We start from the raw sequence: 72,089 nt of genomic DNA on the forward strand, positions 1-72,089 counted from the left end.
TGCCGATTGCCAAATTGCATTATCTCTTATAGTTTCCGAGATATGGACTATCGACATCTGAAAATATTGGCTCTGCTTCTAACTTGGGCCAGAATTGTAAAATGGTCTTATGAATTAGCGATTTCGCTCCAATTCACATTCTAAGTAATATTCGGCATCCTAATTACGTTGCCGATTGCCAAATTGCATTATCTCTTATAGTTTCCGAGATATGGACAATCGAAATTTTACACCTTAGAGTCTGTTTCTAACTGGGGTCAAAATTGTAAAATGGTCTTACGAATTAGCGATTTCGTTCCAATTCACATTCCAAGTAATATTCGGCATGCTAATTACGCTGCCGATTGCCAAATTGCATTATCTCTAATAGTTTCCGAGATATGGACTATCGACATCTAACAAAATTGGCTCTGCTTCTAACTTGGGCCAGAATTGTAAAATGGTCTTACGAATTAACGATTTCGTTCCAATTCACATTCCAACTAATATTCGGCATGCTAATTACATTGCCGATTGCCAAATTGCATTATCTCTTATAGTTTCCGAGATATGGACAATCGAAGTTCTACACCTTAGAGTCTGTTTCTAACTGGGGTCAAAATTGTAAAAGGGTCTTACGAATTAGCGATTTCGTTCCAATTCACATTCCAAGTAATATTCGGCATGCTAATTACGTTGCCGATTGCCAAATTGCATTATCTCTTATAGTTTCCGAGATATGGACTATCGGCATCTGACAATATTGGCTCTGCTTCTAACTTGGGCCAGAATTGTAAAATGGTCTTATGAATTAGCGATTTCGTTCCAATTCACATTCCAAGTAATATTCGGCATGCTAATTACGTTGCCGATTGCCAAATTGCATTATCTCTTATAGTTTCCGAGATATGGACAATCGAAATATTACACCTTAGAGTCTGTTTCTAACTGGGGTCAAAATTGTAAAATGGTCTTACGAATTAGCGATTTCGTTCCAATTCACATTCCAAGTAATATTCAGCATGCTAATTACATTGCCGATTGCCAAATTGCATTATCTCTTATAGTTTCCGAGATATGGACTATCGACATCTGACAATATTGGCTCTGCTTCTAACTTGGGCCAGAATTGTAAAATGGTCTTATGAATTAGCGATTTCGTTCCAATTCACATTCCAAGTAATATTCGGCATGCTAATTACGCTGCCGATTGCCAAATTGCATTATCTCTTATAGTTTCCGAGATATGGACAATCGAAATTTTACACCTTAGAGTCTGTTTCTAACTGGGGTCAAAATTGTAAAATGGTCTTACGAATTAGCGATTTCGTTCCAATTCACATTCCAAGTAATATTCGGCATGCTATTTACGCTGCCGATTGCCAAATTGCATTATCTCTTATAGTTTCCGAGATATGGACTATCGACATCTAACAATATAGGCTCTGCTTCTAACTTGGGCCAGAATTGTAAAATGGTCTTACGAATTAGCGATTTCGTTCCAATTCACATTCCAAGTAATATTCGGAATGCTAATTACGTTGCCGATTGCCAAATTGCTTTATCTCTTATAGTTTCCGAGATATGGACTATCGACATCTGACAATATTGGCTCTGCTTCTAACTTGCGCCAGAATTGTAAAATGGTCTTATGAATTAGCGATTTCGCTCCAAATCGCATTCCAAGTAATATTCGGCATGCTAATTACGTTGCCGATTGCCAAATTGCATTATCTCTTATAGTTTCCGAGATATGGACTATCGACATCTGATAATATTATCTCTGCTTCTAACTTGGGCCAGAATTGTAAAATGGTCTTATGAATTAGCGATTTCGTTCCAATTCACATTCCAAGTAATATTCGGCATGCTAATTACGTTGCCGATTGCCAAATTGCATTATCTCTTATAATTTCCGAGATATGGACAATCGAAATTTTGCACCTTAGAGTCTGTTTCTAACTGGGGTCAAAATTGTAAAATGGTCTTACGGATTAGCGATTTCGTTCCAATTCACATTCCAAGTAATATTCGGCATGCTAATTACGTTGCCGATTGCCAAATTGCATTATCTCTTATAGTTTCCGAGATATGGACTATCGACATCTGACAATATTGGCTCTGCTTCTAACTTGGGCCAGAATTGTAAAATGGTCTTATGAATTAGCGATTTCGTTCCAATTCACATTCCAAGTAATATTCGGCATGCTAATTACGCTGCCGATTGCCAAATTGCATTATCTCTCACAGTTTCCGAGATATGGACAATCGAAATTTTACACCTTAGAGTCTGTTTCTAACTGGGGTCAAAATTGTAAAATGGTCTTATGAATTAGCGATTTCGCTCCAATTCACATTCCAAGTAATATTCAGCATGCTAATTACGTTGCCGATTGCCAAATTGCATTATCTCTTATATAGATTCCGAGATATGGACAATCGAAATTTTACACCTTAGAGCCTGTTTCTAACTGGGGTCAAAATTGCAAAATGGTCTTACGAATTAGCGATTTCGTTCCAATTCACATTCCAAGCAATATTCCGCATGCTAATTACGTTGCCGATTGCCAAATTGCATTATCTCTTATAGTTTCCGAGATATGGACTATCGACATCTGACAATATTGGCTCTGCTTCTAACTTGGGCCAGAATTGTAAAATGGTCTTATGAATTAGCGATTTCGTTCCAATTCACATTCCAAGTAATATTCGGCATGCTAATTACGCTGCCGATTGCCAAACTGCATTATCTCTTATAGTTTCCGAGATATGGAAAATCGAAATTTTACACCTTAGAGTCTTTTTCTAACTGGGGTCAAAATTGTAAAATGGTCTTACGAATTAGCGATTTCGTTCCAATTCACATTCCAAGTAATATTCGGCATGCTAATTACGTTGCCGATTGCCAAATTGCATTATCTCTTATAGTTTCCGAGATATGGACTATTGACATCTGACAATATTGGCTCTGCTTCTAACTTGGGCCAGAATTGTAAAATGGTCTTATGAATTAGCGATTTCGTTCCAATTCACATTCCAAGTAATATTCGGCATGCTAATTACGCTGCCGATTGCCAAATTGCATTATCTCTTATAGTTTCCGAGATATGGACTATCGACATCTGACAATATTGGCTCTGCTTCTAACTTGGGCCAGAATTGTAAAATGGTCTTATGAATTAGCGATTTCGTTCCAATTCACATTCCAAGTAATATTCGGCATGCTAATTACGCTGCCGATTGCCAAATTGCATTATCTCTCACAGTTTCCGAGATATGGACAATCGAAATTTTACACCTTAGAGTCTGTTTCTAACTGGGGTCAAAATTGTAAAATGGTCTTACGAATTAGCGATTTCGTTCCAATTCACATTCCAAGTAATATTCGGCATGTTAATTACGTTGCCGATTGCCAAATTGCATTATCTCTTATGGTTTCCGAGATATGGACTATCGACATCTGACAATATTGGCTCTGCTTCTAACTTGGGCCAGAATTGTAAAATGGTCTTATGAATTAGCGATTTCGCTCCAATTCACATTCCAAGTAATATTCGGCATGCTAATTACGTTGCCGATTGCCAAATTGCATTATCTCTTATATAGTTTCCGAGATATGGACAATCGAAATTTTACACCTTAGAGCCTGTTTCTAACTGGGGTCAAAATTGCAAAATGGTCTTACGAATTAGCGATTTCGTTCCAATTCACATTCCAAGTAATATTCCGCATGCTAATTACGTTGCCGATTGCCAAATTGCATTATCTCTTATAGTTTCCGAGATATGGACTATCGACATCTGACAATATTGGCTCTGCTTCTAACTTGGGCCAGAATTGTAAAATGGTCTTATGAATTAGCGATTTCGTTCCAATTCACATTCCAAGTAATATTCGGCATGCTAATTACGCTGCCGATTGCCAAACTGCATTATCTCTTATAGTTTCCGAGATATGGACAATCGAAATTTTACACCTTAGAGTCTTTTTCTAACTGGGGTCAAAATTGTAAAATGGTCTTACGAATTAGCGATTTCGTTCCAAATCACATTCCAAGTAATATTCGGCATGCTAATTACGTTGCCGATTGCCAAATTGCATTATCTCTTATAGTTTCCGAGATATGGACTATTGACATCTGACAGTATTGGCTCTGCTTCTAACTTGGGCCAGAATTGTAAAATGGTCTTATGAATTAGCGATTTCGTTCCAATTCACATTCCAAGTAATATTCGGCATGCTAATTACGTTGCCGATTGCCAAATTGCATTATCTCTTATAGTTTCCGAGATATGGACTATCGACATCTGACAATATTGGCTCTGCTTCTAACTTGGGCCAGAATTGTAAAATGGTCTTATGAATTAGCGATTTCGTTCCAATTCACATTCCAAGTAATATTCGGCATGCTAATTACGCTGCCGATTGCCAAATTGCATTATCGCTCATAGTTTCCGAGATATGGACAATCGAAATTTTACACCTTAGAGTCTGTTTCTAACTGGGGTCAAAATTGTAAAATGGTCTTACGAATTAGCGATTTCGTTCCAATTCACATTCCAAGTAATATTCGGCATGCTATTTACGCTGCCGATTGCCAAATTGCATTATCTCTTATAGTTTCCGAGATATGGACTATCGACATCTAACAATATAGGCTCTGCTTCTAACTTGGGCCAGAATTGTAAAATGGTCTTACGAATTAGCGATTTCGTTCCAATTCACATTCCAAGTAATATTCGGCATGCTAATTACGTTGCCGATTGCCAAATTGCATTATCTCTTATAGATTCCGAGATATGGACTATCGACATCTGACAATATTGGCTCTGCTTCTAACTTGGGCCAGAATTGTAAAATGGTCTTATGAATTAGCGATTTCGCTCCAATTCACATTCCAAGTAATATTCGGCATGCTAATTACGTTGCCGATTGCCAAATTGCATTATCTCTTATAGTTTCCGAGATATGGACTATCGACATCTAACAATATTGGCTCTGCTTCTAACTAGGGCCAGAATTGTAAAATGGTCTTATGAATTAGCGATTTCGCTCCAATTCACATTCCAAGTAATATTCGGCATGCCAATTACGTTGCCGATTGCCAAATTGCATTATCTCTTATAGTTTCCGAGATATGGACTATCGAAATTTTACATCTTAGAGTCTGTTTCTAACTGGGGTCAAAATTGTAAAATGGTCTTACGAATTAGCGATTTCGTTCCAATTCACATTCCAAGTAATATTCGGCATGCTAATTACGCTGCCGATTGCCAAATTGCATTATCTCTTATAGTATCCGAGATATGGACTATCGACATCTAACAATATTGGCTCTGTTTCTAACTTGGGCCAGAATTGTAAAATGGTCTTATGAATTAGCGATTTCGCTCCAATTCACATTCCAGGTAGTATTCGGCATGCTAATTACGTTGCCGATTGCCAAATTGCATTATCTCTTAGAGTTTCCGAGATATGGACTATCGACATCTAACAATATTGGCTCTGCTTCTAACTTGGGCCAGAATTGTAAAATGGTCTTATGAGTTAGCGATTTCGCTCCAATTCGCATTCTAAGTAATATTCGGCATGCTAATTACGTTGCCGATTGCCAAATTGCATTATCTCCTATAGTTTCCGAGATATGGACAATCGAAATTTTACACCTTAGAGTCTGTTTCTAACTGGGGTCAAAATTGTAAAATGGTCTTACGAATTAACGATTTCGTTCCAATTCACATTCCAAGTAATACTCGGCATGCTAATTACGTTGCCGATTGCCAAATTGCATTATCTCTTATAGTTTCCGAGATATGGACTATCGACATCTGAAAATATTGGCTCTGCTTCTAACTTGGGCCAGAATTGTAAAATGGTCTTATGAATTAGCGATTTCGCTCCAATTCACATTCTAAGTAATATTCGGCATCCTAATTACGCTGCCGATTGCCAAATTGCATAATCTCTTATAGTTTCCGAGATATGGACTATCGAAATTTTACACCTTAGAGTCTGTTTCTAACTGGGGTCAAAATTGTAAAATGGTCTTACGAATTAGCGATTTCGTTCCAATTCACATTCCAAGTAATATTCGGCATGCTAATTACGCTGCCGATTGCCAAATTGCATTATCTCTAATAGTTTCCGAGATATGGACTATCGACATCTAACAAAATTGGCTCTGCTTCTAACTTGGGCCAGAATTGTAAAATGGTCTTACGAATTAACGATTTCGTTCCAATTCACATTCCAACTAATATTCGGCATGCTAATTACATTGCCGATTGCCAAATTGCATTATCTCTTATAGTTTCCGAGATATGGACAATCGAAATTCTACACCTTAGAGTCTGTTTCTAACTGGGGTCAAAATTGTAAAATGGTCTTACGAATTAGCGATTTCGTTCCAATTCACATTCCAAGTAATATTCGGCATGCTAATTACGTTGCCGATTGCCAAATTGCATTATCTCTTATAGTTTCCGAGATATGGACTATCGACATCTGACAATATTGGCTCTGCTTCTAACTTGGGCCAGAATAGTAAAATCGTCTTATGAATTAGCGATTTCGTTCCAATTCACATTCCAAGTAATATTCGGCATGCTAATTACGCTGCCGATTGCCAAATTGCATTATCTCTTATAGTTTCCGAGATATGGACTATCGAAATTTTACACCTTAGAGTCTGTTTCTAACTGGGGTCAAAATTGTAAAATGGTCTTACGAATTAGCGATTTCGTTCCAATTCACATTCCAAGTAATATTCGGCATGCTAATTACGTTGCCGATTGCCAAATTGCATTATCTCTTATAGTTTCCGAGATATGAACTATTGACATCTGACAATATTGGCTCTGCTTCTAACTTGGGCCAGAATTGTAAAATGGTCTTATGAATTAGCGATTTCGTTCCAATTCACATTCCAAGTAATATTCGGCATGCTAATTACGCTGCCGATTGCCAAATTGCATTATCTCTTATAGTTTCCGAGATATGGACTATCGACATCTGACAATATTGGCTCTGCTTCTAACTTGGGCCAGAATTGTAAAATGGTCTTATGAATTAGCGATTTCGCTCCAATTCACATTCCAAGTAATATTCGGCATGCTAATTACGTTGCCGATTGCCAAATTGCATTATCTCTTATATAGTTTCCGAGATATGGACAATCGAAATTTTACACCTTAGAGCCTGTTTCTAACTGGGGTCAAAATTGCAAAATGGTCTTACGAATTAGCGATTTCGTTCCAATTCACATTCCAAGTAATATTCCGCATGCTAATTACGTTGCCGATTGCCAAATTGCATTATCTCTTATAGTTTCCGAGATATGGACTATCGACATCTGACAATATTGGCTCTGCTTCTAACTTGGGCCAGAATTGTAAAATGGTCTTATGAATTAGCGATTTCGTTCCAATTCACATTCCAAGTAATATTCGGCATGCTAATTACGCTGCCGATTGCCAAACTGCATTATCTCTTATAGTTTCCGAGATATGGACAATCGAAATTTTACACCTTAGAGTCTTTTTCTAACTGGGGTCAAAATTGTAAAATGGTCTTACGAATTAGCGATTTCGTTCCAAATCACATTCCAAGTAATATTCGGCATGCTAATTACGTTGCCGATTGCCAAATTGCATTATCTCTTATAGTTTCCGAGATATGGACTATTGACATCTGACAATATTGGCTCTGCTTCTAACTTGGGCCAGAATTGTAAAATGGTCTTATGAATTAGCGATTTCGTTCCAATTCACATTCCAAGTAATATTCGGCATGCTAATTACGTTGCCGATTGCCAAATTGCATTATCTCTTATAGTTTCCGAGATATGGACTATCGACATCTGACAATATTGGCTCTGCTTCTAACTTGGGCCAGAATTGTAAAATGGTCTTATGAATTAGCGATTTCGTTCCAATTCACATTCCAAGTAATATTCGGCATGCTAATTACGCTGCCGATTGCCAAATTGCATTATCTCTCATAGTTTCCGAGATATGGACAATCGAAATTTTACACCTTAGAGTCTGTTTCTAACTGGGGTCAAAATTGTAAAATGGTCTTACGAATTAGCGATTTCGTTCCAATTCACATTCCAAGTAATATTCGGCATGCTATTTACGCTGCCGATTGCCAAATTGCATTATCTCTTATAGTTTCCGAGATATGGACTATCGACATCTAACAATATAGGCTCTGCTTCTAACTTGGGCCAGAATTGTAAAATGGTCTTACGAATTAGCGATTTCGTTCCAATTCACATTCCAAGTAATATTCGGCATGCTAATTACGTTGCCGATTGCCAAATTGCATTATCTCTTATAGATTCCGAGATATGGACTATCGACATCTGACAATATTGGCTCTGCTTCTAACTTGGGCCAGAATTGTAAAATGGTCTTATGAATTAGCGATTTCGCTCCAATTCACATTCCAAGTAATATTCGGCATGCTAATTACGCTGCCGATTGCCAAATTGCATTATCTCTTAGAGTTTCCGAGATATGGACTATCGACATCTAACAATATTGGCTCTGCTTCTAACTTGGGCCAGAATTGTAAAATGGTCTTATGAATTAGCGATTTCGCTCCAATTCACATTCCAAGTAATATTCGGCATGCTAATTACGCTGCCGATTGCCAAATTGCATTATCTCTTAGAGTTTCCGAGATATGGACTATCGACATCTAACAATATTGGCTCTGCTTCTAACTTGGGCCAGAATTGTAAAATGGTCTTATGAGTTAGCGATTTCGCTCCAATTCGCATTCTAAGTAATATTCGGCATGCTAATTACGTTGCCGATTGCCAAATTGCATTATCTCCTATAGTTTCCGAGATATGGACAATCGAAATTTTACACCTTAGAGTCTGTTTCTAACTGGGTCCAAAATTGTAAAATGGTCTTACGAATTAACGATTTCGTTCCAATTCACATTCCAAGTAATACTCGGCATGCTAATTACGTTGCCGATTGCCAAATTGCATTATCTCTTATAGTTTCCGAGATATGGACTATCGACATCTGAAAATATTGGCTCTGCTTCTAACTTGGGCCAGAATTGTAAAATGGTCTTATGAATTAGCGATTTCGCTCCAATTCACATTCTAAGTAATATTCGGCATCCTAATTACGCTGCCGATTGCCAAATTGCATTATCTCTTATAGTTTCCGAGATATGGACTATCGAAATTTTACACCTTAGAGTCTGTTTCTAACTGGGGTCAAAATTGTAAAATGGTCTTACGAATTAGCGATTTCGTTCCAATTCACATTCCAAGTAATATTCGGCATGCTAATTACGCTGCCGATTGCCAAATTGCATTATCTCTAATAGTTTCCGAGATATGGACTATCGACATCTAACAAAATTGGCTCTGCTTCTAACTTGGGCCAGAATTGTAAAATGGTCTTACGAATTAACGATTTCGTTCCAATTCACATTCCAACTAATATTCGGCATGCTAATTACATTGCCGATTGCCAAATTGCATTATCTCTTATAGTTTCCGAGATATGGACAATCGAAATTCTACACCTTAGAGTCTGTTTCTAACTGGGGTCAAAATTGTAAAATGGTCTTACGAATTAGCGATTTCGTTCCAATTCACATTCCAAGTAATATTCGGCATGCTAATTACGTTGCCGATTGCCAAATTGCATTATCTCTTATAGTTTCCGAGATATGGACTATCGACATCTGACAATATTGGCTCTGCTTCTAACTTGGGCCAGAATAGTAAAATCGTCTTATGAATTAGCGATTTCGTTCCAATTCACATTCCAAGTAATATTCGGCATGCTAATTACGCTGCCGATTGCCAAATTGCATTATCTCTTATAGTTTCCGAGATATGGGCAATCGAAATTTTACACCTTAGAGTCTGTTTCTAACTGGGGTCAAAATTGTAAAATGGTCTTACGAATTAGCGATTTCGTTCCAATTCACATTTCAAGTAATATTCGGCATGCTATTTACGCTGCCGATTGCCAAATTGCATTATCTCTTATAGTTTCCGAGATATGGACTATCGACATCTAACAATATAGGCTCTGCTTCTAACTTGGGCCAGAATTGTAAAATGGTCTTATGAATTAGCGATTTCGTTCCAATTCACAATCCAAGTAATATTCGGCATGCTAATTACGTTGCCGATTGCCAAACTGCATTATCTCTTATAGTTTCCGAGATATGGACAATCGAAATTTTACACCTCAGAGTCTGTTTCTAACTGGGGTCAAAATTGTAAAATGGTCTTACGAATTAGCGATTTCGTTCCAATTCACATTCCAAGTAATATTCGGCATGCTAATTACGTTGCCGATTGCCAAATTGCATTATCTCTTATAGTTTCCGAGATATGGACTATCGACATATGACAATATTGGCTCTGCTTCTAACTTGGGCCAGAATTGTAAAATGGTCTTATGAATTAGCGATTTCGTTCCAATTCACATTCCAAGTAATATTCGGCATGCTAATTACGCTGCCGATTGCCAAATTGCATTATCTCTTATAGTTTCCGAGATATGGACAATCGAAATTTTACACCTTAGAGTCTGTTTCTAACTGGGGTCAAAATTGTAAAATGGTCTTACGAATTAGCGATTTCGTTCGAATTCACATTCCAAGTAATATTCGGCATGCTATTTACGCTGCCGATTGCCATATTGCATTATCTCTTATAGTTTCCGAGATATGGACTATCGACATCTAACAATATAGGCTCTGCTTCTAACTTGGGCCAGAATTGTAAAATGGTCTTATGAATTAGCGATTTCGTTCCAATTCACATTCCAAGTAATATTCGGCATGCTAATTACGCTGCCGATTGCCAAATTGCATTATCTCTCACAGTTTCCGAGATATGGACAATCGAAATTTTACACCTTAGAGTCTGTTTCTAACTGGGGTCAAAATTGTAAAATGGTCTTACGAATTAGCGATTTCGTTCCAATTCACATTCCAAGTAATATTCGGCATGCTAATTACGTTGCCGATTGCCAAATTGCATTATCTCTTATAGTTTCCGAGATATGGACTATTGACATCTGACAATATTGGCTCTGCTTCTAACTTGGGCCAGAATTGTAAAATGGTCTTATGAATTAGCGATTTCGTTCCAATTCACATTCCAAGTAATATTCGGCATGCTAATTACGCTGCCGATTGCCAAATTGCATTATCTCTTATAGTTTCCGAGATATGGACTATCGACATCTGACAATATTGGCTCTGCTTCTAACTTGGGCCAGAATTGTAAAATGGTCTTATGAATTAGCGATTTCGTTCCAATTCACATTCCAAGTAATATTCGGCATGCTAATTACGCTGCCGATTGCCAAATTGCATTATCTCTCACAGTTTCCGAGATATGGACAATCGAAATTTTACACCTTAGAGTCTGTTTCTAACTGGGGTCAAAATTGTAAAATGGTCTTACGAATTAGCGATTTCGTTCCAATTCACATTCCAAGTAATATTCGGCATGTTAATTACGTTGCCGATTGCCAAATTGCATTATCTCTTATGGTTTCCGAGATATGGACTATCGACATCTGACAATATTGGCTCTGCTTCTAACTTGGGCCAGAATTGTAAAATGGTCTTATGAATTAGCGATTTCGCTCCAATTCACATTCCAAGTAATATTCGGCATGCTAATTACGCTGCCGATTGCCAAATTGCATTATCTCTTATAGTTTCCGAGATATGGACTATCGACATCTGACAATATTGGCTCTGCTTCTAACTTGGGCCAGAATTGTAAAATGGTCTTATGAATTAGCGATTTCGTTCCAATTCACATTCCAAGTAATATTCGGCATGCTAATTACGCTGCCGATTGCCAAATTGCATTATCTCTCACAGTTTCCGAGATATGGACAATCGAAATTTTACACCTTAGAGTCTGTTTCTAACTGGGGTCAAAATTGTAAAATGGTCTTACGAATTAGCGATTTCGTTCCAATTCACATTCCAAGTAATATTCGGCATGTTAATTACGTTGCCGATTGCCAAATTGCATTATCTCTTATGGTTTCCGAGATATGGACTATCGACATCTGACAATATTGGCTCTGCTTCTAACTTGGGCCAGAATTGTAAAATGGTCTTATGAATTAGCGATTTCGCTCCAATTCACATTCCAAGTAATATTCGGCATGCTAATTACGTTGCCGATTGCCAAATTGCATTATCTCTTATATAGTTTCCGAGATATGGACAATCGAAATTTTACACCTTAGAGCCTGTTTCTAACTGGGGTCAAAATTGCAAAATGGTCTTACGAATTAGCGATTTCGTTCCAATTCACATTCCAAGTAATATTCCGCATGCTAATTACGTTGCCGATTGCCAAATTGCATTATCTCTTATAGTTTCCGAGATATGGACTATCGACATCTGACAATATTGGCTCTGCTTCTAACTTGGGCCAGAATTGTAAAATGGTCTTATGAATTAGCGATTTCGTTCCAATTCACATTCCAAGTAATATTCGGCATGCTAATTACGCTGCCGATTGCCAAACTGCATTATCTCTTATAGTTTCCGAGATATGGACAATCGAAATTTTACACCTTAGAGTCTTTTTCTAACTGGGTCAAAATTGTAAAATGGTCTTACGAATTAGCGATTTCGTTCCAAATCACATTCCAAGTAATATTCGGCATGCTAATTACGCTGCCGATTGCCAAATTGCATTATCTCTTATAGTTTCCGAGATATGGACTATCGACATCTGACAATATTGGCTCTGCTTCTAACTTGGGCCAGAATTGTAAAATGGTCTTATGAATTAGCGATTTCGTTCCAATTCACATTCCAAGTAATATTCGGCATGCTAATTACGCTGCCGATTGCCAAATTGCATTATCTCTCACAGTTTCCGAGATATGGACAATCGAAATTTTACACCTTAGAGTCTGTTTCTAACTGGGGTCAAAATTGTAAAATGGTCTTACGAATTAGCGATTTCGTTCCAATTCACATTCCAAGTAATATTCGGCATGTTAATTACGTTGCCGATTGCCAAATTGCATTATCTCTTATGGTTTCCGAGATATGGACTATCGACATCTGACAATATTGGCTCTGCTTCTAACTTGGGCCAGAATTGTAAAATGGTCTTATGAATTAGCGATTTCGCTCCAATTCACATTCCAAGTAATATTCGGCATGCTAATTACGTTGCCGATTGCCAAATTGCATTATCTCTTATATAGTTTCCGAGATATGGACAATCGAAATTTTACACCTTAGAGCCTGTTTCTAACTGGGGTCAAAATTGCAAAATGGTCTTACGAATTAGCGATTTCGTTCCAATTCACATTCCAAGTAATATTCCGCATGCTAATTACGTTGCCGATTGCCAAATTGCATTATCTCTTATAGTTTCCGAGATATGGACTATCGACATCTGACAATATTGGCTCTGCTTCTAACTTGGGCCAGAATTGTAAAATGGTCTTATGAATTAGCGATTTCGTTCCAATTCACATTCCAAGTAATATTCGGCATGCTAATTACGCTGCCGATTGCCAAACTGCATTATCTCTTATAGTTTCCGAGATATGGACAATCGAAATTTTACACCTTAGAGTCTTTTTCTAACTGGGGTCAAAATTGTAAAATGGTCTTACGAATTAGCGATTTCGTTCCAAATCACATTCCAAGTAATATTCGGCATGCTAATTACGTTGCCGATTGCCAAATTGCATTATCTCTTATAGTTTCCGAGATATGGACTATTGACATCTGACAATATTGGCTCTGCTTCTAACTTGGGCCAGAATTGTAAAATGGTCTTATGAATTAGCGATTTCGTTCCAATTCACATTCCAAGTAATATTCGGCATGCTAATTACGTTGCCGATTGCCAAATTGCATTATCTCTTATAGTTTCCGAGATATGGACTATCGACATCTGACAATATTGGCTCTGCTTCTAACTTGGGCCAGAATTGTAAAATGGTCTTATGAATTAGCGATTTCGTTCCAATTCACATTCCAAGTAATATTCGGCATGCTAATTACGCTGCCGATTGCCAAATTGCATTATCGCTCATAGTTTCCGAGATATGGACAATCGAAATTTTACACCTTAGAGTCTGTTTCTAACTGGGGTCAAAATTGTAAAATGGTCTTACGAATTAGCGATTTCGTTCCAATTCACATTCCAAGTAATATTCGGCATGCTATTTACGCTGCCGATTGCCAAATTGCATTATCTCTTATAGTTTCCGAGATATGGACTATCGACATCTAACAATATAGGCTCTGCTTCTAACTTGGGCCAGAATTGTAAAATGGTCTTACGAATTAGCGATTTCGTTCCAATTCACATTCCAAGTAATATTCGGCATGCTAATTACGTTGCCGATTGCCAAATTGCATTATCTCTTATAGATTCCGAGATATGGACTATCGACATCTGACAATATTGGCTCTGCTTCTAACTTGGGCCAGAATTGTAAAATGGTCTTATGAATTAGCGATTTCGCTCCAATTCACATTCCAAGTAATATTCGGCATGCTAATTACGTTGCCGATTGCCAAATTGCATTATCTCTTATAGTTTCCGAGATATGGACTATCGACATCTAACAATATTGGCTCTGCTTCTAACTAGGGCCAGAATTGTAAAATGGTCTTATGAATTAGCGATTTCGCTCCAATTCACATTCCAAGTAATATTCGGCATGCCAATTACGTTGCCGATTGCCAAATTGCATTATCTCTTATAGTTTCCGAGATATGGACTATCGAAATTTTACATCTTAGAGTCTGTTTCTAACTGGGGTCAAAATTGTAAAATGGTCTTACGAATTAGCGATTTCGTTCCAATTCACATTCCAAGTAATATTCGGCATGCTAATTACGCTGCCGATTGCCAAATTGCATTATCTCTTATAGTATCCGAGATATGGACTATCGACATCTAACAATATTGGCTCTGCTTCTAACTTGGGCCAGAATTGTAAAATGGTCTTATGAATTAGCGATTTCGCTCCAATTCACATTCCAAGTAATATTCGGCATGCTAATTACGTTGCCGATTGCCAAATTGCATTATCTCTTAGAGTTTCCGAGATATGGACTATCGACATCTAACAATATTGGCTCTGCTTCTAACTTGGGCCAGAATTGTAAAATGGTCTTATGAGTTAGCGATTTCGCTCCAATTCGCATTCTAAGTAATATTCGGCATGCTAATTACGTTGCCGATTGCCAAATTGCATTATCTCCTATAGTTTCCGAGATATGGACAATCGAAATTTTACACCTTAGAGTCTGTTTCTAACTGGGGTCAAAATTGTAAAATGGTCTTACGAATTAACGATTTCGTTCCAATTCACATTCCAAGTAATACTCGGCATGCTAATTACGTTGCCGATTGCCAAATTGCATTATCTCTTATAGTTTCCGAGATATGGACTATCGACATCTGAAAATATTGGCTCTGCTTCTAACTTGGGCCAGAATTGTAAAATGGTCTTATGAATTAGCGATTTCGCTCCAATTCACATTCTAAGTAATATTCGGCATCCTAATTACGCTGCCGATTGCCAAATTGCATTATCTCTTATAGTTTCCGAGATATGGACTATCGAAATTTTACACCTTAGAGTCTGTTTCTAACTGGGGTCAAAATTGTAAAATGGTCTTACGAATTAGCGATTTCGTTCCAATTCACATTCCAAGTAATATTCGGCATGCTAATTACGCTGCCGATTGCCAAATTGCATTATCTCTAATAGTTTCCGAGATATGGACTATCGACATCTAACAAAATTGGCTCTGCTTCTAACTTGGGCCAGAATTGTAAAATGGTCTTACGAATTAACGATTTCGTTCCAATTCACATTCCAACTAATATTCGGCATGCTAATTACATTGCCGATTGCCAAATTGCATTATCTCTTATAGTTTCCGAGATATGGACAATCGAAATTCTACACCTTAGAGTCTGTTTCTAACTGGGGTCAAAATTGTAAAATGGTCTTACGAATTAGCGATTTCGTTCCAATTCACATTCCAAGTAATATTCGGCATGCTAATTACGTTGCCGATTGCCAAATTGCATTATCTCTTATAGTTTCCGAGATATGGACTATCGACATCTGACAATATTGGCTCTGCTTCTAACTTGGGCCAGAATAGTAAAATCGTCTTATGAATTAGCGATTTCGTTCCAATTCACATTCCAAGTAATATTCGGCATGCTAATTACGCTGCCGATTGCCAAATTGCATTATCTCTTATAGTTTCCGAGATATGGACTATCGAAATTTTACACCTTAGAGTCTGTTTCTAACTGGGGTCAAAATTGTAAAATGGTCTTACGAATTAGCGATTTCGTTCCAATTCACATTCCAAGTAATATTCGGCATGCTAATTACGTTGCCGATTGCCAAATTGCATTATCTCTTATAGTTTCCGAGATATGAACTATTGACATCTGACAATATTGGCTCTGCTTCTAACTTGGGCCAGAATTGTAAAATGGTCTTATGAATTAGCGATTTCGTTCCAATTCACATTCCAAGTAATATTCGGCATGCTAATTACGCTGCCGATTGCCAAATTGCATTATCTCTTATAGTTTCCGAGATATGGACTATCGACATCTGACAATATTGGCTCTGCTTCTAACTTGGGCCAGAATTGTAAAATGGTCTTATGAATTAGCGATTTCGCTCCAATTCACATTCCAAGTAATATTCGGCATGCTAATTACGTTGCCGATTGCCAAATTGCATTATCTCTTATAGTTTCCGAGATATGGACAATCGAAATTTTACACCTTAGAGCCTGTTTCTAACTGGGGTCAAAATTGCAAAATGGTCTTACGAATTAGCGATTTCGTTCCAATTCACATTCCAAGTAATATTCCGCATGCTAATTACGTTGCCGATTGCCAAATTGCATTATCTCTTATAGTTTCCGAGATATGGACTATCGACATCTGACAATATTGGCTCTGCTTCTAACTTGGGCCAGAAATTGTAAAATGGTCTTATGAATTAGCGATTTCGTTCCAATTCACATTCCAAGTAATATTCGGCATGCTAATTACGCTGCCGATTGCCAAACTGCATTATCTCTTATAGTTTCCGAGATATGGACAATCGAAATTTTACACCTTAGAGTCTTTTTCTAACTGGGGTCAAAATTGTAAAATGGTCTTACGAATTAGCGATTTCGTTCCAAATCACATTCCAAGTAATATTCGGCATGCTAATTACGTTGCCGATTGCCAAATTGCATTATCTCTTATAGTTTCCGAGATATGGACTATTGACATCTGACAATATTGGCTCTGCTTCTAACTTGGGCCAGAATTGTAAAATGGTCTTATGAATTAGCGATTTCGTTCCAATTCACATTCCAAGTAATATTCGGCATGCTAATTACGTTGCCGATTGCCAAATTGCATTATCTCTTATAGTTTCCGAGATATGGACTATCGACATCTGACAATATTGGCTCTGCTTCTAACTTGGGCCAGAATTGTAAAATGGTCTTATGAATTAGCGATTTCGTTCCAATTCACATTCCAAGTAATATTCGGCATGCTAATTTACGCTGCCGATTGCCAAATTGCATTATCTCTCATAGTTTCCGAGATATGGACAATCGAAATTTTACACCTTAGAGTCTGTTTCTAACTGGGGTCAAAATTGTAAAATGGTCTTACGAATTAGCGATTTCGTTCCAATTCACATTCCAAGTAATATTCGGCATGCTATTTACGCTGCCGATTGCCAAATTGCATTATCTCTTATAGTTTCCGAGATATGGACTATCGACATCTAACAATATAGGCTCTGCTTCTAACTTGGGCCAGAATTGTAAAATGGTCTTACGAATTAGCGATTTCGTTCCAATTCACATTCCAAGTAATATTCGGCATGCTAATTACGTTGCCGATTGCCAAATTGCATTATCTCTTATAGATTCCGAGATATGGACTATCGACATCTGACAATATTGGCTCTGCTTCTAACTTGGGCCAGAATTGTAAAATGGTCTTATGAATTAGCGATTTCGCTCCAATTCACATTCCAAGTAATATTCGGCATGCTAATTACGCTGCCGATTGCCAAATTGCATTATCTCTTATAGTTTCCGAGATATGGACTATCGACATCTAACAATATTGGCTCTGCTTCTAACTTGGGCCAGAATTGTAAAATGGTCTTATGAATTAGCGATTTCGCTCCAATTCACATTCCAAGTAATATTCGGCATGCTAATTACGCTGCCGATTGCCAAATTGCATTATCTCTTAGAGTTTCCGAGATATGGACTATCGACATCTAACAATATTGGCTCTGCTTCTAACTTGGGCCAGAATTGTAAAATGGTCTTATGAGTTAGCGATTTCGCTCCAATTCGCATTCTAAGTAATATTCGGCATGCTAATTACGTTGCCGATTGCCAAATTGCATTATCTCCTATAGTTTCCGAGATATGGACAATCGAAATTTAACACCTTAGAGTCTGTTTCTAACTGGGGTCAAAATTGTAAAATGGTCTTACGAATTAACGATTTCGTTCCAATTCACATTCCAAGTAATACTCGGCATGCTAATTACGTTGCCGATTGCCAAATTGCATTATCTCTTATAGTTTCCGAGATATGGACTATCGACATCTGAAAATATTGGCTCTGCTTCTAACTTGGGCCAGAATTGTAAAATGGTCTTATGAATTAGCGATTTCGCTCCAATTCACATTCTAAGTAATATTCGGCATCCTAATTACGCTGCCGATTGCCAAATTGCATTATCTCTTATAGTTTCCGAGATATGGACTATCGAAAATTTTTACACCTTAGAGTCTGTTTCTAACTGGGGTCAAAATTGTAAAATGGTCTTACGAATTAGCGATTTCGTTCCAATTCACATTCCAAGTAATATTCGGCATGCTAATTACGCTGCCGATTGCCAAATTGCATTATCTCTAATAGTTTCCGAGATATGGACTATCGACATCTAACAAAATTGGCTCTGCTTCTAACTTGGGCCAGAATTGTAAAATGGTCTTACGAATTAACGATTTCGTTCCAATTCACATTCCAACTAATATTCGGCATGCTAATTACATTGCCGATTGCCAAATTGCATTATCTCTTATAGTTTCCGAGATATGGACAATCGAAATTCTACACCTTAGAGTCTGTTTCTAACTGGGGTCAAAATTGTAAAATGGTCTTACGAATTAGCGATTTCGTTCCAATTCACATTCCAAGTAATATTCGGCATGCTAATTACGTTGCCGATTGCCAAATTGCATTATCTCTTATAGTTTCCGAGATATGGACTATCGACATCTGACAATATTGGCTCTGCTTCTAACTTGGGCCAGAATAGTAAAATCGTCTTATGAATTAGCGATTTCGTTCCAATTCACATTCCAAGTAATATTCGGCATGCTAATTACGCTGCCGATTGCCAAATTGCATTATCTCTTATAGTTTCCGAGATATGGGCAATCGAAATTTACACCTTAGAGTCTGTTTCTAACTGGGGTCAAAATTGTAAAATGGTCTTACGAATTAGCGATTTCGTTCCAATTCACATTTCAAGTAATATTCGGCATGCTATTTACGCTGCCGATTGCCAAATTGCATTATCTCTTATAGTTTCCGAGATATGGACTATCGACATCTAACAATATAGGCTCTGCTTCTAACTTGGGCCAGAATTGTAAAATGGTCTTATGAATTAGCGATTTCGTTCCAATTCACAATCCAAGTAATATTCGGCATGCTAATTACGTTGCCGATTGCCAAACTGCATTATCTCTTATAGTTTCCGAGATATGGACAATCGAAATTTACACCTCAGAGTCTGTTTCTAACTGGGGTCAAAATTGTAAAATGGTCTTACGAATTAGCGATTTCGTTCCAATTCACATTCCAAGTAATATTCGGCATGCTAATTACGTTGCCGATTGCCAAATTGCATTATCTCTTATAGTTTCCGAGATATGGACTATCGACATATGACAATATTGGCTCTGCTTCTAACTTGGGCCAGAATTGTAAAATGGTCTTATGAATTAGCGATTTCGTTCCAATTCACATTCCAAGTAATATTCGGCATGCTAATTACGCTGCCGATTGCCAAATTGCATTATCTCTTATAGTTTCCGAGATATGGACAATCGAAATTTTACACCTTAGAGTCTGTTTCTAACTGGGGTCAAAATTGTAAAATGGTCTTACGAATTAGCGATTTCGTTCGAATTCACATTCCAAGTAATATTCGGCATGCTATTTACGCTGCCGATTGCCATATTGCATTATCTCTTATAGTTTCCGAGATATGGACTATCGACATCTAACAATATAGGCTCTGCTTCTAACTTGGGCCAGAATTGTAAAATGGTCTTATGAATTAGCGATTTCGTTCCAATTCACATTCCAAGTAATATTCGGCATGCTAATTACGTTGCCGATTGCCAAATTGCATTATCTCTTATAGTTTCCGAGATATGGACAATCGAAATTTTACACCTTAGAGTCTGTTTCTAACTGGGGTCAAAATTGTAAAATGGTCTTACGAATTAGCGATTTCGTTCCAATTCACATTCCAAGTAATATTCGGCATGCTAATTACATTGCCGGTTGCCAAATTGCATTATCTCTTATAGTTTCCGAGATATGGACTATCGACATCTAACAATATAGGCTCTGCTTCTAACTTGGGCCAGAATTGTAAAATGGTCTTATGAATTAGCGATTTCGTTCCAATTCACATTCCAAGTAATTTTCGGCATGCTAATTACGCTGCCGATTGCCAAATTGCATTATCTCTTATAGTTTCCGAGATATGGACAATCGAAATTTTACACCTTAGAGTCTGTTTCTAACTGGGGTCAAAATTGTAGAATGGTCTTACGAATTAGCGATTTCGTTCCAATTCACATTCCAAGTAATATTCGGCATGCTATTTACGCTGCCGATTGCCAAATTGCATTATCTCTTATAGTTTCCGAGATATGGACTATCGACATCTAACAATATAGGCTCTGCTTCTAACTTGGGCCAGAATTGTAAAATGGTCTTACGAATTAGCGATTTCGTTCCAATTCACATTCCAAGTAATATTCGGAATGCTAATTACGTTGCCGATTGCCAAATTGCATTATCTCTTATAGTTTCCGAGATATGGACTATCGACATCTGACAATATTGGCTCTGCTTCTAACTTGGGCCAGAATTGTAAAATGGTCTTATGAATTAGCGATTTCGCTCCAATTCACATTCCAACTAATATTCGGCATGCTAATTACGTTGCCGATTGCCAAATTGCATTATCTCTTATAGTTTCCGAGATATGGACAATCGAAATTTTACACCTTAGAGTCTGTTTCTAACTGGGGTCAAAATTGTAAAATGGTCTTACGAATTAGCGATTTCGTTCCAATTCACATTCCAAGTAATATTCGGCATGCTATTTACGCTGCCGATTGCCAAATTGCATTATCTCTTATAGTTTCCGAGATATGGACTATCGACATCTAACAATATAGGCTCTGCTTCTAACTTGGGCCAGAATTGTAAAATGGTCTTACGAATTAGCGATTTCGTTCCAATTCACATTCCAAGTAATATTCGGAATGCTAATTACGTTGCCGATTGCCAAATTGCATTATCTCTTATAGTTTCCGAGATATGGACTATCGACATCTGACAATATTGGCTCTGCTTCTAACTTGGGCCAGAATTGTAAAATGGTCTTATGAATTAGCGATTTCGCTCCAATTCACATTCCAAGTAATATTCGGCATGCTATTTACGCTGCCGATTGCCAAATTGCATTATCTCTTATAGTTTCCGAGATATGGACTATCGACATCTAACAATATAGGCTCTGCTTCTAACTTGGGCCAGAATTGTAAAATGGTCTTATGAAATAGCGATTTCGTTCCAATTCACATTCCAAGTAATATTCGGCATGCTAATTACGTTGCCGATTGCCAAATTGCATTATCTCTTATAGTTTCCGAGATATGGACAATCGAAATTTTACACCTTAGACTCTGTTTCTAACTGGGGTCAAAATTGTAAAATGGTCTTACGAATTAGCGATTTCGTTCCAATTCACATTCCAAGTAATATTCGGCATGCTAATTACGTTGCCGATTGTCAAATTGCATTATCTCTTATAGTTTCCGAGATATGGACTATCGACATCTGACAATATTGGCTCTGCTTCTAACTTGGGCCAGAATTGTAAAATGGTCTTATGAGTTAGCGATTTCGTTCCAATTCACATTCCAAGTAATATTCGGCATGCTAATTACGCTGCCGATTGCCAAATTGCATTATCTCTTATAGTTTCCGAGATATGGACAATCGAAATTTTACACCTTAGAGTCTGTTTCTAACTGGGGTCAAAATTGTAAAATGGTCTTACGAATTAGCGATTTCGTTCCAATTCACATTCCAAGTAATATTCGGCATGCTATTTACGCTGCCGATTGCCAAATTGCATTATCTCTTATAGTTTCCGAGATATGGACTATCGACATCTAACAATATAGGCTCTGCTTCTATCTTGGGCCAGAATTGTAAAATGGTCTTACGAATTAGCGATTTCGTTCCAATTCACATTCCAAGTAATATTCGGCATGCTAATTACGTTGCCGATTGCCAAATTGCATTATCTCTTATAGTTTCCGAGATATGGACTATCGACATCTGACAATATTGGCTCTGCTTCTAACTTGGGCCAGAATTGTAAAATGGTCTTATGAATTAGCGATTTCGCTCCAATTCACATTCCAAGTAATATTCGGCATGCTAATTACGTTGCCGATTGCCAAATTGCATTATCTCTTATAGTTTCCGAGATATGGACTATCGACATCTAACAATATTGGCTCTGCTTCTAACTAGGGCCAGAATTGTAAAATGGTCTTATGAATTAGCGATTTCGCTCCAATTCACATTCCAAGTAATATTCGGCATGCCAATTACGTTGCCGATTGCCAAATTGCATTATCTCTTATAGTTTCCGAGATATGGACTATCGAAATTTACATCTTAGAGTCTGTTTCTAACTGGGGTCAAAATTGTAAAATGGTCTTACGAATTAGCGATTTCGTTCCAATTCACATTCCAAGTAATATTCGGCATGCTAATTACGCTGCCGATTGCCAAATTGCATTATCTCTTATAGTATCCGAGATATGGACTATCGACATCTAACAATATTGGCTCTGCTTCTAACTTGGGCCAGAATTGTAAAATGGTCTTATGAATTAGCGATTTCGCTCCAATTCACATTCCAAGTAATATTCGGCATGCTAATTACGCTGCCGATTGCCAAATTGCATTATCTCTTAGAGTTTCCGAGATATGGACTATCGACATCTAACAATATTGGCTCTGCTTCTAACTTGGGCCAGAATTGTAAAATGGTCTTATGAGTTAGCGATTTCGCTCCAATTCGCATTCTAAGTAATATTCGGCATGCTAATTACGTTGCCGATTGCCAAATTGCATTATCTCCTATAGTTTCCGAGATATGGACAATCGAAATTTTACACCTTAGAGTCTGTTTCTAACTGGGGTCAAAATTGTAAAATGGTCTTACGAATTAACGATTTCGTTCCAATTCACATTCCAAGTAATACTCGGCATGCTAATTACGTTGCCGATTGCCAAATTGCATTATCTCTTATAGTTTCCGAGATATGGACTATCGACATCTGAAAATATTGGCTCTGCTTCTAACTTGGGCCAGAATTGTAAAATGGTCTTATGAATTAGCGATTTCGCTCCAATTCACATTCTAAGTAATATTCAGCATCTTAATTACGCTGCCGATTGCCAAATTGCATTATCTCTTATAGTTTCCGAGATATGGACTATCGAAATTTTACACCTTAGAGTCTGTTTCTAACTGGGGTCAAAATTGTAAAATGGTCTTACGAATTAGCGATTTCGTTCCAATTCACATTCCAAGTAATATTCGGCATGCTAATTACGCTGCCGATTGCCAAATTGCATTATCTCTAATAGTTTCCGAGATATGGACTATCGACATCTAACAAAATTGGCTCTGCTTCTAACTTGGGCCAGAATTGTAAAATGGTCTTACGAATTAACGATTTCGTTCCAATTCACATTCCAACTAATATTCGGCATGCTAATTACATTGCCGATTGCCAAATTGCATTATCTCTTATAGTTTCCGAGATATGGACAATCGAAATTCTACACCTTAGAGTCTGTTTCTAACTGGGGTCAAAATTGTAAAATGGTCTTACGAATTAGCGATTTCGTTCCAATTCACATTCCAAGTAATATTCGGCATGCTAATTACGTTGCCGATTGCCAAATTGCATTATCTCTTATAGTTTCCGAGATATGGACTATCGACATCTGACAATATTGGCTCTGCTTCTAACTTGGGCCAGAATAGTAAAATCGTCTTATGAATTAGCGATTTCGTTCCAATTCACATTCCAAGTAATATTCGGCATGCTAATTACGCTGCCGATTGCCAAATTGCATTATCTCTTATAGTTTCCGAGATATGGGCAATCGAAATTTTACACCTTAGAGTCTGTTTCTAACTGGGGTCAAAATTGTAAAATGGTCTTACGAATTAGCGATTTCGTTCCAATTCACATTTCAAGTAATATTCGGCATGCTATTTACGCTGCCGATTGCCAAATTGCATTATCTCTTATAGTTTCCGAGATATGGACTATCGACATCTAACAATATAGGCTCTGCTTCTAACTTGGGCCAGAATTGTAAAATGGTCTTATGAATTAGCGATTTCGTTCCAATTCACATTCCAAGTAATATTCGGCATGCTAATTACGTTGCCGATTGCCAAACTGCATTATCTCTTATAGTTTCCGAGATATGGACAATCGAAATTTTACACCTCAGAGTCTGTTTCTAACTGGGGTCAAAATTGTAAAATGGTCTTACGAATTAGCGATTTCGTTCCAATTCACATTCCAAGTAATATTCGGCATGCTAATTACGTTGCCGATTGCCAAATTGCATTATCTCTTATAGTTTCCGAGATATGGACTATCGACACATGACAATATTGGCTCTGCTTCTAACTTGGGCCAGAATTGTAAAATGGTCTTATGAATTAGCGATTTCGTTCCAATTCACATTCCAAGTAATATTCGGCATGCTAATTACGCTGCCGATTGCCAAATTGCATTATCTCTTATAGTTTCCGAGATATGGACAATCGAAATTTTACACCTTAGAGTCTGTTTCTAACTGGGGTCAAAATTGTAAAATGGTCTTACGAATTAGCGATTTCGTTCCAATTCACATTCCAAGTAATATTCGGCATGCTATTTACGCTGCCGATTGCCATATTGCATTATCTCTTATAGTTTCCGAGATATGGACTATCGACATCTAACAATATAGGCTCTGCTTCTAACTTGGGCCAGAATTGTAAAATGGTCTTATGAATTAGCGATTTCGTTCCAATTCACATTCCAAGTAATATTCGGCATGCTAATTACGTTGCCGATTGCCAAATTGCATTATCTCTTATAGTTTCCGAGATATGGACAATCGAAATTTTACACCTTAGAGTCTGTTTCTAACTGGGGTCAAAATTGTAAAATGGTCTTACGAATTAGCGATTTCGTTCCAATTCACATTCCAAGTAATATTCGGCATGCTAATTACGTTGCCGATTGCCAAATTGCATTATCTCTAATAGTTTCCGAGATATGGACTATCGACATCTAACAATATAGGCTCTGCTTCTAACTTGGGCCAGAATTGTAAAATGGTCTTATGAATTAGCGATTTCGTTCCAATTCACATTCCAAGTAATTTTCGGCATGCTAATTACGCTGCCGATTGCCAAATTGCATTATCTCTTATAGTTTCCGAGATATGGACAATCGAAATTTTACACCTTAGAGTCTGTTTCTAACTGGGGTCAAAATTGTAGAATGGTCTTACGAATTAGCGATTTCGTTCCAATTCACATTCCAAGTAATATTCGGCATGTTATTTACGCTGCCGATTGCCAAATTGCATTATCTCTTATAGTTTCCGAGATATGGACTATCGACATCTAACAATATAGGCTCTGCTTCTAACTTGGGCCAGAATTGTAAAATGGTCTTACGAATTAGCGATTTCGTTCCAATTCACATTCCAAGTAATATTCGGAATGCTAATTACGTTGCCGATTGCCAAATTGCATTATCTCTTATAGTTTCCGAGATATGGACTATCGACATCTGACAATATTGGCTCTGCTTCTAACTTGGGCCAGAATTGTAAAATGGTCTTATGAATTAGCGATTTCGCTCCAATTCACATTCCAACTAATATTCGGCATGCTAATTACGTTGCCGATTGCCAAATTGCATTATCTCTTATAGTTTCCGAGATATGGACAATCGAAATTTTACACCTTAGAGTCTGTTTCTAACTGGGGTCAAAATTGTAAAATGGTCTTACGAATTAGCGATTTCGTTCCAATTCACATTCCAAGTAATATTCGGCATGCTATTTACGCTGCCGATTGCCAAATTGCATTATCTCTTATAGTTTCCGAGATATGGACTATCGACATCTAACAATATAGGCTCTGCTTCTAACTTGGGCCAGAATTGTAAAATGGTCTTACGAATTAGCGATTTCGTTCCAATTCACATTCCAAGTAATATTCGGAATGCTAATTACGTTGCCGATTGCCAAATTGCATTATCTCTTATAGTTTCCGAGATATGGACTATCGACATCTGACAATATTGGCTCTGCTTCTAACTTGGGCCAGAATTGTAAAATGGTCTTATGAATTAGCGATTTCGCTCCAATTCACATTCCAAGTAATATTCGGCATGCTATTTACGCTGCCGATTGCCAAATTGCATTATCTCTTATAGTTTCCGAGATATGGACTATCGACATCTAACAATATAGGCTCTGCTTCTAACTTGGGCCAGAATTGTAAAATGGTCTTATGAAATAGCGATTTCGTTCCAATTCACATTCCAAGTAATATTCGGCATGCTAATTACGTTGCCGATTGCCAAATTGCATTATCTCTTATAGTTTCCGAGATATGGACAATCGAAATTTTACACCTTAGACTCTGTTTCTAACTGGGGTCAAAATTGTAAAATGGTCTTACGAATTAGCGATTTCGTTCCAATTCACATTCCAAGTAATATTCGGCATGCTAATTACGTTGCCGATTGTCAAATTGCATTATCTCTTATAGTTTCCGAGATATGGACTATCGACATCTGACAATATTGGCTCTGCTTCTAACTTGGGCCAGAATTGTAAAATGGTCTTATGAGTTAGCGATTTCGTTCCAATTCACATTCCAAGTAATATTCGGCATGCTAATTACGCTGCCGATTGCCAAATTGCATTATCTCTTATAGTTTCCGAGATATGGACAATCGAAATTTTACACCTTAGAGTCTGTTTCTAACTGGGGTCAAAATTGTAAAATGGTCTTACGAATTAGCGATTTCGTTCCAATTCACATTCCAAGTAATATTCGGCATGCTATTTACGCTGCCGATTGCCAAATTGCATTATCTCTTATAGTTTCCGAGATATGGACTATCGACATCTAACAATATAGGCTCTGCTTCTATCTTGGGCCAGAATTGTAAAATGGTCTTACGAATTAGCGATTTCGTTCCAATTCACATTCCAAGTAATATTCGGCATGCTAATTACGTTGCCGATTGCCAAATTGCATTATCTCTTATAGTTTCCGAGATATGGACAATCGAAATTCTACACCTTAGAGTCTGTTTCTAACTGGGGTCAAAATTGTAAAATGGTCTTACGAATTAGCGATTTCGTTCCAATTCACATTCCAAGTAATATTCGGCATGCTAATTACGTTGCCGATTGCCAAATTGCATTATCTCTTATAGTTTCCGAGATATGGACTATCGACATCTGACAATATTGGCTCTGCTTCTAACTTGGGCCAGAATTGTAAAATGGTCTTATGAATTAGCGATTTCGTTCCAATTCACATTCCAAGTAATATTCGGCATGCTAATTACGCTGCCGATTGCCAAATTGCATTATCTCTTATAGTTTCCGAGATATGGACAATCGAAATTTTACACCTTAGAGTCTGTTTCTAACTGGGGTCAAAATTGTAAAATGGTCTTACGAATTAGCGATTTCGTTCCAATTCACATTCCAAGTAATATTCGGCATGCTATTTACGCTGCCGATTGCCAAATTGCATTATCTCTTATAGTTTCCGAGATATGGACTATCGACATCTAACAATATAGGCTCTGCTTCTAACTTGGGCCAGAATTGTAAAATGGTCTTATGAATTAGCGATTTCGTTCCAATTCACATTCCAAGTAATATTCGGCATGCTAATTACGCTGCCGATTGCCAAATTGCATTATCTCTTATAGTTTCCGAGATATGGACAATCGAAATTTTACACCTTAGAGTCTGTTTCTAACTGGGGTCAAAATTGTAAAATGGTCTTACGAATTAGCGATTTCGTTCCAATTCACATTCCAAGTAATATTCGGCATGCTAATTACGCTGCCGATTGCCAAATTGCATTATCTCTTATAGTTTCCGAGATATGGACTATCGACATCTGACAATATTGGCTCTGCTTCTAACTTGGGCCAGAATTGTAAAATGGTCTTATGAATTAGCGATTTCGTTCCAATTCACATTCCAAGTAATATTCGGCATGCTAATTACGCTGCCGATTGCCAAATTGCATTATCTCTTATAGTTTCCGAGATATGGACAATCGAAATTTTACACCTTAGAGTCTGTTTCTAACTGGGGTCAAAATTGTAAAATGGTCTTACGAATTAGCGATTTCGTTCCAATTCACATTCCAAGTAATATTCGGCATGCTATTTACGCTGCCGATTGCCAAATTGCATTATCTCTTATAGTTTCCGAGATATGGACTATCGACATCTAACAATATAGGCTCTGCTTCTAACTTGGGCCAGAATTGTAAAATGGTCTTACGAATTAGCGATTTCGTTCCAATTCACATTCCAAGTAATATTCGGCATGCTAATTACGTTGCCGATTGCCAAATTGCATTATCTCTTATAGTTTCCGAGATATGGACTATCGACATCTGACAATATTGGCTCTGCTTCTAACTTGGGCCAGAATTGTAAAATGGTCTTATGAATTAGCGATTTCGCTCCAATTCACATTCCAAGTAATATTCGGCATGCTAATTACGTTGCCGATTGCCAAATTGCATTATCTCTTATAGTTTCCGAGATATGGACTATCGACATCTAACAATATTGGCTCTGCTTCTAACTTGGGCCAGAATTGTAAAATGGTCTTATGAATTAGCGATTTCGTTCCAATTCACATTCCAAGTAATATTCGGCATGCTAATTACGCTGCCGATTGCCAAATTGCATTATCTCTTATAGTTTCCGAGATATGGACAATCGAAATTTTACACCTTAGAGTCTGTTTCTAACTGGGGTCAAAATTGTAAAATGGTCTTACGAATTAGCGATTTCGTTCCAATTCACATTCCAAGTAATATTCGGCATGCTATTTACGCTGCCGATTGCCAAATTGCATTATCTCTTATAGTTTCCGAGATATGGACTATCGACATCTAACAATATAGGCTCTGCTTCTAACTTGGGCCAGAATTGTAAAATGGTCTTATGAATTAGCGATTTCGTTCCAATTCACATTCCAAGTAATATTCGGCATGCTAATTACGCTGCCGATTGCCAAATTGCATTATCTCTTATAGTTTCCGAGATATGGACAATCGAAATTTTACACCTTAGAGTCTGTTTCTAACTGGGGTCAAAATTGTAAAATGGTCTTACGAATTAGCGATTTCGTTCCAATTCACATTCCAAGTAATATTCGGCATGCTATTTACGCTGCCGATTGCCAAATTGCATTATCTCTTATAGTTTCCGAGATATGGACTATCGACATCTGACAATATTGGCTCTGCTTCTAACTTGGGCCAGAATTGTAAAATGGTCTTATGAATTAGCGATTTCGTTCCAATTCACATTCCAAGTAATATTCGGCATGCTAATTACGCTGCCGATTGCCAAATTGCATTATCTCTCATAGTTTCCGAGATATGGACAATCGAAATTTTACACCTTAGAGTCTGTTTCTAACTGGGGTCAAAATTGTAAAATGGTCTTACGAATTAGCGATTTCGTTCCAATTCACATTCCAAGTAATATTCGGCATGCTATTTACGCTGCCGATTGCCAAATTGCATTATCTCTTATAGTTTCCGAGATATGGACTATCGACATCTAACAATATAGGCTCTGCTTCTAACTTGGGCCAGAATTGTAAAATGGTCTTACGAATTAGCGATTTCGTTCCAATTCACATTCCAAGTAATATTCGGCATGCTAATTACGTTGCCGATTGCCAAATTGCATTATCTCTTATAGATTCCGAGATATGGACTATCGACATCTGACAATATTGGCTCTGCTTCTAACTTGGGCCAGAATTGTAAAATGGTCTTATGAATTAGCGATTTCGCTCCAATTCACATTCCAAGTAATATTCGGCATGCTAATTACGTTGCCGATTGCCAAATTGCATTATCTCTTATAGTTTCCGAGATATGGACTATCGACATCTAACAATATTGGCTCTGCTTCTAACTAGTTCCAGAATTGTAAAATGGTCTTATGAATTAGCGATTTCGCTCCAATTCACATTCCAAGTAATATTCGGCATGCCAATTACGTTGCCGATTGCCAAATTGCATTATCTCTTATAGTTTCCGAGATATGGACTATCGAAATTTTACACCTTAGAGTCTGTTTCTAACTGGGGTCAAAATTGTAAAATGGTCTTACGAATTAGCGATTTCGTTCCAATTCACATTCCAAGTAATATTCGGCATGCTAATTACGCTGCCGATTGCCAAATTGCATTATCTCTTATAGTTTCCGAGATATGGACTATCGACATCTAACAATATTGGCTCTGCTTCTAACTTGGGCCAGAATTGTAAAATGGTCTTATGAATTAGCGATTTCGCTCCAATTCACATTCCAAGTAATATTCGGCATGCTAATTACGCTGCCGATTGCCAAATTGCATTATCTCTTAGAGTTTCCGAGATATGGACTATCGACATCTAACAATATTGGCTCTGCTTCTAACTTGGGCCAGAATTGTAAAATGGTCTTATGAGTTAGCGATTTCGCTCCAATTCGCATTCTAAGTAATATTCGGCATGCTAATTACGTTGCCGATTGCCAAATTGCATTATCTCCTATAGTTTCCGAGATATGGACAATCGAAATTTTACACCTTAGAGTCTGTTTCTAACTGGGGTCAAAATTGTAAAATGGTCTTACGAATTAACGATTTCGTTCCAATTCACATTCCAAGTAATACTCGGCATGCTAATTACGTTGCCGATTGCCAAATTGCATTATCTCTTATAGTTTCCGAGATATGGACTATCGACATCTGAAAATATTGGCTCTGCTTCTAACTTGGGCCAGAATTGTAAAATGGTCTTATGAATTAGCGATTTCGCTCCAATTCACATTCTAAGTAATATTCGGCATCCTAATTACGCTGCCGATTGCCAAATTGCATTATCTCTTATAGTTTCCGAGATATGGACTATCGAAATTTTACACCTTAGAGTCTGTTTCTAACTGGGGTCAAAATTGTAAAATGGTCTTACGAATTAGCGATTTCGTTCCAATTCACATTCCAAGTAATATTCGGCATGCTAATTACGTTGCCGATTGCCAAATTGCATTATCTCTTATAGTTTCCGAGATATGGACTATCGACATCTGACAATATTGGCTCTGCTTCTAACTTGGGCCAGAATTGTAAAATCGTCTTATGAATTAGCGATTTCGTTCCAATTCACATTCCAAGTAATATTCGGCATGCTAATTACGCTGCCGATTGCCAAATTGCATTATCTCTTATAGTTTCCGAGATATGGGCAATCGAAATTTTACACCTTAGAGTCTGTTTCTAACTGGGGTCAAAATTGTAAAATGGTCTTACAAATTAGCGATTTCGTTCCAATTCACATTCCAAGTAATATTCGGCATGCTATTTACGCTGCCGATTGCCAAATTGCATTATCTCTTATAGTTTCCGAGATATGGACTATCGACATCTAACAATATAGGCTCTGCTTCTAACTTGGGCCAGAATTGTAAAATGGTCTTATGAATTAGCGATTTCGTTCCAATTCACATTCCAAGTAATATTCGGCATGCTAATTACGTTGCCGATTGCCAAACTGCATTATCTCTTATAGTTTCCGAGATATGGACAATCGAAATTTTACACCTTAGAGTCTGTTTCTAACTGGGGTCAAAATTGTAAAATGGTCTTACGAATTAGCGATTTCGTTCCAATTCACATTCCAAGTAATATTCGGCATGCTATTTACGCTGCCGATTGCCAAATTGCATTATCTCTTATAGTTTCCGAGATATGGACTATCGACATCTGACAATATTGGCTCTGCTTCTAACTTGGGCCAGAATTGTAAAATGGTCTTATGAATTAGCGATTTCGCTCCAATTCACATTCCAAGTAATATTCGGCATGCTATTTACGCTGCCGATTGCCAAATTGCATTATCTCTTATAGTTTCCGAGATATGGACTATCGACATCTAACAATATAGGCTCTGCTTCTAACTTGGGCCAGAATTGTAAAATGGTCTTATGAAATAGCGATTTCGTTCCAATTCACATTCCAAGTAATATTCGGCATGCTAATTACGTTGCCGATTGCCAAATTGCATTATCTCTTATAGTTTCCGAGATATGGACAATCGAAATTTTACACCTTAGACTCTGTTTCTAACTGGGGTCAAAATTGTAAAATGGTCTTACGAATTAGCGATTTCGTTCCAATTCACATTCCAAGTAATATTCGGCATGCTAATTACGTTGCCGATTGTCAAATTGCATTATCTCTTATAGTTTCCGAGATATGGACTATCGACATCTGACAATATTGGCTCTGCTTCTAACTTGGGCCAGAATTGTAAAATGGTCTTATGAGTTAGCGATTTCGTTCCAATTCACATTCCAAGTAATATGCGGCATGCTAATTACGCTGCCGATTGCCAAATTGCATTATCTCTTATAGTTTCCGAGATATGGACAATCGAAATTTTACACCTTAGAGTCTGTCTCTAACTGGGGTCAAAATTGTAAAATGGTCTTACGAATTAGCGATTTCGTTCCAATTCACATTCCAAGTAATATTCGGCATGCTATTTACGCTGCCGATTGCCAAATTGCATTATCTCTTATAGTTTCCGAGATATGGACTATCGACATCTAACAATATAGGCTCTGCTTCTATCTTGGGCCAGAATTGTAAAATGGTCTTACGAATTAGCGATTTCGTTCCAATTCACATTCCAAGTAATATTCGGCATGCTAATTACGTTGCCGATTGCCAAATTGCATTATCTCTTATAGTTTCCGAGATATGGACTATCGACATCTGACAATATTGGCTCTGCTTCTAACTTGGGCCAGAATTGTAAAATGGTCTTATGAATTAGCGATTTCGCTCCAATTCACATTCCAAGTAATATTCGGCATGCTAATTACGTTGCCGATTGCCAAATTGCATTATCTCTTATAGTTTCCGAGATATGGACTATCGACATCTAACAATATTGGCTCTGCTTCTAACTAGGGCCAGAATTGTAAAATGGTCTTATGAATTAGCGATTTCGCTCCAATTCACATTCCAAGTAATATTCAGCATGCCAATTACGTTGCCGATTGCCAAATTGCATTATCTCTTATAGTTTCCGAGATATGGACTATCGAAATTTTACATCTTAGAGTCTGTTTCTAACTGGGGTCAAAATTGTAAAATGGTCTTACGAATTAGCGATTTCGTTCCAATTCACATTCCAAGTAATATTCGGCATGCTAATTACGCTGCCGATTGCCAAATTGCATTATCTCTTATAGTATCCGAGATATGGACTATCGACATCTAACAATATTGGCTCTGCTTCTAACTTGGGCCAGAATTGTAAAATGGTCTTATGAATTAGCGATTTCGCTCCAATTCACATTCCAAGTAATATTCGGCATGCTAATTACGCTGCCGATTGCCAAATTGCATTATCTCTTAGAGTGTCCGAGATATGGACTATCGACATCTAACAATATTGGCTCTGCTTCTAACTTGGGCCAGAATTGTAAAATGGTCTTATGAGTTAGCGATTTCGCTCCAATTCGCATTCTAAGTAATATTCGGCATGCTAATTACGTTGCCGATTGCCAAATTGCATTATCTCCTATAGTTTCCGAGATATGGACAATCGAAATTTTACACCTTAGAGTCTGTTTCTAACTGGGGTCAAAATTGTAAAATGGTCTTACGAATTAACGATTTCGTTCCAATTCACATTCCAAGTAATACTCGGCATGCTAATTACGTTGCCGATTGCCAAATTGCATTATCTCTTATAGTTTCCGAGATATGGACTATCGACATCTGAAAATATTGGCTCTGCTTCTAACTTGGGCCAGAATTGTAAAATGGTCTTATGAATTAGCGATTTCGCTCCAATTCACATTCTAAGTAATATTCGGCATCCTAATTACGCTGCCGATTGCCAAATTGCATTATCTCTTATAGTTTCCGAGATATGGACTATCGAAATTTTACACCTTAGAGTCTGTTTCTAACTGGGGTCAAAATTGTAAAATGGTCTTACGAATTAGCGATTTCGTTCCAATTCACATTCCAAGTAATATTCGGCATGCTAATTACGCTGCCGATTGCCAAATTGCATTATCTCTAATAGTTTCCGAGATATGGACTATCGACATCTAACAAAATTGGCTCTGCTTCTAACTTGGGCCAGAATTGTAAAATGGTCTTACGAATTAACGATTTCGTTCCAATTCACATTCCAACTAATATTCGGCATGCTAATTACATTGCCGATTGCCAAATTGCATTATCTCTTATAGTTTCCGAGATATGGACAATCGAAATTCTACACCTTAGAGTCTGTTTCTAACTGGGGTCAAAATTGTAAAATGGTCTTACGAATTAGCGATTTCGTTCCAATTCACATTCCAAGTAATATTCGGCATGCTAATTACGTTGCCGATTGCCAAATTGCATTATCTCTTATAGTTTCCGAGATATGGACTATCGACATCTGACAATATTGGCTCTGCTTCTAACTTGGGCCAGAATAGTAAAATCGTCTTATGAATTAGCGATTTCGTTCCAATTCACATTCCAAGTAATATTCGGCATGCTAATTACGCTGTTGATTGCCAAATTGCATTATCTCTTATAGTTTCCGAGATATGGGCAATCGAAATTTTACACCTTAGAGTCTGTTTCTAACTGGGGTCAAAATTGTAAAATGGTCTTACGAATTAGCGATTTCGTTCCAATTCACATTTCAAGTAATATTCGGCATGCTATTTACGCTGCCGATTGCCAAATTGCATTATCTCTTATAGTTTCCGAGATATGGACTATCGACATCTAACAATATAGGCTCTGCTTCTAACTTGGGCCAGAATTGTAAAATGGTCTTATGAATTAGCGATTTCGTTCCAATTCACATTCCAAGTAATATTCGGCATGCTAATTACGTTGCCGATTGCCAAACTGCATTATCTCTTATAGTTTCCGAGATATGGACAATCGAAATTTTACACCTCAGAGTCTGTTTCTAACTGGGGTCAAAATTGTAAAATGGTCTTACGAATTAGCGATTTCGTTCCAATTCACATTCCAAGTAATATTCGGCATGCTAATTACGTTGCCGATTGCCAAATTGCATTATCTCTTATAGTTTCCGAGATATGGACTATCGACATATGACAATATTGGCTCTGCTTCTAACTTGGGCCAGAATTGTAAAATGGTCTTATGAATTAGCGATTTCGTTCCAATTCACATTCCAAGTAATATTCGGCATGCTAATTACGCTGCCGATTGCCAAATTGCATTATCTCTTATAGTTTCCGAGATATGGACAATCGAAATTTTACACCTTAGAGTCTGTTTCTAACTGGGGTCAAAATTGTAAAATGGTCTTACGAATTAGCGATTTCGTTCCAATTCACATTCCAAGTAATATTCGGCATGCTATTTACGCTGCCGATTGCCATATTGCATTATCTCTTATAGTTTCCGAGATATGGACTATCGACATCTAACAATATAGGCTCTGCTTCTAACTTGGGCCAGAATTGTAAAATGGTCTTATGAATTAGCGATTTCGTTCCAATTCACATTCCAAGTAATATTCGGCATGCTAATTACGTTGCCGATTGCCAAATTGCATTATCTCTTATAGTTTCCGAGATATGGACAATCGAAATTTTACACCTTAGAGTCTGTTTCTAACTGGGGTCAAAATTGTAAAATGGTCTTACGAATTAGCGATTTCGTTCCAATTCACATTCCAAGTAATATTCGGCATGCTAATTACGTTGCCGATTGCCAAATTGCATTATCTCTTATAGTTTCCGAGATATGGACTATCGACATCTAACAATATAGGCTCTGCTTCTAACTTGGGCCAGAATTGTAAAATGGTCTTATGAATTAGCGATTTCGTTCCAATTCACATTCCAAGTAATTTTCGGCATGCTAATTACGCTGCCGATTGCCAAATTGCATTATCTCTTATAGTTTCCGAGATATGGACAATCGAAATTTTACACCTTAGAGTCTGTTTCTAACTGGGGTCAAAATTGTAGAATGGTCTTACGAATTAGCGATTTCGTTCCAATTCACATTCCAAGTAATATTCGGCATGCTATTTACGCTGCCGATTGCCAAATTGCATTATCTCTTATAGTTTCCGAGATATGGACTATCGACATCTAACAATATAGGCTCTGCTTCTAACTTGGGCCAGAATTGTAAAATGGTCTTACGAATTAGCGATTTCGTTCCAATTCACATTCCAAGTAATATTCGGAATGCTAATTACGTTGCCGATTGCCAAATTGCATTATCTCTTATAGTTTCCGAGATATGGACTATCGACATCTGACAATATTGGCTCTGCTTCTAACTTGGTCCAGAATTGTAAAATGGTCTTATGAATTAGCGATTTCGCTCCAATTCACATTCCAACTAATATTCGGCATGCTAATTACGTTGCCGATTGCCAAATTGCATTATCTCTTATAGTTTCCGAGATATGGACAATCGAAATTTTACACCTTAGAGTCTGTTTCTAACTGGGGTCAAAATTGTAAAATGGTCTTACGAATTAGCGATTTCGTTCCAATTCACATTCCAAGTAATATTCGGCATGCTATTTACGCTGCCGATTGCCAAATTGCATTATCTCTTATAGTTTCCGAGATATGGACTATCGACATCTAACAATATAGGCTCTGCTTCTAACTTGGGCCAGAATTGTAAAATGGTCTTATGAAATAGCGATTTCGTTCCAATTCACATTCCAAGTAATATTCGGCATGCTAATTACGTTGCCGATTGCCAAATTGCATTATCTCTTATAGTTTCCGAGATATGGACAATCGAAATTTTACACCTTAGACTCTGTTTCTAACTGGGGTCAAAATTGTAAAATGGTCTTACGAATTAGCGATTTCGTTCCAATTCACATTCCAAGTAATATTCGGCATGCTAATTACGTTGCCGATTGTCAAATTGCATTATCTCTTATAGTTTCCGAGATATGGACTATCGACATCTGACAATATTGGCTCTGCTTCTAACTTGGGCCAGAATTGTAAAATGGTCTTATGAGTTAGCGATTTCGTTCCAATTCACATTCCAAGTAATATTCGGCATGCTAATTACGCTGCCGATTGCCAAATTGCATTATCTCTTATAGTTTCCGAGATATGGACAATCGAAATTTTACACCTTAGAGTCTGTTTCTAACTGGGGTCAATATTGTAAAATGGTCTTACGAATTAGCGATTTCGTTCCAATTCACATTCCAAGTAATATTCGGCATGCTATTTACGCTGCCGATTGCCAAATTGCATTATCTCTTATAGTTTCCGAGATATGGACTATCGACATCTAACAATATAGGCTCTGCTTCTATCTTGGGCCAGAATTGTAAAATGGTCTTACGAATTAGCGATTTCGTTCCAATTCACATTCCAAGTAATATTCGGCATGCTAATTACGTTGCCGATTGCCAAATTGCATTATCTCTTATAGTTTCCGAGATATGGACAATCGAAATTCTACACCTTAGAGTCTGTTTCTAACTGGGGTCAAAATTGTAAAATGGTCTTACGAATTAGCGATTTCGTTCCAATTCACATTCCAAGTAATATTCGGCATGCTAATTACGTTGCCGATTGCCAAATTGCATTATCTCTTATAGTTTTCGAGATATGGACTATCGACATCTGACAATATTGGCTCTGCTTCTAACTTGGGCCAGAATTGTAAAATGGTCTTATGAATTAGCGATTTCGTTCCAATTCACATTCCAAGTAATATTCGGCATGCTAATTACGCTGCCGATTGCCAAATTGCATTATCTCTTATAGTTTCCGAGATATGGACAATCGAAATTTTACACCTTAGAGTCTGTTTCTAACTGGGGTCAAAATTGTAAAATGGTCTTACGAATTAGCGATTTCGTTCCAATTCAAATTCCAAGTAATATTCGGCATGCTATTTACGCTGCCGATTGCCAAATTGCATTATCTCTTATAGTTTCCGAGATATGGACAATCGAAATTCTACACCTTAGAGTCTGTTTCTAACTGGGGTCAAAATTGTAAAATGGTCTTACGAATTAGCGATTTCGTTCCAATTCACATTCCAAGTAATATTCGGCATGCTAATTACGCTGCCGATTGCCAAATTGCATTATCTCTTATAGTTTCCGAGATATGGACAATCGAAATTTTACACCTTAGAGTCTGTTTCTAACTGGGGTCAAAATTGTAAAATGGTCTTACGAATTAGCGATTTCGTTCCAATTCACATTCCAACTAATATTCGGCATGCTAATTACATTGCCGATTGCCAAATTGCATTATCTCTTATAGTTTCCGAGATATGGACAATCGAAATTCTACACCTTAGAGTCTGTTTCTAACTGGGGTCAAAATTGTAAAATGGTCTTACGAATTAGCGATTTCGTTCCAATTCACATTCCAAGTAATATTCGGCATGCTAATTACGTTGCCGATTGCCAAATTGCATTATCTCTTATAGTTTCCGAGATATGGACTATCGACATCTGACAATATTGGCTCTGCTTCTAACTTGGGCCAGAATAGTAAAATCGTCTTATGAATTAGCGATTTCGTTCCAATTCACATTCCAAGTAATATTCGGCATGCTAATTACGCTGTTGATTGCCAAATTGCATTATCTCTTATAGTTTCCGAGATATGGGCAATCGAAATTTTACACCTTAGAGTCTGTTTCTAACTGGGGTCAAAATTGTAAAATGGTCTTACGAATTAGCGATTTCGTTCCAATTCACATTTCAAGTAATATTCGGCATGCTATTTACGCTGCCGATTGCCAAATTGCATTATCTCTTATAGTTTCCGAGATATGGACTATCGACATCTAACAATATAGGCTCTGCTTCTAACTTGGGCCAGAATTGTAAAATGGTCTTATGAATTAGCGATTTCGTTCCAATTCACATTCCAAGTAATATTCGGCATGCTAATTACGTTGCCGATTGCCAAACTGCATTATCTCTTATAGTTTCCGAGATATGGACAATCGAAATTTTACACCTCAGAGTCTGTTTCTAACTGGGGTCAAAATTGTAAAATGGTCTTACGAATTAGCGATTTCGTTCCAATTCACATTCCAAGTAATATTCGGCATGCTAATTACGTTGCCGATTGCCAAATTGCATTATCTCTTATAGTTTCCGAGATATGGACTATCGACATATGACAATATTGGCTCTGCTTCTAACTTGGGCCAGAATTGTAAAATGGTCTTATGAATTAGCGATTTCGTTCCAATTCACATTCCAAGTAATATTCGGCATGCTAATTACGCTGCCGATTGCCAAATTGCATTATCTCTTATAGTTTCCGAGATATGGACAATCGAAATTTTACACCTTAGAGTCTGTTTCTAACTGGGGTCAAAATTGTAAAATGGTCTTACGAATTAGCGATTTCGTTCCAATTCACATTCCAAGTAATATTCGGCATGCTATTTACGCTGCCGATTGCCATATTGCATTATCTCTTATAGTTTCCGAGATATGGACTATCGACATCTAACAATATAGGCTCTGCTTCTAACTTGGGCCAGAATTGTAAAATGGTCTTATGAATTAGCGATTTCGTTCCAATTCACATTCCAAGTAATATTCGGCATGCTAATTACGTTGCCGATTGCCAAATTGCATTATCTCTTATAGTTTCCGAGATATGGACAATCGAAATTTTACACCTTAGAGTCTGTTTCTAACTGGGGTCAAAATTGTAAAATGGTCTTACGAATTAGCGATTTCGTTCCAATTCACATTCCAAGTAATATTCGGCATGCTAATTACGTTGCCGATTGCCAAATTGCATTATCTCTTATAGTTTCCGAGATATGGACTATCGACATCTAACAATATAGGCTCTGCTTCTAACTTGGGCCAGAATTGTAAAATGGTCTTATGAATTAGCGATTTCGTTCCAATTCACATTCCAAGTAATTTTCGGCATGCTAATTACGCTGCCGATTGCCAAATTGCATTATCTCTTATAGTTTCCGAGATATGGACAATCGAAATTTTACACCTTAGAGTCTGTTTCTAACTGGGGTCAAAATTGTAGAATGGTCTTACGAATTAGCGATTTCGTTCCAATTCACATTCCAAGTAATATTCGGCATGCTATTTACGCTGCCGATTGCCAAATTGCATTATCTCTTATAGTTTCCGAGATATGGACTATCGACATCTAACAATATAGGCTCTGCTTCTAACTTGGGCCAGAATTGTAAAATGGTCTTACGAATTAGCGATTTCGTTCCAATTCACATTCCAAGTAATATTCGGAATGCTAATTACGTTGCCGATTGCCAAATTGCATTATCTCTTATAGTTTCCGAGATATGGACTATCGACATCTGACAATATTGGCTCTGCTTCTAACTTGGTCCAGAATTGTAAAATGGTCTTATGAATTAGCGATTTCGCTCCAATTCACATTCCAACTAATATTCGGCATGCTAATTACGTTGCCGATTGCCAAATTGCATTATCTCTTATAGTTTCCGAGATATGGACAATCGAAATTTTACACCTTAGAGTCTGTTTCTAACTGGGGTCAAAATTGTAAAATGGTCTTACGAATTAGCGATTTCGTTCCAATTCACATTCCAAGTAATATTCGGCATGCTATTTACGCTGCCGATTGCCAAATTGCATTATCTCTTATAGTTTCCGAGATATGGACTATCGACATCTAACAATATAGGCTCTGCTTCTAACTTGGGCCAGAATTGTAAAATGGTCTTATGAAATAGCGATTTCGTTCCAATTCACATTCCAAGTAATATTCGGCATGCTAATTACGTTGCCGATTGCCAAATTGCATTATCTCTTATAGTTTCCGAGATATGGACAATCGAAATTTTACACCTTAGACTCTGTTTCTAACTGGGGTCAAAATTGTAAAATGGTCTTACGAATTAGCGATTTCGTTCCAATTCACATTCCAAGTAATATTCGGCATGCTAATTACGTTGCCGATTGTCAAATTGCATTATCTCTTATAGTTTCCGAGATATGGACTATCGACATCTGACAATATTGGCTCTGCTTCTAACTTGGGCCAGAATTGTAAAATGGTCTTATGAGTTAGCGATTTCGTTCCAATTCACATTCCAAGTAATATTCGGCATGCTAATTACGCTGCCGATTGCCAAATTGCATTATCTCTTATAGTTTCCGAGATATGGACAATCGAAATTTTACACCTTAGAGTCTGTTTCTAACTGGGGTCAATATTGTAAAATGGTCTTACGAATTAGCGATTTCGTTCCAATTCACATTCCAAGTAATATTCGGCATGCTATTTACGCTGCCGATTGCCAAATTGCATTATCTCTTATAGTTTCCGAGATATGGACTATCGACATCTAACAATATAGGCTCTGCTTCTATCTTGGGCCAGAATTGTAAAATGGTCTTACGAATTAGCGATTTCGTTCCAATTCACATTCCAAGTAATATTCGGCATGCTAATTACGTTGCCGATTGCCAAATTGCATTATCTCTTATAGTTTCCGAGATATGGACAATCGAAATTCTACACCTTAGAGTCTGTTTCTAACTGGGGTCAAAATTGTAAAATGGTCTTACGAATTAGCGATTTCGTTCCAATTCACATTCCAAGTAATATTCGGCATGCTAATTACGTTGCCGATTGCCAAATTGCATTATCTCTTATAGTTTTCGAGATATGGACTATCGACATCTGACAATATTGGCTCTGCTTCTAACTTGGGCCAGAATTGTAAAATGGTCTTATGAATTAGCGATTTCGTTCCAATTCACATTCCAAGTAATATTCGGCATGCTAATTACGCTGCCGATTGCCAAATTGCATTATCTCTTATAGTTTCCGAGATATGGACAATCGAAATTTTACACCTTAGAGTCTGTTTCTAACTGGGGTCAAAATTGTAAAATGGTCTTACGAATTAGCGATTTCGTTCCAATTCACATTCCAAGTAATATTCGGCATGCTATTTACGCTGCCGATTGCCAAATTGCATTATCTCTTATAGTTTCCGAGATATGGACTATCGACATCTAACAATATAGGCTCTGCTTCTAACTTGGGCCAGAATTGTAAAATGGTCTTATGAATTAGCGATTTCGTTCCAATTCACATTCCAAGTAATATTCGGCATGCTAATTACGTTGCCGATTGCCAAATTGCATTATCTCTTATAGTTTCCGAGATATGGACAATCGAAATTTTACACCTTAGAGTCTGTTTCTAACTGGGGTCAAAATAGTAAAATGGTCTTACGAATTAGCGATTTCGTTCCAATTCACATTCCAAGTAATATTCGGCATGCTAATTACGTTGCCGATTGCCAAATTGCATTATCTCTTATAGTTTCCGAGATATGGACTATCGACATCTAACAATATAGGCTCTGCTTCTAACTTGGGCCAGAATTGTAAAATGGTCTTATGAAATAGCGATTTCGTTCCAATTCACATTCCAAGTAATTTTCGGCATGCTAATTACGCTGCCGATTGCCAAATTGCATTATCTCTTATAGTTTCCGAGATATGGACAATCGAAATTTTACACCTTAGGGTCTGTTTCTAACTGGGGTCAAAATTGTAGAATGGTCTTACGAATTAGCGATTTCGTTCCAATTCACATTCCAAGTAATATTCGGCATGCTATTTACGCTGCCGATTGCCAAATTGCATTATCTCTTATAGTTTCCGAGATATGGACTATCGACATCTAACAATATAGGCTCTGCTTCTAACTTGGGCCAGAATTGTAAAATGGTCTTACGAATTAGCGATTTCGTTCTAATTCACATTCCAAGTAATATTCGGAATGCTAATTACGTTGCCGATTGCCAAATTGCATTATCTCTTATAGTTTCCGAGATATGAACTATCGACATCTGACAATATTGGCTCTGCTTCTAACTTGGGCCAGAATTGTAAAATGGTCTTATGAATTAGCGATTTCGCTCCAATTCACATTCCAAGTAATATTCGGCATGCTAATTACGTTGCCGATTTAAAAATTGCATTATCTCTTATAGTTTCCGAGATATGGACTATCGACATCTAACAAAATTGGCTCTGCTTCTAACTTGGGCCAGAATTGTAAAATGGTCTTACGAATTAACGATTTCGTTCCAATTCACATTCCAACTAATATTCGGCATGCTAATTACGTTGCCGATTGCCAAATTGCATTATCTCTTATAGTTTCCGAGATATGGACAATCGAAATTCTACACCTTAGAGTCTGTTTCTAACTGGGGTCAAAATTGTAAAATGGTCTTACAAATTAGCGATTTCGTTCCAATTCACATTCCAAGTAATATTCGGCATGCTATTTACGCTGCCGATTGCCAAATTGCATTATCTCTTATAGTTTCCGAGATATGGACTATCGACATCTAACAATATAGGCTCTGCTTCTAACTTGGGCCAGAATTGTAAAATGGTCTTATGAATTAGCGATTTCGTTCCAATTCACATTCCAAGTAATATTCGGCATGCTAATTACGCTGCCGATTGCCAAATTGCATTATCTCTTATAGTTTCCGAGATATGGACAATCGAAATTTTACACCTTAGAGTCTGTTTCTAACTGGGGTCAAAATTGTAAAATGGTCTTACGAATTAGCGATTTCGTTCCAATTCACATTCCAAGTAATATTCGGCATGCTATTTACGCTGCCGATTGCCAAATTGCATTATCTCTTATAGTTTCCGAGATATGGACTATCGACATCTGACAATATTGGCTCTGCTTCTAACTTGGGCCAGAATTGTAAAATGGTCTTATGAATTAGCGATTTCGTTCCAATTCACATTCCAAGTAATATTCGGCATGCTAATTACGCTGCCGATTGCCAAATTGCATTATCTCTCATAGTTTCCGAGATATGGACAATCGAAATTTTACACCTTAGAGTCTGTTTCTAACTGGGGTCAAAATTGTAAAATGGTCTTACGAATTAGCGATTTCGTTCCAATTCACATTCCAAGTAATATTCGGCATGCTATTTACGCTGCCGATTGCCAAATTGCATTATCTCTTATAGTTTCCGAGATATGGACTATCGACATCTAACAATATAGGCTCTGCTTCTAACTTGGGCCAGAATTGTAAAATGGTCTTATGAATTAGCGATTTCGCTCCAATTCACATTCCAAGTAATATTCGGCATGCTAATTACGTTGCCGATTGCCAAATTGCATTATCTCTTATAGTTTCCGAGATATGGACTATCGACATCTAACAATATTGGCTCTGCTTCTAACTAGTTCCAGAATTGTAAAATGGTCTTATGAATTAGCGATTTCGCTCCAATTCACATTCCAAGTAATATTCGGCATGCCAATTACGTTGCCGATTGCCAAATTGCATTATCTCTTATAGTTTCCGAGATAAGGACTATCGAAATTTTACACCTTAGAGTCTGTTTCTAACTGGGGTCAAAATTGTAAAATGGTCTTACGAATTAGCGATTTCGTTCCAATTCACATTCCAAGTAATATTCGGCATGCTAATTACGCTGCCGATTGCCAAATTGCATTATCTCTTATAGTTTCTGAGATATGGACTATCGACATCTAACAATATTGGCTCTGCTTCTAACTTGGGCCAGAATTGTAAAATGGTCTTATGAATTAGCGATTTCGCTCCAATTCACATTCCAAGTAATATTCGGCATGCTAATTACGCTGCCGATTGCCAAATTGCATTATCTCTTAGAGTTTCCGAGATATGGACTATCGACATCTAACAATATTGGCTCTGCTTCTAACTTGGGCCAGAATTGTAAAATGGTCTTATGAATTAGCGATTTCGTTCCAATTCACATTCCAAGTAATATTCGGCATGCTAATTACGTTGCCGATTGCCAAACTGCATTATCTCTTATAGTTTCCGAGATATGGACAATCGAAATTTTACACCTTAGAGTCTGTTTCTAACTGGGGTCAAAATTGTAAAATGGTCTTACGAATTAGCGATTTCGTTCCAATTCACATTCCAAGTAATATTCGGCATGCTAATTACGTTGCCGATTTCCAAATTGCATTATCTCTTATAGTTTCCGAGATATGGACTATCGACATATGACAATATTGGCTCTGCTTCTAACTTGGGCCAGAATTGTAAAATGGTCTTATGAATTAGCGATTTCGTTCCAATTCACATTCCAAGTAATATTCGGCATGCTAATTACGCTGCCGATTGCCAAATTGCATTATCTCTTATAGTTTCCGAGATATGGACAATCGAAATTTTACACCTTAGAGTCTGTTTCTAACTGGGGTCAAAATTGTAAAATGGTCTTACGAATTAGCGATTTCGTTCCAATTCACATTCCAAGTAATATTCGGCATGCTATTTACGCTGCCGATTGCCATATTGCATTATCTCTTATAGTTTCCGAGATATGGACTATCGACATCTAACAATATAGGCTCTGCTTCTAACTTGGGCCAGAATTGTAAAATGGTCTTATGAATTAGCGATTTCGTTCCAATTCACATTCCAAGTAATATTCGGCATGCTAATTACGTTGCCGATTGCCAAATTGCATTATCTCTTATAGTTTCCGAGATATGGACAATCGAAATTTTACACCTTAGAGTCTGTTTCTAACTGGGGTCAAAATAGTAAAATGGTCTTACGAATTAGCGATTTCGTTCCAATTCACATTCCAAGTAATATTCGGCATGCTAATTACGTTGCCGATTGCCAAATTGCATTATCTCTTATAGTTTCCGAGATATGGACTATCGACATCTAACAATATAGGCTCTGCTTCTAACTTGGGCCAGAATTGTAAAATGGTCTTATGAAATAGCGATTTCGTTGTAATTCACATTCCAAGTAATTTTCGGCATGCTAATTACGCTGCCGATTGCCAAATTGCATTATCTCTTATAGTTTCCGAGATATGGACAATCGAAATTTTACACCTTAGGGTCTGTTTCTAACTGGGGTCAAAATTGTAGAATGGTCTTACGAATTAGCGATTTCGTTCCAATTCACATTCCAAGTAATATTCGGCATGCTATTTACGCTGCCGATTGCCAAATTGCATTATCTCTTATAGTTTCCGAGATATGAACTATCGACATCTGACAATATTGGCTCTGCTTCTAACTTGGGCCAGAATTGTAAAATGGTCTTATGAATTAGCGATTTCGCTCCAATTCACATTCCAAGTAATATTCGGCATGCTAATTACGTTGCCGATTTAAAAATTGCATTATCTCTTATAGTTTCCGAGATATGGACTATCGACATCTAACAAAATTGGCTCTGCTTCTAACTTGGGCCAGAATTGTAAAATGGTCTTACGAATTAACGATTTCGTTCCAATTCACATTCCAACTAATATTCGGCATGCTAATTACGTTGCCGATTGCCAAATTGCATTATCTCTTATAGTTTCCGAGATATGGACAATCGAAATTCTACACCTTAGAGTCTGTTTCTAACTGGGGTCAAAATTGTAAAATGGTCTTACAAATTAGCGATTTCGTTCCAATTCACATTCCAAGTAATATTCGGCATGCTATTTACGCTGCCGATTGCCAAATTGCATTATCTCTTATAGTTTCCGAGATATGGACTATCGACATCTAACAATATAGGCTCTGCTTCTAACTTGGGCCAGAATTGTAAAATGGTCTTATGAATTAGCGATTTCGTTCCAATTCACATTCCAAGTAATATTCGGCATGCTAATTACGCTGCCGATTGCCAAATTGCATTATCTCTTATAGTTTCCGAGATATGGACAATCGAAATTTTACACCTTAGAGTCTGTTTCTAACTGGGGTCAAAATTGTAAAATGGTCTTACGAATTAGCGATTTCGTTCCAATTCACATTCCAAGTAATATTCGGCATGCTATTTACGCTGCCGATTGCCAAATTGCATTATCTCTTATAGTTTCCGAGATATGGACTATCGACATCTGACAATATTGGCTCTGCTTCTAACTTGGGCCAGAATTGTAAAATGGTCTTATGAATTAGCGATTTCGTTCCAATTCACATTCCAAGTAATATTCGGCATGCTAATTACGCTGCCGATTGCCAAATTGCATTATCTCTCATAGTTTCCGAGATATGGACAATCGAAATTTTACACCTTAGAGTCTGTTTCTAACTGGGGTCAAAATTGTAAAATGGTCTTACGAATTAGCGATTTCGTTCCAATTCACATTCCAAGTAATATTCGGCATGCTATTTACGCTGCCGATTGCCAAATTGCATTATCTCTTATAGTTTCCGAGATATGGACTATCGACATCTAACAATATAGGCTCTGCTTCTAACTTGGGCCAGAATTGTAAAATGGTCTTATGAATTAGCGATTTCGCTCCAATTCACATTCCAAGTAATATTCGGCATGCTAATTACGTTGCCGATTGCCAAATTGCATTATCTCTTATAGTTTCCGAGATATGGACTATCGACATCTAACAATATTGGCTCTGCTTCTAACTAGTTCCAGAATTGTAAAATGGTCTTATGAATTAGCGATTTCGCTCCAATTCACATTCCAAGTAATATTCGGCATGCCAATTACGTTGCCGATTGCCAAATTGCATTATCTCTTATAGTTTCCGAGATAAGGACTATCGAAATTTTACACCTTAGAGTCTGTTTCTAACTGGGGTCAAAATTGTAAAATGGTCTTACGAATTAGCGATTTCGTTCCAATTCACATTCCAAGTAATATTCGGCATGCTAATTACGCTGCCGATTGCCAAATTGCATTATCTCTTATAGTTTCTGAGATATGGACTATCGACATCTAACAATATTGGCTCTGCTTCTAACTTGGGCCAGAATTGTAAAATGGTCTTATGAATTAGCGATTTCGCTCCAATTCACATTCCAAGTAATATTCGGCATGCTAATTACGCTGCCGATTGCCAAATTGCATTATCTCTTAGAGTTTCCGAGATATGGACTATCGACATCTAACAATATTGGCTCTGCTTCTAACTTGGGCCAGAATTGTAAAATGGTCTTATGAGTTAGCGATTTCGCTCCAATTCGCATTCTAAGTAATATTCGGCATGCTAATTACGTTGCCGATTGCCAAATTGCATTATCTCCTATAGTTTCCGAGATATGGACAATCGAAATTTTACACCTTAGAGTCTGTTTCTAACTGGGGTCAAAATTGTAAAATGGTCTTACGAATTAACGATTTCGTTCCAATTCACATTCCAAGTAATACTCGGCATGCTAATTACGTTGCCGATTGCCAAATTGCATTATCTCTTATAGTTTCCGAGATATGGACTATCGACATCTGAAAATATTGGCTCTGCTTCTAACTTGGGCCAGAATTGTAAAATGGTCTTATGAATTAGCGATTTCGCTCCAATTCACATTCTAAGTAATATTCGGCATCCTAATTACGCTGCCGATTGCCAAATTGCATTATCTCTTATAGTTTCCGAGATATGGACTATCGAAATTTTACACCTTAGAGTCTGTTTCTAACTGGGGTCAAAATTGTAAAATGGTCTTACGAATTAGCGATTTCGTTCCAATTCACATTCCAAGTAATATTCGGCATGCTAATTACGCTGCCGATTGCCAAATTGCATTATCTCTAATAGTTTCCGAGATATGGACTATCGACATCTAACAAAATTGGCTCTGCTTCTAACTTGGGCCTGAATTGTAAAATGGTCTTACGAATTAACGATTTCGTTCCAATTCACATTCCAACTAATATTCGGCATGCTAATTACATTGCCGATTGCCAAATTGCATTATCTCTTATAGTTTCCGAGATATGGACAATCGAAATTCTACACCTTAGAGTCTGTTTCTAACTGGGGTCAAAATTGTAAAATGGTCTTACGAATTAGCGATTTCGTTCCAATTCACATTCCAAGTAATATTCGGCATGCTAATTACGTTGCCGATTGCCAAATTGCATTATCTCTTATAGTTTCCGAGATATGGACTATCGACATCTGACAATATTGGCTCTGCTTCTAACTTGGGCCAGAATTGTAAAATCGTCTTATGAATTAGCGATTTCGTTCCAATTCACATTCCAAGTAATATTCGGCATGCTAATTACGCTGCCGATTGCCAAATTGCATTATCTCTTATAGTTTCCGAGATATGGGCAATCGAAATTTTACACCTTAGAGTCTGTTTCTAACTGGGGTCAAAATTGTAAAATGGTCTTACGAATTAGCGATTTCGTTCCAATTCACATTCCAAGTAATATTCGGCATGCTATTTACGCTGCCGATTGCCAAATTGCATTATCTCTTATAGTTTCCGAGATATGGACTATCGACATCTAACAATATAGGCTCTGCTTCTAACTTGGGCCAGAATTGTAAAATGGTCTTATGAATTAGCGATTTCGTTCCAATTCACATTCCAAGTAATATTCGGCATGCTAATTACGTTGCCGATTGCCAAACTGCATTATCTCTTATAGTTTCCGAGATATGGACAATCGAAATTTTACACCTTAGAGTCTGTTTCTAACTGGGGTCAAAATTGTAAAATGGTCTTACGAATTAGCGATTTCGTTCCAATTCACATTCCAAGTAATATTCGGCATGCTATTTACGCTGCCGATTGCCATATTGCATTATCTCTTATAGTTTCCGAGATATGGACTATCGACATCTAACAATATAGGCTCTGCTTCTAACTTGGGCCAGAATTGTAAAATGGTCTTATGAATTAGCGATTTCGTTCCAATTCACATTCCAAGTAATATTCGGCATGCTAATTACGTTGCCGATTGCCAAATTGCATTATCTCTTATAGTTTCCGAGATATGGACAATCGAAATTTTACACCTTAGAGTCTGTTTCTAACTGGGGTCAAAATTGTAAAATGGTCTTACGAATTAGCGATTTCGTTCCAATTCAGATTCCAAGTAATATTCGGCATGCTAATTACGTTGCCGATTGCCAAATTGCATTATCTCTTATAGTTTCCGAGATATGGACTATCGACATCTAACAATATAGGCTCTGCTTCTAACTTGGGCCAGAATTGTAAAATGGTCTTATGAAATAGCGATTTCGTTCCAATTCACATTCCAAGTAATTTTCGGCATGCTAATTACGCTGCCGATTGCCAAATTGCATTATCTCTTATAGTTTCCGAGATATGGACAATCGAAATTTTACACCTTAGGGTCTGTTTCTAACTGGGGTCAAAATTGTAGAATGGTCTTACGAATTAGCGATTTCGTTCCAATTCACATTCCAAGTAATATTCGGCATGCTATTTACGCTGCCGATTGCCAAATTGCATTATCTCTTATAGTTTCCGAGATATGGACTATCGACATCTAACAATATAGGCTCTGCTTCTAACTTGGGCCAGAATTGTAAAATGGTCTTACGAATTAGCGATTTCGTTCTAATTCACATTCCAAGTAATATTCGGAATGCTAATTACGTTGCCGATTGCCAAATTGCATTATCTCTTATAGTTTCCGAGATATGAACTATCGACATCTGACAATATTGGCTCTGCTTCTAACTTGGGCCAGAATTGTAAAATGGTCTTATGAATTAGCGATTTCGCTCCAATTCACATTCCAAGTAATATTCGGCATGCTAATTACGTTGCCGATTTAAAAATTGCATTATCTCTTATAGTTTCCGAGATATGGACTATCGACATCTAACAAAATTGGCTCTGCTTCTAACTTGGGCCAGAATTGTAAAATGGTCTTACGAATTAACGATTTCGTTCCAATTCACATTCCAACTAATATTCGGCATGCTAATTACGTTGCCGATTGCCAAATTGCATTATCTCTTATAGTTTCCGAGATATGGACAATCGAAATTCTACACCTTAGAGTCTGTTTCTAACTGGGGTCAAAATTGTAAAATGGTCTTACAAATTAGCGATTTCGTTCCAATTCACATTCCAAGTAATATTCGGCATGCTAATTACGTTGCCGATTGCCAAATTGCATTATCTCTTATAGTTTTCGAGATATGGACTATCGACATCTGACAATATTGGCTCTGCTTCTAACTTGGGCCAGAATTGTAAAATGGTCTTATGAATTAGCGATTTCGTTCCAATTCACATTCCAAGTAATATTCGGCATGCTAATTACGCTGCCGATTGCCAAATTGCATTATCCCTTATAGTTTCCGAGATATGGACAATCGAAATTTTACACCTTAGAGTCTGTTTCTAACTGGGGTCAAAATTGTGAAATGGTCTTACGAATTAGCGATTTCGTTCCAATTCACATTCCAAGTAATATTCGGCATGCTATTTACGCTGCCGATTGCCAAATTGCATTATCTCTTATAGTTTCCGAGATATGGACTATCGACATCTAACAATATAGGCTCTGCTTCTAACTTGGGCCAGAATTGTAAAATGGTCTTATGAATTAGCGATTTCGTTCCAATTCACATTCCAAGTAATATTCGGCATGCTAATTACGCTGCCGATTGCCAAATTGCATTATCTCTTATAGTTTCCGAGATATGGACAATCGAAATTTTACACCTTAGAGTCTGTTTCTAACTGGGGTCAAAATTGTAAAATGGTCTTACGAATTAGCGATTTCGTTCCAATTCACATTCCAAGTAATATTCGGCATGCTATTTACGCTGCCGATTGCCAAATTGCATTATCTCTTATAGTTTCCGAGATATGGACTATCGACATCTAACAATATAGGCTCTGCTTCTAACTTGGGCCAGAATTGTAAAATGGTCTTACGAATTAGCGATTTCGTTCCAATTCACATTCCAAGTAATATTCGGAATGCTAATTACGTTGCCGATTGCCAAATTGCATTATCTCTTATAGTTTCCGAGATATGGACTATCGACATCTGACAATATTGGCTCTGCTTCTAACTTGGGCCAGAATTGTAAAATGGTCTTATGAAATAGCGATTTCGTTCCAATTCACATTCCAAGTAATATTCGGCATGCTAATTACGTTGCCGATTGCCAAATTGCATTATCTCTTATAGTTTCCGAGATATGGACAATCGAAATTTTACACCTTAGACTCTGTTTCTAACTGGGGTCAAAATTGTAAAATGGTCTTACGAATTAGCGATTTCGTTCCAATTCACATTCCAAGTAATATTCGGCATGCTAATTACGTTGCCGATTGTCAAATTGCATTATCTCTTATAGTTTCCGAGATATGGACTATCGACATCTGACAATATTGGCTCTGCTTCTAACTTGGGCCAGAATTGTAAAATGGTCTTATGAGTTAGCGATTTCGTTCCAATTCACATTCCAAGTAATATTCGGCATGCTAATTACGCTGCCGATTGCCAAATTGCATTATCTCTTATAGTTTCCGAGATATGGACAATCGAAATTTTACACCTTAGAGTCTGTTTCTAACTGGGGTCAAAATTGTAAAATGGTCTTACGAATTAGCGATTTCGTTCCAATTCACATTCCAAGTAATATTCGGCATGCTATTTACGCTGCCGATTGCCAAATTGCATTATCTCTTATAGTTTCCGAGATATGGACTATCGACATCTAACAATATAGGCTCTGCTTCTATCTTGGGCCAGAATTGTAAAATGGTCTTACGAATTAGCGATTTCGTTCCAATTCACATTCCAAGTAATATTCGGAATGCTAATTACGTTGCCGATTGCCAAATTGCATTATCTCTTATAGTTTCCGAGATATGGACTATCGACATCTGACAATATTGGCTCTGCTTCTAACTTGGGCCAGAATTGTAAAATGGTCTTATGAATTAGCGATTTCGCTCCAATTCACATTCCAAGTAATATTCGGCATGCTAATTACGTTGCCGATTGCCAAATTGCATTATCTCTTATAGTTTCCGAGATATGGACTATCGACTTCTAACAATATTGGCTCTGCTTCTAACTAGGGCCAGAATTGTAAAATGGTCTTATGAATTAGCGATTTCGCTCCAATTCACATTCCAAGTAATATTCGGCATGCTAATTACGTTGTCGATTGAAAAATTGCATTATCTCTTATAGTTTCCGAGATATGGACTATTGAAATTTTACACCTTAGAGTCTGTTTCTAACTGGGGTCAAAATTGTAAAATGGTCTTACGAATTAGCGATTTCGTTCCAATTCACATTCCAAGTTATATTCGGCATGCTAATTACGCTGCCGATTGCCAAATTGCATTATCTCTTATAGTTTTCGAGATATAGACTATCGACATCTAACAATATTGGCTCTGCTTCTAACTTGGGCCAGAATTGTAAAATGGTCTTATGAGTTAGCGATTTCGCTCCAATTCACATTCTAAGTAATATTCGGCATGCTAATTACGTTGCCGATTGCCAAATTGCATTATCTCTTATAGTTTCCGAGATATGGACTATCGACATCTAACAAAATTGGCTCTGCTTCTAACTTGGGCCAGAATTGTAAAATGGTCTTACGAATTAACGATTTCGTTCCAATTCACATTCCAACTAATATTCGGCATGCTAATTACGTTGCCGATTGCCAAATTGCATTATCTCTTAAAGTTTCCGAGATATGGACAATCGAAATTCTACACCTTAGAGTCTGTTTCTAACTGGGGTCAAAATTGTAAAATGGTCTTACGAATTAGCGATTTCGTTCCAATTCACATTCCAAGTAATATTCGGCATGCTAATTACGTTGCCGATTGCCAAATTGCATTATCTCTTATAGTTTCCGAGATATGGACTATCGACATCTGACAATATTGGCTCTGCTTCTAACTTGGGCCAGAATTGTAAAATGGTCTTATGAATTAGCGATTTCGTTCCAATTCACATTCCAAGTAATATTCGGCATGCTAATTACGCTGCCGATTGCCAAATTGCATTATCTCTTATAGTTTCCGAGATATGGACAATCGAAATTTTACACCTTAGAGTCTGTTTCTAACTGGGGTCAAAATTGTAAAATGGTCTTACGAATTAGCGATTTCGTTCCAATTCACATTCCAAGTAATATTCGGCATGCTATTTACGCTGCCGATTGCCAAATTGCATTATCTCTTATAGTTTCCGAGATATGGACTATCGACATCTAACAATATAGGCTCTGCTTCTAACTTGGGCCAGAATTGTAAAATGATCTTATGAATTAGCGATTTCGTTCCAATTCACATTCCAAGTAATATTCGGCATGCTAATTACGTTGCCGATTGCCAAATTGCATTATCTCTTATAGTTTCCGAGATATGGACTATCGACATCTGACAATATTGGCTCTGCTTCTAACTTGGGCCAGAATTGTAAAATGGTCTTATGAATTAGCGATTTCGTTCCAATTCACATTCCAAGTAATATTCGGCATGCTAATTACGCTGCCGATTGCCAAATTGCATTATCTCTTATAGTTTCCGAGATATGGACAATCGAAATTTTACACCTTAGAGTCTGTTTCTAACTGGGGTCAATATTGTAAAATGGCCTTACGAATTAGCGATTTCGTTCCAATTCACATTCCAAGTAATATTCGGCATGCTATTTACGCTGCCGATTGCCAAATTGCATTATCTCTTATAGTTTCCGAGATATGGACTATCGACATCTAACAATATAGGCTCTGCTTCTAACTTGGGCCAGAATTGTAAAATGGTCTTACGAATTAGCGATTTCGTTCCAATTCACATTCCAAGTAATATTCGGAATGCTAATTACGTTGCCGATTGCCAAATTGCATTATCTCTTATAGTTTCCGAGATATGGACTATCGACATCTGACAATATTGGCTCTGCTTCTAACTTGGGCCAGAATTGTAAAATGGTCTTATGAATTAGCGATTTCGCTCCAATTCACATTCCAAGTAATATTCGGCATGCTATTTACGCTGCCGATTGCCAAATTGCATTATCTCTTATAGTTTCCGAGATATGGACTATCGACATCTAACAATATAGGCTCTGCTTCTAACTTGGGCCAGAATTGTAAAATGGTCTTATGAATTAGCGATTTCGTTCCAATTCACATTCCAAGTAATATTCGGCATGCTAATTACGCTGCCGATTGCCAAATTGCATTATCTCTTATAGTTTCCGAGATATGGACAATCGAAATTTTACACCTTAGAGTCTGTTTCTAACTGGGGTCAAAATTGTAAAATGGTCTTACGAATTAGCGATTTCGTTCCAATTCACATTCCAAGTAATATTCGGAATGCTAATTACGTTGCCGATTGCCAAATTGCATTATCTCTTATAGTTTCCGAGATATGGACTATCGACATCTGACAATATTGGCTCTGTTTCTAACTTGGGCCAGAATTGTAAAATGGTCTTATGAATTAGCGATTTCGCTCCAATTCACATTCCAAGTAATATTCGGCATGTTATTTACGCTGCCGATTGCCAAATTGTATTATCTCTTATAGTTTCCGAGATATGGACTATCGACATCTAACAATATAGGCTCTGCTTCTAACTTGGGCCAGAATTGTAAAATGGTCTTATGAATTAGCGATTTCGTTCCAATTCACATTCCAAGTAATATTCGGCATGCTAATTACGTTGCCGATTGCCAAATTGCATTATTTCTTATAGTTTCCGAGATATGGACTATCGACATCTGACAATATTGGCTCTGCTTCTAACTTGGGCCAAAATTGTAAAATGGTCTTATGAATTAGCGATTTCGCTCCAATTCACATTCCAAGTAATATTCGGCATGCTATTTACGCTGCCGATTGCCAAATTGCATTATCTCTTATAGTTTCCGAGATATGGACTATCGACATCTGACAATATTGGCTCTGCTTCTAACTTGGGCCAGAATTGTAAAATGGTCTTATGAATTAGCGATTTCGTTCCAATTCACATTCCAAGTAATATTCGGCATGCTAATTACGCTGCCGATTGCCAAATTGCATTATCTCTTATAGTTTCCGAGATATGGACAATCGAAATTTTACACCTTAGAGTCTGTTTCTAACTGGGGTCAAACTTGTAAAATGGTCTTACGAATTAGCGATTTCGTTCCAATTCACATTCCAAGTAATATTCGGCATGCTATTTACGCTGCCGATTGCCAAATTGCATTATCTCTTATAGTTTCCGAGATATGGACTATCGACATCTAACAATATAGGCTCTGCTTCTAACTTGGGCCAGAATTGTAAAATGGTCTTACGAATTAGCGATTTCGTTCCAATTCACATTCCAAGTAATATTCGGAATGCTAATTACGTTGCCGATTGCCAAATTGCATTATCTCTTATAGTTTCCGAGATATGGAGTATCGACATCTGACAATATTGGCTCTGCTTCTAACTTGGGCCAGAATTGTAAAATGGTCTTATGAATTAGCGATTTCGCTCCAATTCACATTCCAAGTAATATTCAGCATGCTATTTACGCTGCCGATTGCCAAATTGCATTATCTCTTATAGTTTCCGAGATATGGACTATCGACATCTAACAATATAGGCTCTGCTTCTAACTTGGGCCAGAATTGTAAAATGGTCTTATGAATTAGCGATTTCGTTCCAATTCACATTCCAAGTAATATTCGGCATGCTAATTACGTTGCCGATTGCCAAATTGCATTATCTCTTATAGTTTCCGAGATATGGACTATCGACATCTGACAATATTGGCTCTGCTTCTAACTTGGGCCAGAATTGTAAAATGGTCTTATGAATTAGCGATTTCGTTCCAATTCACATTCCAAGTAATATTCGGCATGCTAATTACGCTGCCGATTGCCAAATTGCATTATCTCTTATAGTTTCCGAGATATGGACAATCGACATCTAACAATATAGGCTCTGCTTCTAACTTGGGCCAGAATTGTAAAATGGTCTTACGAATTAGCGATTTCGTTCCAATTCACATTCCAAGTAATATTCGGAATGCTAATTACGTTGCCGATTGCCAAATTGCATTATCTCTTATAGTTTCCGAGATATAGACTATCGACATCTGACAATATTGGCTCTGCTTCTAACTTGGGCCAGAATTGTAAAATGGTCTTATGAATTAGCGATTTCGCTCCAATTCACATTCCAAGTAATATTCGGCATGCTAATTACGTTGCCGATTGCCAAATTGCATTATCTCTTATAGTTTCCGAGATATGGACTATCGACTTCTAACAATATTGGCTCTGCTTCTAACTAGGGCCAGAATTGTAAAATGGTCTTATGAATTAGCGATTTCGCTCCAATTCACATTCCAAGTAATATTCGGCATGCTAATTACGTTGCCGATTGAAAAATTGCATTATCTCTTATAGTTTCCGAGATATGGACTATTGAAATTTTACACCTTAGAGTCTGTTTCTAACTGGGGTCAAAATTGTAAAATGGTCTTACGAATTAGCGATTTCGTTCCAATTCACATTCCAAGTAATATTCGGCATGCTAATTACGCTGCCGATTGCCAAATTGCATTATCTCTTATAGTTTCCGAGATATGGACTATCGACATCTAACAATATTGGCTCTGCTTCTAACTTGGGCCACAATTGTAAAATGGTCTTATGAGTTAGCGATTTCGCTCCAATTCACATTCTAAGTAATATTCGGCATGCTAATTACGTTGCCGATTGCCAAATTGCATTATCTCTTATAGTTTCCGAGATATGGACTATCGACATCTAACAAAATTGGCTCTGTTTCTAACTTGGGCCAGAATTGTAAAATGGTCTTACGAATTAACGATTTCGTTCCAATTCACATTCCAACTAATATTCGGCATGCTAATTACGTTGCCGATTGCCAAATTGCATTATCTCTTATAGTTTCCGAGATATGGACAATCGAATTTCTACACCTTAGAGTCTGTTTCTAACTGGGGTCAAAATTGTAAAATGGTCTTACGAATTAGCGATTTCGTTCCAATTCACATTCCAAGTAATATTCGGCATGCTAATTACGTTGCCGATTGCCAAATTGCATTATCTTATAGTTTCCGAAATATGGACGATCGACATCTGACAATATTGGCTCTGCTTCTAACTTGGGCCAGAATTGTAAAATGGTCTTATGAATTAGCGATTTCGTTCCAATTCACATTCCAAGTAATATTCGGCATGCTAATTACGCTGCCGATTGCCAAATTGCATTATCTCTTATAGTTTCCGAGATATGGACAAACGAAATTTTACACCTTAGAGTCTGTTTCTAACTGGGGTCAAAATTGTAAAATGGTCTTACGAATTAGCGATTTCGTTCCAATTCACATTCCAAGTAATATTCGGCATGCTATTTACGCTGCCGATTGCCAAATTGCATTATCTCTTATAGTTTCCGAGATATGGACTATCGACATCTAACAATATAGGCTCTGCTTCTAACTTGGGCCAGAATTGTAAAATGGTCTTATGAATTAGCGATTTCGTTCCAATTCACATTCCAAGTAATATTCGGCATGCTAATTACGTTGCCGATTGCCAAATTGCATTATCTCTTATAGTTTCCGAGATATGGACAATCGAAATTTTACACCTTAGAGTCTGTTTCTAACTGGGGTCAAAATTGTAAAATGGTCTTACGAATTAGCGATTTCGTTCCAATTCACATTTCAAGTAATATTCAGCATGCTAATTACGTTGCCGATTGCCAAATTGCATTATCTCTTATAGTTTCCGAGATATGGACTATCGACATCTGACAATATTGGCTCTGCTTCTAACTTGGGCCAGAATTGTAAAATGGTCTTATGAATTAGCGATTTCGTTCCAATTCACATTCCAAGTAATATTCGGCATGCTAATTACGCTGCCGATTGCCAAATTGCATTATCTCTTATAGTTTCCGAGATATGGACTATCGACATCTGACAATATTGGCTCTGCTTCTAACTTGGGCCAGAATTGTAAAATGGTCTTATGAATTAGCGATTTCGTTCCAATTCACATTCCAAGTAATATTCGGCATGCTAATTACGCTGCCGATTGCCAAATTGCATTATCTCTTATAGTTTCCGAGATATGGACAATCGAAATTTTACACCTTAGAGTCTGTTTCTAACTGGGGTCAAAATTGTAAAATTGTCTTACGAATTAGCGATTTCGTTCCAATTCACATTCCAAGTAATATTCGGCATGCTATTTACGCTGTCGATTGCCAAATTGCATTATCTCTTATAGTTTCCGAGATATGGACTATCGACATCTAACAATATAGGCTCTGCTTCTAACTTGGGCCAGAATTGTAAAATGGTCTTACGAATTAGCGATTTCGTTCCAATTCACATTCCAAGTAATATTCGGAATGCTAATTACGTTGCCGATTGCCAAATTGCATTATCTCTTATAGTTTCCGAGATATGGACTATCGACATCTGACAATATTGGCTCTGCTTCTAACTTTAGCCAGAATTGTAAAATGGTCTTATGAATTAGCGATTTCGCTCCAATTCACATTCCAAGTAATATTCGGCATGCTAATTACGTTGCCGATTGCCAAATTGCATTATCTCTTATAGTTTCCGAGATGTGGACTATCGACATCTAACAATATTGCCTCTGCTTCTAACTTGGGCCAGAATTGTAAAATTGTCTTATGAATTAGCGATTTCGCTCCAATTCACATTCCAAGTAATATTCGGCATGCTAATTACGCTGCCGATTGCCAAATTGCATTATCTCTTATAGTTTCAGAGATATGGACTATCGCATCTAACAATATTGCCTCTGCTTCTAACTTGGGCCAGAATTGTAAAATGGTCTTATGAATTAGCGATTTCGCTACAATTCACATTCTAAGTAATATTCGGCATCCTAATTACGTTGCCGATTGCCAAATTGCATTATCTCTTATAGTTTCCGAGATATGGACAATCGAAATTTTACACCATAGAGTCTGTTTCTAACTGGGGTCAAAATTGTAAAATGGTCTTACGAATTAGCGATTTCGTTCCAATTCACATTCCAAGTAATATTCGGCATGCTAATTACGCTGCCGATTGCCAAATTGCATTATCTCTTATAGTTTCCGAGATATGAACTATCGAAATTTTACACCTTAGAGTCTGTTTCTAACTGGGGTCAAAATTGCAAAATGGTCTTACGAATTAGCGATTTCGTTCCAATTCACATTCCAAGTAATATTCGGCATGCTATTTACGCTGCCGATTGCCAAATTGCATTATCTCTTATAGTTTCCGAGATATGGACTATCGACATCTAACAATATAGGCTCTGCTTCTAACTTGGGCCAGAATTGTAAAATGGTCTTATGAATTAGCGATTTCGTTCCAATTCACATTCCAAGTAATATTCGGCATGCTAATTACGTTGCCGATTGCCAAATTGCATTATCTCTTATAGTTTCCGAGATATGGACAATCGAAATTTTACACCTTAGAGTCTGTTTCTAACTGGGGTCAAAATTGTAAAATGGTCTTACGAATTAGCGATTTCGTTCCAATTCACATTTCAAGTAATATTCAGCATGCTAATTACGTTGCCGATTGCCAAATTGCATTATCTCTTATAGTTTCCGAGATATGGACTATCGACATCTGACAATATTGGCTCTGCTTCTAACTTGGGCCAGAATTGTAAAATGGTCTTATGAATTAGCGATTTCGTTCCAATTCACATTCCAAGTAATATTCGGCATGCTAATTACGCTGCCGATTGCGAAATTGCATTATCTCTTATAGTTTCCGAGATATGGACTATCGACATCTGACAATATTGGCTCTGCTTCTAACTTGGGCCAGAATTGTAAAATGGTCTTATGAATTAGCGATTTCGTTCCAATTCACATTCCAAGTAATATTCGGCATGCTAATTACGCTGCCGATTGCCAAATTGCATTATCTCTTATAGTTTCCGAGATATGGACAATCGAAATTTTACACCTTAGAGTCTGTTTCTAACTGGGGTCAAAATTGTAAAATTGTCTTACGAATTAGCGATTTCGTTCCAATTCACATTCCAAGTAATATTCGGCATGCTATTTACGCTGTCGATTGCCAAATTGCATTATCTCTTATAGTTTCCGAGATATGGACTATCGACATCTAACAATATAGGCTCTGCTTCTAACTTGGGCCAGAATTGTAAAATGGTCTTACGAATTAGCGATTTCGTTCCAATTCACATTCCAAGTAATATTCGGAATGCTAATTACGTTGCCGATTGCCAAATTGCATTATCTCTTATAGTTTCCGAGATATGGACTATCGACATCTGACAATATTGGCTCTGCTTCTAACTTTAGCCAGAATTGTAAAATGGTCTTATGAATTAGCGATTTCGCTCCAATTCACATTCCAAGTAATATTCGGCATGCTAATTACGTTGCCGATTGCCAAATTGCATTATCTCTTATAGTTTCCGAGATGTGGACTATCGACATCTAACAATATTGGCTCTGCTTCTAACTAGGGCCAGAATTGTAAAATTGTCTTATGAATTAGCGATTTCGCTCCAATTCACATTCCAAGTAATATTCGGCATGCTAATTACGCTGCCGATTGCCAAATTGCATTATCTCTTATAGTTTCAGAGATATGGACTATCGCATCTAACAATATTGCCTCTGCTTCTAACTTGGGCCAGAATTGTAAAATGGTCTTATGAATTAGCGATTTCGCTACAATTCACATTCTAAGTAATATTCGGCATCCTAATTACGTTGCCGATTGCCAAATTGCATTATCTCTTATAGTTTCCGAGATATGGACAATCGAAATTTTACACCATAGAGTCTGTTTCTAACTGGGGTCAAAATTGTAAAATGGTCTTACGAATTAGCGATTTCGTTCCAATTCACATTCCAAGTAATATTCGGCATGCTAATTACGCTGCCGATTGCCAAATTGCATTATCTCTTATAGTTTCCGAGATATGAACTATCGAAATTTTACACCTTAGAGTCTGTTTCTAACTGGGGTCAAAATTGCAAAATGGTCTTACGAATTAGCGATTTCGTTCCAATTCACATTCCAAGTAATATTCGGCATGCTATTTACGCTGCCGATTGCCAAATTGCATTATCTCTTATAGTTTCCGAGATATGGACTATCGACATCTAACAATATAGGCTCTGCTTCTAACTTGGGCCAGAATTGTAAAATGGTCTTATGAATTAGCGATTTCGTTCCAATTCACATTCCAAGTAATATTCGGCATGCTAATTACGTTGCCGATTGCCAAATTGCATTATCTCTTATAGTTTCCGAGATATGGACAATCGAAATTTTACACCTTAGAGTCTGTTTCTAACTGGGGTCAAAATTGTAAAATGGTCTTACGAATTAGCGATTTCGTTCCAATTCACATTTCAAGTAATATTCAGCATGCTAATTACGTTGCCGATTGCCAAATTGCATTATCTCTTATAGTTTCCGAGATATGGACTATCGACATCTGACAATATTGGCTCTGCTTCTAACTTGGGCCAGAATTGTAAAATGGTCTTATGAATTAGCGATTTCGTTCCAATTCACATTCCAAGTAATATTCGGCATGCTAATTACGCTGCCGATTGCCAAATTGCATTATCTCTTATAGTTTCCGAGATATGGACTATCGACATCTGACAATATTGGCTCTGCTTCTAACTTGGGCCAGAATTGTAAAATGGTCTTATGAATTAGCGATTTCGTTCCAATTCACATTCCAAGTAATATTCGGCATGCTAATTACGCTGCCGATTGCCAAATTGCATTATCTCTTATAGTTTCCGAGATATGGACAATCGAAATTTTACACCTTAGAGTCTGTTTCTAACTGGGGTCAAAATTGTAAAATTGTCTTACGAATTAGCGATTTCGTTCCAATTCACATTCCAAGTAATATTCGGCATGCTATTTACGCTGTCGATTGCCAAATTGCATTATCTCTTATAGTTTCCGAGATATGGACTATCGACATCTAACAATATAGGCTCTGCTTCTAACTTGGGCCAGAATTGTAAAATGGTCTTACGAATTAGCGATTTCGTTCCAATTCACATTCCAAGTAATATTCGGAATGCTAATTACGTTGCCGATTGCCAAATTGCATTATCTCTTATAGTTTCCGAGATATGGACTATCGACATCTGACAATATTGGCTCTGCTTCTAACTTTAGCCAGAATTGTAAAATGGTCTTATGAATAAGCGATTTCGCTCCAATTCACATTCCAAGTAATATTCGGCATGCTAATTACGTTGCCGATTGCCAAATTGCATTATCTCTTATAGTTTCCGAGATGTGGACTATCGACATCTAACAATATTGGCTCTGCTTCTAACTAGGGCCAGAATTGTAAAATTGTCTTATGAATTAGCGATTTCGCTCCAATTCACATTCCAAGTAATATTCGGCATGCTAATTACGCTGCCGATAGCCAAATTGCATTAACTCTTATAGTTTCAGAGATATGGACTATCGCATCTAACAATATTGGCTCTGCTTCTAACTTGGGCCAGAATTGTAAAATGGTCTTATGAATTAGCGATTTCGCTACAATTCACATTCTAAGTAATATTCGGCATCCTAATTACGTTGCCGATTGCCAAATTGCATTATCTCTTATAGTTTCCGAGATATGGACAATCGAAATTTTACACCATAGAGTCTGTTTCTAACTGGGGTCAAAATTGTAAAATGGTCTTACGAATTAGCGATTTCGTTCCAATTCACATTCCAAGTAATATTCGGCATGCTAATTACGCTGCCGATTGCCAAATTGCATTATCTCTTATAGTTTCCGAGATATGAACTATCGAAATTTTACACCTTAGAGTCTGTTTATAACTGGGGCCAGAATTGTAAAATGGTCTTACGAATTAGCGATTTCGTTCCAATTCACATTCCAAGTAATATTCGGCATGCTAATTACGTTGCCGATTGCCAAATTGCATTATCTCTTATAGTTTCCGAGATATGGACTATCGACTTCTGACAATATTGGCTCTGCTTCTAACTTGGGCCAGAAATGTAAAATGGTCTTATGAATTAGCGATTTCGCTCCAATTCACATTCCAAGTAATATTCGGCATGCTAATTACGTTGCCGATTGCCAAATTGCATTATCTCTTATAGTTTCCGAGATATGGACTATCGACATCTAACAATATTGGCTCTGCTTCTAACTAGGGCCAGAATTGTAAAATGGTCTTATGAATTAGCGATTTCGCTCCAATTCACATTCCAAGTAATATTCGGCATGCTAATTACGTTGCCGATTGCCAAATTGCATTATCTCTTATAGTTTCCGAGATATGGACTATCGAAATTTTACACCTTAGAGTCTGTTTCTAACTGGGGTCAAAATTGTAAAATGGTCTTACGAATTAGCGATTTCGTTCCAATTCACATTCCAAGTAATATTCGGCATGCTAATTACGCTGCCGATTGCCAAATTGCATTATCTCTTATAGTTTCCGAGATATGGACTATCGACATCTAACAATATTGGCTATGCTTCTAACTTGGGCCAGAATTGTAAAATGGTCTTATGAATTAGCGATTTCGCTCCAATTCACATTCCGAGTAATATTCGGCATGCTAATTACGCTGCCGTTTGTCAAATTGCACTATCTCTTATAGTTTCCGAGATATGGACTATCGACATCTAACAATATTGGCTCTGTTTCTAACTTGGGCCAGAATTGTAAAATGGTCTTATGAGTTAGCGATTTCGCTCCAATTCACATTCTAAGTAATAGTCGGCATGCTAATTACGTTGCCGATTGCCAAATTGCATTATCTCTTATAGTTTCCGAGATATGGACAATCGAAATTTTACACCTTAGAGTCTGTTTCTAACTGGGGTCAAAATTGTAAAATGGTCTTACGAATTAGCGATTTCGTTCCAATTCACATTCCAAGTAATATTCGGCATGCTAATTACGTTGCCGATTGCCAAATTGCATTATCTCTTATAGTTTCCGAGATATGGACTATCGACATCTGACAATATTGGCTCTGCTTCTAACTTGGGCCAGAATTGTAAAATGATCTTATGAATTAGCGATTTCGTTCCAATTCACATTCCAAGTAATATTCGGCATGCTAATAACGCTGCCGATTACCAAATTGCATTATCTCTTATAGTTTCCGAGATATGGACAATCGAAATTTTACACCTTAGAGTCTGTTTCTAACTGGGGTCAATATTGTAAAATGGTCTTACGAATTAGCGATTTCGTTCCAATTCACATTCCAAGTAATATTCGGCATGCTATTTACGATGCCGATTGCCAAATTGCATTATCTCTTATAGTTTCCGAGATATGGACTATCGTCATCTAACAATATAGGCTCTGCTTCTAACTTGGGCCAGAATTGTAAAATGGTCTTATGAATTAGCGATTTCGTTCCAATTCACACTCCAAGTAATATTCGGCATGCTAATTACGTTGCCGATTGCCAAATTGCATTATCTCTTATAGTTTCCGAGATATGGACAATCGAAATTTTACACCTTAGAGTCTGTTTCTAACTGGGGTCAAAATTGTAAAATGGTCTTACGAATTAGCGATTTCGTTCCAATTCACATTTCAAGTAATATTCGGCATGATATTTACGCTGCCGATTGCCAAATTGCATTATCTCTTATAGTTTCCGAGATATGGACTATCGACATCTAACAAAATTGGCTCTGCTTCTAACTTGGGCCAGAATTGTAAAATAGTCTTACGAATTAACGATTTCGTTCCAATTCACATTCTAAGTAATATTCGGCATGCTAATTACGTTGCCGATTGCCAAATTGCATTATCTCTTATAGTTTCCGAGATATGGACTATCGACATCTAACAAAATTGGCTCTGCTTCTAACTTGGGCCAGAATTGTAAAATGGTCTTACGAATTAGCGATTTCGTTCCAATTCACATTCCAAGTAATATTCGGCATGCTAATTACGCTGCCGATTGCCAAATTGCATTATCTCTTATAGTTTCCGAGATATGGACTATCGACATCTAACAATATTGGCTATGCTTCTAACTTGGGCCAGAATTGTAAAATGGTCTTATGAATTAGCGATTTCGCTCCAATTCACATTCCGAGTAATATTCGGCATGCTAATTACGCTGCCGTTTGTCAAATTGCACTATCTCTTATAGTTTCCAAGATATGGACTATCGACATCTAACAATATTGGCTCTGTTTCTAACTTGGGCCAGAATTGTAAAATGGTCTTATGAGTTAGCGATTTCGCTCCAATTCACATTCTAAGTAATAGTCGGCATGCTAATTACGTTGCCGATTGCCAAATTGCATTATCTCTTATAGTTTCCGAGATATGGACAATCGAAATTTTACACCTTAGAGTCTGTTTCTAACTGGGGTCAAAATTGTAAAATGGTCTTACGAATTAGCGATTTCGTTCCAATTCACATTCCAAGTAATATTCGGCATGCTAATTACGTTGCCGATTGCCAAATTGCATTATCTCTTATAGTTTCCGAGATATGGACTATCGACATCTGACAATATTGGCTCTGCTTCTAACTTGGGCCAGAATTGTAAAATGATCTTATGAATTAGCGATTTCGTTCCAATTCACATTCCAAGTAATATTCGGCATGCTAATAACGCTGCCGATTACCAAATTGCATTATCTCTTATAGTTTCCGAGATATGGACAATCGAAATTTTACACCTTAGAGTCTGTTTCTAACTGGGGTCAATATTGTAAAATGGTCTTACGAATTAGCGATTTCGTTCCAATTCACATTCCAAGTAATATTCGGCATGCTATTTACGCTGCCGATTGCCAAATTGCATTATCTCTTATAGTTTCCGAGATATGGACTATCGTCATCTAACAATATAGGCTCTGCTTCTAACTTGGGCCAGAATTGTAAAATGGTCTTATGAATTAGCGATTTCGTTCCAATTCACACTCCAAGTAATATTCAGCATGCTAATTACGTTGCCGATTGCCAAATTGCATTATCTCTTATAGTTTCCGAGATATGGACAATCGAAATTTTACACCTTAGAGTCTGTTTCTAACTGGGGTCAAAATTGTAAAATGGTCTTACGAATTAGCGATTTCGTTCCAATTCACATTTCAAGTAATATTCGGCATGATATTTACGCTGCCGATTGCCAAATTGCATTATCTCTTATAGTTTCCGAGATATGGACTATCGACATCTAACAAAATTGGCTCTGCTTCTAACTTGGGCCAGAATTGTAAAATAGTCTTACGAATTAACGATTTCGTTCCAATTCACATTCTAAGTAATATTCGGCATGCTAATTACGTTGCCGATTGCCAAATTGCATTATCTCTTATAGTGTCCGAGATATGGACTATCGACATCTAACAAAATTGGCTCTGCTTCTAACTTGGGCCAGAATTGTAAAATAGTCTTACGAATTAACGATTTCGTTCCAATTCACATTCTAAGTAATACTCGGCATGCTAATTACGTTGCCGATTGCCAAATTGCATTATCTCTTATAGTTTCCGAGATATGGACTATCGACATCTGAAAATATTGGCTCTGCTTCTAACTTGGGCCAGAATTGTAAAATGGTCTTATGAATTAGCGATTTCGCTCCAATTCACATTCTAAGTAATATTCGGCATGCTAATTACGTTGCCGATTGCCAAATTGCATTATCTCTTATAGTTTCCGAGATATGGACAATCGAAATTTTACACCTTAGAGTCTGTTTCTAACTGGGGTCAAAATTGTAAAATGGTCTTACGAATTAGCGATTTCGTTCCAATTCACATTCCAAGTAATATTCGGCATGCTATTTACGCTGCCGATTGCCAAATTGCATTATCTCTTATAGTTTCCGAGATATGGACTATCGACATCTAACAATATAGGCTCTGCTTCTAACTTGGGCCAGAATTGTAAAATGGTCTTACGAATTAGCGATTTCGTTCCAATTCACATTCCAAGTAATATTCGGAATGCTAATTACGTTGCCGATTGCCAAATTGCATTATCTCTTATAGTTTCCGAGATATGGAGTATCGACATCTGACAATATTGGCTCTGCTTCTAACTTGGGCCAGAATTGTAAAATGGTCTTATGAATTAGCGATTTCGCTCCAATTCACATTCCAAGTAATATTCAGCATGCTATTTACGCTGCCGATTGCCAAATTGCATTATCTCTTATAGTTTCCGAGATATGGACTATCGACATCTAACAATATAGGCTCTGCTTCTAACTTGGGCCAGAATTGTAAAATGGTCTTATGAATTAGCGATTTCGTTCCAATTCACATTCCAAGTAATATTCGGCATGCTAATTACGTTGCCGATTGCCAAATTGCATTATCTCTTATAGTTTCCGAGATATGGACTATCGACATCTGACAATATTGGCTCTGCTTCTAACTTGGGCCAGAATTGTAAAATGGTCTTATGAATTAGCGATTTCGTTCCAATTCACATTCCAAGTAATATTCGGCATGCTAATTACGCTGCTGATTGCCAAATTGCATTATCTCTTATAGTTTCCGAGATATGGACAATCGACATCTAACAATATAGGCTCTGCTTCTAACTTGGGCCAGAATTGTAAAATGGTCTTACGAATTAGCGATTTCGTTCCAATTCACATTCCAAGTAATATTCGGAATGCTAATTACGTTGCCGATTGCCAAATTGCATTATCTCTTATAGTTTCCGAGATATAGACTATCGACATCTGACAATATTGGCTCTGCTTCTAACTTGGGCCAGAATTGTAAAATGGTCTTATGAATTAGCGATTTCGCTCCAATTCACATTCCAAGTAATATTCGGCATGCTAATTACGTTGCCGATTGCCAAATTGCATTATCTCTTATAGTTTCCGAGATATGGACTATCGACTTCTAACAATATTGGCTCTGCTTCTAACTAGGGCCAGAATTGTAAAATGGTCTTATGAATTAGCGATTTCGCTCCAATTCACATTCCAAGTAATATTCGGCATGCTAATTACGTTGCCGATTGAAAAATTGCATTATCTCTTATAGTTTCCGAGATATGGACTATTGAAATTTTACACCTTAGAGTCTGTTTCTAACTGGGGTCAAAATTGTAAAATGGTCTTACGAATTATCGATTTCGTTCCAATTCACATTCCAAGTAATATTCGGCATGCTAATTACGCTGCCGATTGCCAAATTGCATTATCTCTTATAGTTTCCGAGATATGGACTATCGACATCTAACAATATTGGCTCTGCTTCTAACTTGGGCCACAATTGTAAAATGGTCTTATGAGTTAGCGATTTCGCTCCAATTCACATTCTAAGTAATATTCGGCATGCTAATTACGTTGCCGATTGCCAAATTGCATTATCTCTTATAGTTTCCGAGATATGGACTATCGACATCTAACAAAATTGGCTCTGTTTCTAACTTGGGCCAGAATTGTAAAATGGTCTTACGAATTAACGATTTCGTTCCAATTCACATTCCAACTAATATTCGGCATGCTAATTACGTTGCCGATTGCCAAATTGCATTATCTCTTATAGTTTCCGAGATATGGACAATCGAATTTCTACACCTTAGAGTCTGTTTCTAACTGGGGTCAAAATTGTAAAATGGTCTTACGAATTAGCGATTTCGTTCCAATTCACATTCCAAGTAATATTCGGCATGCTAATTACGATGCCGATTGCCAAATTGCATTATCTTATAGTTTCCGAAATATGGACGATCGACATCTGACAATATTGGCTCTGCTTCTAACTTGGGCCAGAATTGTAAAATGGTCTTATGAATTAGCGATTTCGTTCCAATTCACATTCCAAGTAATATTCGGCATGCTAATTACGCTGCCGATTGCCAAATTGCATTATCTCTTATAGTTTCCGAGATATGGACAAACGAAATTTTACACCTTAGAGTCTGTTTCTAACTGGGGTCAAAATTGTAAAATGGTCTTACGAATTAGCGATTTCGTTCCAATTCACATTCCAAGTAATATTCGGCATGCTATTTACGCTGCCGATTGCCAAATTGCATTATCTCTTATAGTTTCCGAGATATGGACTATCGACATCTAACAATATAGGCTCTGCTTCTAACTTGGGCCAGAATTGTAAAATGGTCTTATGAATTAGCGATTTCGTTCCAATTCACATTCCAAGTAATATTCGGCATGCTAATTACGTTGCCGATTGCCAAATTGCATTATCTCTTATAGTTTCCGAGATATGGACAATCGAAATTTTACACCTTAGAGTCTGTTTCTAACTGGGGTCAAAATTGTAAAATGGTCTTACGAATTAGCGATTTCGTTCCAATTCACATTTCAAGTAATATTCAGCATGCTAATTACGTTGCCGATTGCCAAATTGCATTATCTCTTATAGTTTCCGAGATATGGACTATCGACATCTGGCAATATTGGCTCTGCTTCTAACTTGGGCCAGAATTGTAAAATGGTCTTATGAATTAGCGATTTCGTTCCAATTCACATTCCAAGTAATATTCGGCATGCTAATTACGCTGCCGATTGCCAAATTGCATTATCTCTTATAGTTTCCGAGATATGGACTATCGACATCTGACAATATTGGCTCTGCTTCTAACTTGGGCCAGAATTGTAAAATGGTCTTATGAATTAGCGATTTCGTTCCAATTCACATTCCAAGTAATATTCGGCATGCTAATTACGCTGCCGATTGCCAAATTGCATTATCTCTTATAGTTTCCGAGATATGGACAATCGAAATTTTACACCTTAGAGTCTGTTTCTAACTGGGGTCAAAATTGTAAAATTGTCTTACGAATTAGCGATTTCGTTCCAATTCACATTCCAAGTAATATTCGGCATGCTATTTACGCTGTCGATTGCCAAATTGCATTATCTCTTATAGTTTCCGAGATATGGACTATCGACATCTAACAATATAGGCTCTGCTTCTAACTTGGGCCAGAATTGTAAAATGGTCTTACGAATTAGCGATTTCGTTCCAATTCACATTCCAAGTAATATTCGGAATGCTAATTACGTTGCCGATTGCCAAATTGCATTATCTCTTATAGTTTCCGAGATATGGACTATCGACATCTGACAATATTGGCTCTGCTTCTAACTTTAGCCAGATTTGTAAAATGGTCTTATGAATTAGCGATTTCGCTCCAATTCACATTCCAAGTAATATTCGGCATGCTAATTACGTTGCCGATTGCCAAATTGCATTATCTCTTATAGTTTCCGAGATGTGGACTATCGACATCTAACAATATTGGCTCTGCTTCTAACTAGGGCCAGAATTGTAAAATTGTCTTATGAATTAGCGATTTCGCTCCAATTCACATTCCAAGTAATATTCGGCATGCTAATTACGCTGCCGATTGCCAAATTGCATTATCTCTTATAGTTTCAGAGATATGGACTATCGCATCTAACAATATTGGCTCTGCTTCTAACTTGGGCCAGA

Source organism: Rhynchophorus ferrugineus, unplaced genomic scaffold (assembly GCF_030347505.1).
Source record: "Rhynchophorus ferrugineus isolate W39M unplaced genomic scaffold, kcgeb_rfMv2 rfM13, whole genome shotgun sequence".
Classification (NCBI taxonomy): Eukaryota; Metazoa; Arthropoda; class Insecta; order Coleoptera; family Curculionidae; genus Rhynchophorus; species Rhynchophorus ferrugineus.